General features: G+C 36.2%; 1 pseudogene; it reads left to right on the plus strand.

Annotated features, from left to right (window-relative positions):
* Positions 1–34,389: 34,389 nt before the first annotated feature.
* On the plus strand, positions 34,390–56,159 carry LOC118658493 (annotated as a pseudogene).
* Positions 56,160–72,089: the final 15,930 nt, after the last annotated feature.

Raw genomic sequence — 72,089 nt, forward strand, 5'->3', positions numbered from 1 at the left:
GTACTTGCACACATACATGTGTATTCATACACACACATATATATGAGGTTTTTTTAATCAAATTAGGTAGCTTTTATATCTTGTCCCAAAAGCCATTGTTGCTTTAAGAAACAAAGATGTTTCGCATTAATTTCAACTAGTATTTTAACTCACAATCATACACTTTAAACATATAAATTACAAATAAATTCGACTGTATGCTCTTTGAAGGGAAGGATTATGCCTTTTGTTTCTTGCATAATTTTGACACAGATCTTAGGATACTGCTAACTCCAAAGTGGATATTTGATAAATGTTCACATTGAATGGTTGGTTGAAGACTGTTTCAAATATATTCAAAAATAAAATTATATGTTTGACTTGGAGGTGTTCAGTCACTAATGATAATGAGAAATATATGCTTGCAGCACACAGAACAGCAGTCCAGAAAGAGCTTAATAAAATGTTAAGTCAAGCCATAAGCTAGCAAAAACCATCCAACCATAGCCTCAACAAACTGGAATGATGGAGAATTACCTTCTCTTTTCCCACGAAAGACTTAGGGTATAAAGTGAGACCTGTTAATCCAGGTCATCTTGGTTTTATTTCAAACACAGTGTGTAGGAATATTTAATCTTCTCCACTACTGCCAGACTGTGACTAGTGTAAGATAATGACAAATCAATTACACCAGTCTAAAGTAACAAGACATTTTTGTCAAGTAGGTCTTATTAGTTTGAAATGTTCCAAATATTGAGCCATGATATTAATCCAGTAAATGCTCTAAGCAGACGCCAGTCAGCAGATTTCTATAAAGTGACTCTCATGTAACTAGCATTTTGATAAGGACTTCTGAGGAGTTTCTATCCCTGGTGATTTACTCTTGTTGGGGAGACAGGTTTAAAAGGGGAGCAGGTCTTGGGAAATGAGCAGGATTTGGGTAGAAGGACGAAGGCAGAGACTTGAGATAGGTGTATGACTCGCACGAATGCATAAATACTGAATGCGTGGATCTGAGAGTCACTGCTACATGGTGATAAGAACAAGGGTTCTGGAGTCAGATTTCCTGGATCAACTCAAAGCCTGTCTCTGTGCCCCTTAAACTGGCTTCATCTTGATTTTCTCATCTGTAAAATGAGGGAAATAACATTACCTCATTTTTCTCAATGAATTAATATAATATAAAGTATATAAGTTAATATATGTAAAGTTAACATATACTGTATAAAGCAATTAGAGTCGAGTCTGGGACAAGTGAGTGCAATACAAGTGCTTACTTAATCACTAACTGGGGAAGACATTGGGAGGGTCAATATAGACATGGCCCAACTGGAGCAAGAATTTTGGGGAATAATAGGCATAAAAGGCAGGTTATAGCATCTTATACTCTACTAGGGGCCTGACTTGCGCAAAATTCGTGCAAGAGTAGGCCTTCCTTCCCCCGGCTGCCGGCACCGGCTTCCCTCGCAGCCCCAGCTTCGTCCGGACGGATATCCAGTCTAATTAGCATATTACGCTTTTATTATTATAGATACTTGCACTTTAAATTAACAGCAAAGCCCTGAGTGGTTCCTGCCTCCCAGGTCACTGATCTTTCCGATATATCAAACTAACTGTGTCCCAGTTTTCTTATCTTTAAATTGGGAATAATATAAACCTTACAGGATTTTGGTTAGGTAAAACCTTACAGGATTTACACAATTTTGGTGCTTAAATGGTACCTGGCACATTGGTACCATGTAGTAAATGTTAAGAAAACAAATGTTATTAATTTAGAATAGTTATATAGATTACCTCTTACTGAATAAGCACCTCTCAAAATTAGTTCATGATTCTGCAAATCGACAATATAGGCTGGTCCAGCAAAGCTGATTTAATTTGGGTTTACTCCCGGATCTGCGATCGGGTGGTGTATTCGGTGAGCAGGGCTGGGAGGCTTGTAAATGTCCTCCACTGGGGATACCTGTGACTGAACCACTCTTCATGTCATCTCTCATCTTGCGGCCAACTAGCTCAGCCTTGTTCACAAGATAGAGTCTTACAAGCAAATCACAAATCTCTGTAGCTTATAATTTGCAACTACCCCACTGGCCAAAAGCAGTCACATGGCCATGCCCAGAGTCAGTGAGGGGTCAGCTACCCAAGGACATGAGTACAAGAAGATGGGAACAAATTTGGGGTCTTGATTGCAGCACCCCACAAGTACATAAGTCCAAGTATATTAAATTCAAGAAACAAGCCTTCTAGTTAAACGTGATGGCTGAACTAAATATATGTATCTTCCTCCTCCTCCAGAAAACCCATTAAAAATGATAATAAATAAATAAATAAATAAACAAACAAACGTAAAGGATAAAGAGATGGTGGGGAAAAATATTGAAGAAAACATTTCAACACTGTTTTTGTTAACTGATTTAGCAAAGCAGAAGAAGATGTTCACCAAAATACTTACCAATAAGTAGTGGTGTAATTAATCATTCAACCCTGCCCCTTCACTTCCTCCTCCCTATCATGCTCTAGACTTGGAGGTTTCAAAAACTGGGAAGGGTGAGGGGTGAAGAGAAGGATTGAAAATTGGGATATTAGTGTGAAACCTACATAGAAAGCAGATGGCCTAGCCAGTTTGGTTCAGTGGATAGAGCGTCGACCTGTGGACCAAAGGGTCCTGGGCTCGATTCCAGTCAAGGGCATATGCTCTTTGCAGCTTCCTCCCTGGCCAGGGCCCTGGTCAGAGCGCATGCAGGAGGCAACCAATCGATGTGTTTCTCTTACATCGATGTTTCTCTCTGTCTTTCCCTCTCCTCTCTTCCACTCTCTCTAAAAGACCAATGGAAAAATATCCTCGGATGAGGATTAACAACAACAAAAAAGCAGTTAGACCTCAGTCCTTGTCCTTGTCTGCATGGCGACATGAACTAACTGTTTTACAGGAAAGAGGAAATATTTTGTCTGGAAAAGCTAAGAGGGAGATGTTTAGAATTTGGAAACAACAAGTAGGATGGGTTGAAAGTAAATGCTAGGATTAGAAGATAGTCTCTTTATCTAATGAAAAGTGGTACTCCCCAATCTCCTGCCTCACTATTAGACTAGCAACAACCAAACATTCCTCACCCAGGAAGGAGATAAACAGTCTCTTTTTGAAGAGACTGCTTGGTCCCAGAAGGAAGACATATTGACATTTAACAGGGCAGGAGTTCTTTATTCTTTAGCCAAGCACACAGAATTCCTAATCAGTTCTTCACTGATGAATTTCAAGCACTAGAACAGTGACTAGAACATAGTAGGCATTCAATAAATATTTATTGAATATGGAATAAATGAGCTTTAAGTATTTCATTTTTAGATATAGGCTGGCCAGGAGTACCACATGTTTGAGGAAAGTCTCCAACATAAAAAAGAAAGACCTAAAGAAATAAGCAAAAACCAAACAGATCGAGAGAAACCTAAAGGAAAGATATATAATGAAGGTATACATAATAAAAGCATACATAATTAAAAATCCTCAGAGAGATAACAGAAGATCAACAACCCATATTATTAGATCTGAATTATACACACACATATATATATAATATATATATATATATATATAATATATATATATATATATACACATATGTGTGTGTGTGTTTGCGTGTGTGTGTGTATAATTTTTTCATCCAGAGGGAAAAAACCCTACATTTCTTGTATTAAAAACACAAAAGTTGAAATTTAAAAATCAATAGCAATTTAAAAGATAAAGAAAAACCACTTCAAAAGTAGAACAAAAGACAAAGAGAAGAAATAGATAGAAGATGAGAAACCAAGCGGCTCAAACTAACAAAAGTTCTTATGCAACAAAAGTTCCGGAAGAGAAAATAGAAAATCAAAGACAATTACAAGAACATCTTCCAAAACTGGAGAAAACCAGCATGTGAGCTGAAAGATGTTAACTAGTGTTATACGCTGCTGTCTCACTCCTGGCCTTCCTCGAGGGTGGCTAGCACAGGCCCATTGTTCCTCAGGAAAAACAGGGACAAGAAAAAAAGTAATAAAAGTGAGAAAATGCCTTCATTTAGAATTATTTTCTAATCTCCACGTCCATTTACTGTAAATAATGCAGTGCCTATATGAATAGCCCTGAGGAGCCCAGAGAAATCAAGAATGAGAAATAAATTTGGTCTCCGGAGGCCTTACAAATTTATCTCGCTAACGCGAGGCAATATTGCTTTGAGAATTGTAAGACTCCCTTCAAAATTCAAATGACCCCAACATATGTTTTACCTTGTTTAACTATTACCAGCTAACACCTGTGGAAATGGACACAGAATAGCATTTCTACAGCGTAAGTCAGTAGAATAAAAAAGGATATCAAAAAGGAAAGTGGATGAAAACCAAAAATAATCTTGTTACTTCCCTATTTTTCAAAGTGCCTGCAGTCAATAATGGTGCTTTCTTTACTCCTGGGAAGGCAAGTATATTTCACCATGGCCTTTTTGTTAAACTAAATAAATTAAACCTCCCTCATTGCTATCATCCTTTTACTCATGAAGAAGAGCAAAGAGTTCACCTATCTTTCATAATCCTAATATATACCAATGACTAATACATGTTTTTAACTAGTTAAAATAATTATTTTTCCATTCTGTAACTTGATAATTTTGTCTCCCTGCACACTTCCTATACATCATTCAGTAAAATCTTTGCTGAATAACTAAAATGTCCAAGGCACCCATTTCAGCAATATGTAACTAGAAACAAATATTTTAAAACAATAACAACTAACATGTCTATCTCCTTGAAGAGAGAAGGCAACATTTCAGCTGGGGAAATGTGACCTAGAAAACACTTATCAGTATAATTTGACAGAAATGGAAGAAATTATTATAAGGCATCCAATGAGAGGGGCAATAGGTGAGCTGGCAGTAAGAATTGGTCATTTTAAATTTATATAGTGTGGTAATTAAATCTTTAGTCCATGGAGTCAGAAAGAACTGGCTCCTGATTCTGTTCCTTATTAGCTGTGTGACCTTGGGTTACTTACTTAACCCATATAAGCTCCAAGTACCTCATTCTTAAAATAGGTATCAGAATGTGACCTAATTTGTTCAATAATATTTGAGTGTCTACCATATGCCAAGCTCTAGGGATGCAGTTATGTACAAGCTCTAGTGTTTAGTACAGTTTGTTTTCATCCCTCTTTAAACAAAAAGCAAGTAGTCAAGTTGTAGAAAATATTCCGAAAGGGAGATAGAAGAGTGCAACAAACAAAACTAAACCTAAAAGAAAATCTTTCTGAGGGATTGGTCTTTTAATGGAGACCAAAGTGACATACATGTCGCATGTAGTTAGTGGTGGCCAGTGTCATCAAGAAAGGAACAGAAGTCTGGAGGAGCCAGGGCAGAAGAGGAGGCCCAGGATTTTGACAGACAGTGGATTTCAGAGGACTGGTCAGCCACAATAAGGATTTTAGTCTTGAACCTAAGCATGATTAGAATCTATTGAAGGATTTAAGTGTACTTCATTTAAAGAAGTGTTGTCCTGGCCAGTGTGGCTCAGTAGATTGAGCAGTGTCCCATGGATCCAGAGGTTGCCAGTTGGATTCTCAGTCAAGGCACATGCCTGGGGTTGTGGGCTCAATCCCCAGTAGGGGGCCTGCAGGAGGCAGCTGATGGATCGATTGATGTGATATTTCTCTCTTTCTTTCTCCCTCTCCCTTCCTCTCTCTCTCTAAAATCAATAATTAAAAAAAAAGAAGTGTTACAAGGATTATATGAGAAACTGCATGTAAAATGCTCCTTCCTTCTTTCCTTCCTTCCTTCTTTCCTTTTTCTCTAATCAAGAGCCCTCTCTAATTCAGGGGAAGGATTACTAATTTATATCTCACCCATTACGTAAGAAGCTATGTGTTAAGAGACAAGTTATTGAGGACCCTACTTCTGACTCCTTCTATGGATGTTTAGCATGCCTTAGAGCTGTGTTTCCCAGAAAGTGGCCCAGATGGCCCACCCCTAATTCAATTCTGACGGGAATAAATTTAAAACATTATTTTAAACAAACATAATTTTAAGGCACATATAAAACACCCCCACTCCACCCACCCTTGGAATAGTATTCATTCCTCTCTGATAAAAGGGAGAGCTCAGTGGAAAAGTTTTACAAGCCCTGATGGTAAAAGCTTTTGCTAAATGGCAATGTCATTCAAAGTAAAAACAGAGAGGAGGTTGAAGGAGGCCTTGAAGGCCATGGGGAGATTAAACTAAGCTTTGCAGGAGGGGTAAGATAGAAGAATGAAGAGAAAAGAAACGTGTTCCAAGCGGAGGACATAGTGAAAGAAAATGCACAGCATCAATTCACATGCAGTCACTTGGACGGAGAACAGGGGAGTGAGCTGGATAGGACAGGGTAGGGGTTGGGGTGGGGAAAGTATACAGTGAAATACAGAGAGACAGGTAGAATAAGGTTTCAGTGTGATGACTAATTCCAGAGTAAAAAAAAAAGTATGATTTTAATTCAACAAACTTCTTCACTTTCTAAGGCACAAAATAAATTCATACAAAATTGTAAGTATGAAAAAGTAGCCTCAGAGTTATAATAAAATCACGCAGTATAAATACATTTCCCTTTATATACACTGATGAAAAAAACAGTTAATTGATAGAGATGAATGTTACTGCATGCTAAACTAGCTTCCATTCAACTGAATAGAAAAAAATGAATCTGGGATCAGATCCCTTCAAATGAAAATGCATAATTATGAGCTCCTTCATATGCCAGGAAGGGAGAGAATGCAATAAGTAATTAATACAGTCCATTGCACTGCACTGTGTAGTGCACTGATTCATGTCACATACAACATAAGTTGATCAACAATGCAGTAGGTTGTTCATTTAAAGAGTAGTAAGTCAGCCTGAAAGAACCTCATATAATCATACAATTAAAAGAATGATACTAATAAAGTTAGAACTTTAAATAAATCTATTAAAAGAAAACTATCAATGATCTTTTAATAGAAAACTTGTTCAATAAGCTTAACAGAAATTACAATAACTATCCCAAAGGCCATGGAGTGTTAGAATGCCATATGCCCACTTTTACTCTGGCCTCGGAAATGCAAGAAAAGAGCTGTTCCATCATAGATCATTTATAACTGTGTTTGCTTATATACATTCTGATTTAGAGATCTTTCCCTATATTTGATAAATGTACCGAACTTTTGTAGGCGAAGCACGAGAAAGCATTTGTCTTTATACCATTCTTAGTTCATGCATTTTTGAGAAAGCCAGTCAAAAGGAAGGCAACAGAGCTATTTTTAGGACACTGTCCGACATTTTTATGTCTTTTAATGAAAGAGATCCTTGGTTTTTGAGGAGGATGTGATAAATAGTAGGGAGTGTGGAGTTTAAAATAACATATATCTTGGCTAGAAATTCAATAATTTGGATACAATCCCCTTTGGTTAGATCTCTGATTTTTTCTCTGAGCACTGTATAGTCCATTTGGGAATCATTCACATATTTAAGCTGTATTTACATATCAGAATCATATCTTGGTGAAAAAGGTGATAAAAAAAAATGGGAATTTTCCAGAATGTGAAGAGGAAAGCTAATCAAATAAATATAAGTTTAAAAAAGTCAAGCTTTAAAAACATTCACTCACATTCATTTTGAGACAGGATACAAAATACTGAACCATCCATCCTGATGAAAATTTGTAATTTCAAAAATAAAGAGCCCGCCAGTGTGGCTCAGTGGTTGAGCATCAACCCATGAACCAAGAGTTCACTGGTTCAATTCATGGTCAGGGTACATGCCTAGGTTGTGGGCTTGATTCCCAGCAGGGCTCATGAAGGAGACAGCCAATCAATGATGTTTCTCTCATTGATGTTTCTATCTCTCTATCCCTCTCCCTTCCTCTCTCTCTCTCTAAAATTCCATTAAAACATTAAAAAATAAAGAGAAAAAGTCTACAATGAGAGAGAGAGAGAGATTATGAAGGTACAAAGGAAAAGAATCTGACTGCATTAGATTTTTATGAGTCAGATTCTAGGAGACAATGGAGCAACTTATTCTGATATTCAGATTTCCAGGCAAAGCAATTCAAATCTACAATTTTTAAATTGCATATAGTACATATATAATTTTATTTTTGAAGAGGCATGCTCACATGGTTCAAAATCAAAATATAAAAATATATAATCTACAAAAAGATTCCTTCCTCTTTCCCCATCCTCTCCCTTACAAATGGCAATTTTATTCATTTCTGTGTATATTCTAATATTTTTTATAAATATAGAAACAAATATGAATACATGTTTACTTCCAAGTTTCTTACACAAAAGATAGCTTACTCTAAATATTATTCTATTAGATCTTTTTATCACATAACAAAAAAGTGTTAGAGACCTCACCATTTTGGCACCCAAATCTTTGTCAAGTCACACTTTTTGATAGCTTCCTACGACTGTGTGTGTGTGTACAACAGAATTTATGTAACCAGTCCTTTATTGTTGAAGACTTAAGCAGTTTCCAAACTTGTAGTGTTAGAAACAATACTACAATTAATATTATATATAGTAATATTGTATATATTATAGTTTCTTAAATGTCCATATGTGTCTATAGGATTATATCTTAGTAGTGAGATTGCTAAGAAAGGTTAGATGAATTCCAGTAAAAAAATACCAAACTTCCTTCCTTCAGAGTTGTTCCATTTTTGAATCTGAAAAACAACATACAAGAGTGTTGGTTTTCCCACAGTTTTGCTGGAAGAATTTGTCAGCCTTTTGGATTTTTGCCAATAAAAACGTAAAAAAATGGTATCTCCCTGTAGGTTAACCATGCATTTCTCATATTAGCATTGAGGTGTTGCTTCTTTTCCTACGTTTGAGGAGGCATTTGTGTATTTATCTGTGAACAATCTCAACTTTGTTACTTTGGGGTTGTTAGTCTGTTTTTTCCTCAATTTCTGAGAGCTATCTATGTATTAGGGAATTAGCCCTTGTTGATTATATGAGTTACATCCCCACCTCCGCCAACCATCAATAATTTTTCATTTATCTTTTGAGTTTGTGTATGGTGTATTTTTCATTCGAAGCAGAAGCTCTTGATTTTTATCTAGTCAAAAATGTCATTCTTGCCTTTAATGACTACTGGATTTGCATTATAATCAAAAGGCCTTCCCAATTGCAAGGATATAGAATAATTCAATGGTGTGTTCTTACAGTATTTGTATGGTTTTATTTTCAAAAATTCAATCTTTGATCCATTTGGAATTTGTCCTGGTGCAAGATGTGCAACATTAATTTACTCCAGATGGCGAGCTAATTGTTCTAATAGCATTGTTCAAAAGTTCATGTTTTTTAATGAACAGAAACCATGGGTTAATTTTTACTTAATAACTTCAGATTGGACAAGGTTTTTCTAAACATAATACAAAATCCAATAGCCATGAAAATTAAGCACATAAAAATAAGAAACTTCATCTTTACTCATTTTTTTTCTGATGATACCTTTATCATATATTAAATTCCTGAATACATTTTTGTTTATTTATAAGTCTGTTTTATGTGTCTGAGTACCAAAGTACCAAACTATATTCTCTTTTGAGGTTTATCATATACTTTATAACTCTTAGGATGAGTTTTCCTCATTGTTCTTTTTTCAGAGTGGGATTAGCTGGCTATACATATTGTATTGTGTGTTCACCATCCAAATTCTTCTTCTATCATTACTTATCCCCTCTTTATCATCTTCTACCTCCTCCTCTGGTAATCATATATTGTTTGTCTCTATGAGTTTGTGGGAGTTTTGGGGGTTTTTTTTTGCTTAATACCGTCACCTTTTTCACCCAGCCTCCCAAACCCTCTCCCCTCTAACAGCTGTCAGTCTGTTTTCTGTATCTGTAAGTCTGTTTATTTATTTTGTTCATTAGATACCCAGAAATCACAGTTTGATTCCTTATTAGGGCACATGCCTGGGTTGATCCCTCATAGGAAGAGTGCAGGAGGCAGCCAATCAATGATTCTCTCTCATCATTGATGTTTCTATCTCTTTCTCTCTCTCCCTCTCTCTTCCTCTCTGAAATCAATAAAAATATATTTAAAAAGTAAAACAAAATGGCATTAAATTAAAACAAACAAACTTAGGAAAAATAGGCACCATCGGTATTAAATCTTGCTATCTGAGACTATGATATGTTTTTCTATTAATTTATGTTTAAATTTCTATTCATTTCTGTATTTCAGGGCAGTCTAAAGTATTTTTCATACAAATGTTACACATTTCATGCTAAGTTTAGGCCTATGGCTTTATGCTTTATATTGATATTAAAAATGGAGTCTTCCATTGTATTTTTGAAATAGTGGTTTTATGTTTAAGTAAATTCTATTTATATATACTAATTTTATATTTTACCATATTACTGTATTATCTTACACTTGTAGCATTCTGTTTTCTTCCTTAGTGTCTGAGGTTTTCCCACAAATAACATTATGTCAACTGCAAATAATTGTAGTTTTACCACTTCCGTTCCAATATTTTATACCTCAGTTTCCTCGCTTGCCTAATCTATAGGTTAATCTCTTTCAGACAGTGTTAAATTACAGTGGTGATAGTGGGCATTCATTCCTGTCCTTGACTTTAGTGAAAATACCTACAGTATCTCCCTACTAAGTATGGCACTGGCTTTTAGAGATAGATAGATAGATAGATAGATAGATAGATAGATAGATAGATAGATAGATAGATAGATAGATGATAGATAGATGATAGATAGATATTCATATAGATATCTACATATATAATAAAAGAAAGAAAGGATAATTAATTAAAATAATTCCTATATTGTTGAGTGTTTAAAATAAAAGTGAATGTTTATTTTGTTAAATGCCTTCTCTGAACCCAGGTAGATAATCATATAATCTATATGAACAGTTTGATAATACTAACCCAAAGGGCAAATAGGCTCTTTCTGTACTATCTACTCAATTTTCTATAAACCTAAAAATTATGTTAAAAAAATAAAATCTATTCATTTAAAAATTAACTTCTATTATATTTAAAGAAAGGGTGATGTAAGCTTCAAGATACAGTGCCAACTGAGAAAGGTTGAGAAGACAAGAAGAAGATATTTTGAAATAGAAAGAAGATTTATTAGCCTTGGCCTTAGAAATTCTCCATTGATACACAAAGTTTCAGTAGAAACACATTTCCTTCTATATCAATTTAGTATCATTTGGAAGTTTTTAATTTTATGCTTTAACTTACACAAAGGTACAAAAATCTAATTAGGATAACAGAATATAATTGAATATTATAACCCCAACAATTATAGTGTAACAACAAAAACTGTAAAGTAGAGGGGGACGGATAAGGGGACAGTGAGTTAATGTGTTTTAATAAATGGATGGACCACAGAAAACCAAGATGCAGAATGGAGACTCACAGATAGGAAGAGAGAAGGCTTTAGGCACAATTCCCAATGGGGATACCCTAAGAAAGTCAGTTCTAGATGTTCTCTAAGCAACATGGGCACCTATACCCGATCATATCTATACAAAGAGCAGTAGGCAAGTGGGGAAGGAAGTGGTGTGAAAGAGAACAAATTAATTGTGTTCACTTCCCCCACCGCAGTCTTCCCAACTTGTGTCAGACATGAGCTGCTGGAAAGGAAAAATTTAAATTGGGTAAAAGCTTAGAATTTTGATATTGCCCTTGACTAGACAAGTCTTTCTATTTTTGAAGACTGTATATAAGTTAAGGAATCAGGCCTGAGAGTCATTTCAGTTGTGGGGAAAAGTAAGTTGTGAAACACCATGGCAGAAAATAAATAAGTAAAACTAGTTTCTGGTTACCCCCCCTAAATCCATTTGTTTGATAAATCAATAATTGATATATAACAGCCCTTCTTTCAGGTCTCTAATGTATCTACATTCCAGCAAAACTGGAACAAGACTCTTCAGTGTTTAAAGAAGACCCTACTGACATTTTGTTCAGAATAATTAATTATTTTCAGGATTGGCCTATGTATTACAGAACTTTTAGCATGAAACAGTCTTGTCCATTAAATGTCGATAGAGCTCCCCAGTAATTTTGGTGAATATTTCCTAAGTGTTGTGTCTCCACAAATGGAGAAACATTAATTCACAGTAAATTAGTTAATGTTGACAATCTGGGTATCTTCAAATTACATGGTAAACCCCAGCAACATTAGCAAAACACGAACCTTGGATGGAAAACTCTAGAGTCTCTCTGCAGTGAAAATATTACATGTTTAATAATTTATATCTAAGTAAGAATTAAAAAAGAATCCATTGAGCCTGATCAATTTCCTTAAAATGTCCTTAGTACTTAAAATGGAACCTGAAATCCAGTTAAGAATCAAGAGGAAATGCCATGTGAGAAATCTGTCTCTCCCTCAAGTCCTACCCAAACATAAAGTGCTACAAAGTTTGTGATCCCAAAGTGTTACTGGCAATAGTATGGCGAAATGAGATCTAAAACAGTTATAAAATGAGCACACCAGCAACTAAGAAATCATCAGAGATCATATTTGCTGCAAATATTGCAAAAGAATTTTGAAGAACTTATAAATTATAAATAGGAGATACTATCAAAAACAGACATTATGACATGAGGGATTTATAATAAGACTTCTTATAAATGGGACCTTAAAGATAACATGGTCCAAAGTGGGATTAAAATATAAGAATTAAATAAGAAAATGAAAATGAAATACTTTGTACTGTTTAAACAACAACAAAAATTCCCACACACAACACACATATAACTAAAGGAAGAGGACGTATAAGAGAAGAAATAGGTGAAGGATAAGGAAGAGAAAAAGAAAGAAGAGGAGAGATTAAGTAAAAAGAGGGAAGGAGGGGGAGGTAGTACCAGTAATTATACATCAAAGAATTAGTTATCTCTCTCTCAGGGACATGAGAGATGACCTGCATTAGTTATCAAGGAGTGAGAACCAGAAAATAAAGAGATAAGATCAGCACTCGCTATATTAAAAATTAAAATGGATACAGTCTGAGGGAACTAAAACTATAGGCAAATGTTTTCTATGTAAGAGACTGGAACCAAATCACACAAAAGTAAATAGACATCAAAGGGCAGACATTGCAAAGTGCACATTAGCCTCTAACGTGCCCTCAAAATAGAAGGTTATGACAGTCACTAGAATAAATAAATAGATACAATGAAGACTGTAAAACAAGTGGTCCTGTAAACAGGAGCTTTGAATATACCAAACATACTATGGCTGAATACAGTATATAGAGATCCATATTACAAAGTAGAGAGATGAACTAATGACATTGAATGCAACACTTAAACTACTATTACACAAATAAATTATAAATAAAAACTTTTAAATAAAATGTGCCTTTAAAAGTTTCCATGGTTTATTACTTGGTAGATAAGTGTAATGAAATAGCCCTCACTAGACTTTGCTTACTTTTCTCCCTTTACAAAAAACAACTCTGGGGAAAAAACTACGAAAATACAATATTAGATTAAATTTTTAAATTGTGAAATGAACCTTTTAATTTTAGAATGCTCAAGGTATGTGACAAATACTAAGAGATTAAATAACTTACTCAAGGGTATGTAGCTAGAAGGAACCCATCATGCCTCTTCACTCCCAAGCAAAAGAACTCACTGGTGATCTGTTTCCATGACTAGAAAAATGAGACACACATGGTCTCTTTAACAAGTTAAAGTGAGCTTGGATGGTTGGCTTGGGAAGGCCATTAGGGAATGAAGACCCTCCAAGGGTAAAGAGTGCTGACGTGGAGAAGAGAAATGCAATGTATTGAAGAAGTGGGAGGCTCCTAGTTGTGTGAGAAGTTGCTGTAATATCACTTCTCATCAGAAATGTAAGGTCCAATACTTAGTTGCTTCTGGCCAGGAAAAGCAGCAGAGGGGAAAATAGTATTGAAAATGGAAAATACATTTTGGGAAGCTAGATGGTCATTTGGGGCACAATATTATATGGATTAAGACAAATCTGTGTCAGCTGGGGAAATAGTTTTAAAATGTTCTAACATTTCCTATTAAAAACAAAATTTTTGAAGACAAGAAAGAAGCCCATCCTAAACCAATGCTTCTATATTATACTTTTACTCAGTTATGACACCCAAGCCCTTTGGTTGTCTCAATATTTTTTTAAATCTCTAACTTTGGAAATTATTAAAGAGTTCAGCAACCACTTCTTTCTCATTTTACAATTTTATAAATTAATAAAAATGGCTATCTGCAACTTCATTAAATTAAAACCCTTGAATTGCCCTAGCCGGTTTGGCCCAGTGGATAGAGTGTCGGCCTGCAGACTGAAGGGTCCCAGGTTCAATTCCAGCCAAGGGCACATGCCTGGGTTGCGGGCTCGATCCCCAGTAGGGGGTGTGCAGGAGGCAGCCGATCAATGATTCTCTTTTATCATTGATGTTTCTATCTCTCTCTCCTTCTTCCTTCCTCTCTGAAATCAATAAATAAATATATTTTAAAAAATAAAAAAAACACTTGAGTTATATCTGTTGCCTCCCACTTTTCAAATTTGCATTTGTTTATATTATATACCTTAAATATAGATATTAGTTTGTCTATTAAATTTTAAAGATGCACTAGAGAAAGAATCGATGAGACCTGAAATTGTTGACCATAAGAAAAAATAAATAGGTAAAACAATATATTGATCAACCAATTTTTTGTTTATTATTTGTTAAATGGACAATGTTATAAATACTTATTGAGCATTTTCTATATGCTAGATATAGGGAAGAATACAAGATTATAGAAGGCATGGTAGCCCATAGCCTCCAACAGAGGTCTATAATAAACACACAGTCATCATGGAACATGTGATAAATATCTCAATGTACAATGGTCAGAGAACAAGGGAGGAAGTCATGTGTGCTGGTAGACAAAATTAAATGCAGGCAACCTGGGGCAAAGAAAATTAAACTAAAGAATGGAGGCGGCATGAGAATAAATTTCCCAGATTTGCTGAGCTACAGATTATTATTTGGGGAAAATTGGAGCATAAAGAAAAATGTAAGCTGGATCAAAGTGATGAAGGGCCTTGAAGGCCAGTGTAGAGCTATTTGTTACTACAGAGATGAAACATCTGGATGACTGATCTTCTCATCCAGATATCTGGCATTATCCCAACACTGGACTCAAAATTTTAAGATTAAAGAAATCAAGGAAATGTAATCTTTGAATAAAGGTCGAGGAATATCTGAATTTGAATTTGGAATTTCCTCCCAAAGGGAACAGTCTTGCTACTATTTCTTGAGACTTACAACAAAAAGAGAGAAAAGTTAATAAAGTAAATTCTAACAAAATGTTAAAAAATGAAATGGCCTATAATAAAATGGATGTACTCAAATTCTAATTCATATAATTTTATAGACATTAATATTTTAAATGGTCTCTGAAGTGGTATAGTACCCTAACCCACACACAGCCAAGACACAAGGTCATTGCATTGGCTATGCTTGGATCAGTATTTTAAATGGTAACTGCACAATGACGGCCACTGAACCTACTTGGAGGTTGAGGAGTCTTTATTTATTAGCGCATGCACTTAAATCTGTAGATGGAAAGTCGTGAGTTCAATCATAAATTTGGGATTCATGAATCTGTAGGCAGTCTAGAGTTCAATCATAAATTTTGGAGTCATGTATTTGGCATTGGTTTCAGTCTTAACCAAAATGTATCTTCCTAACGCTAATCCAGCGACATCACTGTGGCCTTCAAACCTTAATCCCTGAGCAGGCGTAGCTCCAACTATAAATGCTCGGAGTTTTTCACATTTTAAACTGTAAACCCCGTACAACCAAGGGTTTGTGACTTTAAGTGTATATGGAACTCAAGATGTTAACCCCTCTATGCATAAAATAAAAATAAAAATTCTGCAAGCACATATTTTAGCTCCCCAAAAAAGTGTTTTTCTCTTTCTTGAGTGGGGCATGAGTTAAGGACAATCTGTCACCATAACTTTGAACTACTTGATCTTGGTATGCTTTTTTGGTCTAGTTTTAATGTTTCTTAAACCCAATTTCTCTTGTCTTCCTTAAAATGGACTAATCTCCAATCATCATGGAAATAAGTCAAGTAAATGAAAAATCATAAATTACATGGGGACTCACTAATTCAGTCAGTTTATTTGGAAACAAATGCCTGGGGCTTCAAAGAGAAGTGACTGCCTCAGCTCCAATTCATCGTATACATTGGCCAATTTAACTTGCCAGGGAAATGATAGATGATTTAACAAAGTGAGTGGTCAATGTGACTTTCTGTTCTATCCACAGAAGTGTTGGGGGTGGGAATGAGGTGGGGGTCAGGGAGGATAGAAAAAGTCTGGAGCGTTACTTCTAAATCACAAAACACTCCGGTTAGTTACATTCTCTCAGTTACGTACTCTCTCTCCCCCGCCCAAGGAAGTATCATAAAACAACACCAACATTTTCAAAGTTAAATGCCTTCAGTACCATTCATTTTTAGTTATACATACTGCAAAGCACTTGTAGGATATTACAAATCCCCAAAGGTTATGAAATACAAAATTAGACATGTGCCAATCAGAAAATAATTGAAACTCCCTTGCAGTTTAAGTTACATTACTGGAAACAAAAACCAGAGGATATCAACAAGAACAACAAAAAATGAACTTAAGATGTAAATCAGATTTATCTTATAGCCATTTAGTGGTTTCCAGGTGTAAATTGCTTTCATCATGTTTATATTATGACTTAACCATGTGAGATATAAGAAGTAGATAGTATTGTTCCTATTTATCAGAAAAATAAAACTGAAGAATGACACAGTCAAGGCCGCATGGCTAAGTAGAAGAAGACAGATATCTATAATTATTTCAACTTTCCACTATAATCCACTGATTATTAAAATATAAGTGAGAAAAAGGAGGGTTAGACAATAGATAAACTATTTTGTAGAATCCAAGATAATACTCATTCATTTGTTCACTGAAAAATCATTTCATATATTCATCAGTCTCACACTTTATCATGAAGTAGTGAATAATGTAAAATGAAAAAAAAATGTCTAGTTTTAAAATAAACAGATTGTCAAATACAGAATTTTTAGAGTGGCATCTAGTTAGATGAAATTGATATTTTCTCATTACTTTTGCTTCTGCATCCTGTATAGAGTTGTTGGAGTTTTCCTTGCGCATCACTTTTAAACTTTTTCCGAAGATATCTGGAATTAGAATTCTAAAACAAAATTCCATCTTGAATTACAAAGTCTTATTAGTATAGGGGAATTTTATACAAATTTTTACCTCAATATCAAGTGGTTTATTTAAAACATAATAATGTATTATGGACCAAAATACTTTTTAAAAAGTTAATAACTTCTTTATGGTGAATTAATCATAGTGGAATTTTAACTCTTTTTACTCTCAAATTTGGGGACCATATAGTATGAAGTGGCAAGTGTAGACTTAGTTGAAGGGGCATTTTGGAAAAAGATTCCTGAATTCCTATATTGATGTACAGGAAGTAGAAAGCAAATGTCAAATATAAATGTAAAACAGGACATAATAAACTATTACAGCAGACCACAAAAGTGGCTCAGTTCAAACGGGCTTGTCTGGGAATTTTGTGCTATCCAGATGGGTCAATTTGATACATGCACTTATATACATCCTACAAGAGTCAACTAAAGTCTCTTATAACTGGAATGTATCACAAGCTGACAGCTTATGAAATACCAAAGTATTGAAATACAAGCATAGTGTGATGAAAATTAGAATAACATACAAAAATCAACTTTAATTACTTGTGCATTAATTGGAGCCAAATTCGTTGTATACTCACAAGGAGAAGCAATTGGACGAATGACAACATCTGCTAGAGGTGTAGGCAAGGGCAGAATGATAATTTTATTTTCAGCTACATTAGGAAGGAAACAGAAAATATAGCAAATATGATGGGCTAATTAAATAAATTAGATCTTTTCACTTACTGTACAGTGAATTATCATGTTAACCAAAGAATTACCATGTAATTTTAGGCAAAGTCATTAGAAAACAAAACAAAAATAAAGTAATTATGAAGACCATGTATTTTCTAAATAAATATATAAATCAGAGCCTTGGGACTGAAGATTCAAATAATAAAAATGAATAAGTATAAAATAATAAAATATTAAGAGCTATATTTTACACTTCTTATCTGCTAGTAGCAGCAGTCATGTTCATTCACATAAAACCAGAAAGATTGCTAAGAGGGATGGCCATCTTTAGCAAAGTTGTAAATAATTAGGTAAATTAGCAGCGTAACCTGCTGCTTTTCTGCCTCTTTGCTCCCTTCCTCCCTACCATCTTCAGAAAAAAACACACAACAGAATTATCATAGCACGTGTATCTGAACTTGGTTCCATTGGTACTGTTTTTGTGTTCTTCTAATTCTGCTCATTGTACACTAAATTTACACCCTGACCCACAGAGCTGGATAAAATCCATTTCGCTAAGTCCCTTCATGTTTAGTGATCCTAAATAAACTACCTTCAACAGACTATTCCAGTGCCTGTGTCCAGATTTAAAGCCATGTAGCACCTGGACTTTGTGAGCTTAACCTGCTGTGACAAATAAAAATAAATAAGAAGGTTTCCCGTAGTTGACAACCCAGGTGGAAGTTTTACTACAATTTCCATCAGTCATGGGACAGGCTTCAAGTGAAATAAACTGTATTTACATGCAAGTTTGTTCAGAAAGGTGACTGTATTATAGCTTTCTACAAGCTCTGAAACTTGCAAAGACCTCTATAGATATAAATTGTGAAAATAAACCCCCTTGTCCACTTGAAATTTTATATATATATATATATATATATATATATATATATGTGTATACATACATAAAGATATATATATACATACATAAATATACATATATATACATATATATACATATATATACATATATATACATACATATATATATATATCTTTACATACATCTTTTCTGTATCTAGACAACTTGAACCAAATAAATTTTGTCCTAATATAAGGAGAAATCCATCTGGGCACTCTATGTTGAATGACATAAATGTTTTTGGGGGAAGAGCCAATTTACACATACTTGCTCAAACCTGTATCTCACATTGATCCTTAATCTAAGTTTCTCTTTTATTCTGTTTTACTGAACTGATGCTGTGGGGGGAATTATATCAATTAAAATTTTTGAACATACTTTATGAAGACAAAAATAACCAACCCTTATAAACTACATCAAAGATAGAACACTGGACACAGAAATCAAAAGTCTAGGATTGAAATCAAAATCTCAAAAATACTTTTTAATGTTTCCTAAGCATATGGTGTGAAAGCCCAAGATGAGTAAAAAAAAAGATTTATAAGAGAAGACTTAGAGTAAGATATAAAAATTTGTTATAAAGCTATTTATTTAATAAAGTTTGGTGATACTGACACAAAAAAATAAACCAAACTCAAGTTCAGTGAAAAAAATTAAAATATTGTATTTAGTTAAGGGTGGCACTTAAAAGCAATTGGAAAAGGATGATTTAGCCATTAAATAAAGTAGTTAGCTTTTCAGAAAAAAATAAAATTATACCTCCACTTCTACCAAGCAATAAGATGGCTTAACCATCTAAACCATTTAGATGGTTTAATAATATTAATGTTTAAGAAAAAAATAAATGGTAAAAGACCAAGAAGAAAATACATTTATCTGATTTTGTGGTGTGGAAAAACTTACAAGTTCTTAAACCATTAAAACACACATGGTACCTTAGTGAACACAATCCTAACTAATAAAGAACTACAAATAAATAAAAAACAAACACACCAATATGATTATACACAAGAGTCAAGGACAACTATATATATATATATATATATATATATATATATATATATATATATATATATATATATATATATAAATAAACATATATATATATAGTCATTCAACATAAAAAACAAGGTTTCATTCCATTTTAACCTAAGAAGTATAAATGAAATATAATTTTAAAATGGTATTTTATTTCTTATTTTCTGTTTGAAAAATCTAAAAAGTAAGTTATAATACCCAGTGTTGTTTGGGTGAAGCAGACACTCTCATATACTGCAGGCAGGAATATAAATTAAAACATTTTGAAAAGATAAGTTGCCAATATGAATCAAGATCCTTAAAAATGTCTATGAACCTTGCTTGGTTCAGCAATTCCATGCCTGGGGATTAATCATATGGAATTAATTTAGAGATACACACTAAGATTTATGTATAAGGATAGTCATAACAGCTTTATTTATAATAGGAAAATAACTTAAAAACTCAATAAAAAGATGAGCTGAATAAATTATAATGCATACATTAAATGCAATATCCTATAACTACTATAAATCATATCTTCAAAGAATATTTAGTGACATGCAAAATATTCAAGATACAAAGATACAAATATTCAAGATACAAAAATATTCAAGATACAAATATTCAAGAAAATTAAGATACAAAATTCTATATATATTTTGATTCAAATTTTGTTACTATGTGCAGAATAACACTATACTGAACAGTAAAAAAATGTTATCTCAGCCAGTGTTGCTCAGTGGTTAAGCATTTACCCATGAAACAGAAGGTCAAGGTTCAATTCCCCATCAGGGCACATGCCTGAGTTGGGGGCTCAGTAGGAAGCATGAAGCGGGCAGCTGATTAATGATTCTTTCTCATCAGTGATGTTTCCATCTCTCTCCCTTTCTCTCTCTGAAATCAATAAAAACATTAAAAAAAACCTATTTAAAAAAGAAAATGTTAACATGAGTCAAGTATCAACCTTGGATTTTAGTTTATTTAAATTTTCCTTTTTATACATTTCTGCATTTTCCAAAATATCTACAATACATATTGTTTTTTAAATTTAAAGACAAAAATCTTAAACTATCCAGTGTTTAACTACAGCTTCACCAGTTATGCAAATCCAACTAGGTCACTTTACCTTCTTTAAAACCTTCATTTACAAGTGTCCACCATCCCAGTTATACTTTTCTGAAGTAGATATATAGTGTGTTTAACAGTTTTGGGAAAAAAAATAATAAAGGGATTACACACATTTAAAATGTTATTTGGTATTTTATAAAATAAGCAGGCATTTACAGTGTTATTAATCTCCGATGCCCTCCTAAAAATAGAAACAAATGCTCAAAAGTGGTTTGGACTTTATGGTCAATAGAATTAGTGTGGAAGGTATATCTAACTGCAGATACACACTGTGATTGCTGATGACAAAATGCTTACATCCTCCACCAACTAGTAAACTAAAACAACGCTGAGAGAAAATGAGGATGTCGGCATGAAAAAGAAATCTTCTATAATGTTCTAGATATTTTTGTTAATATGAAATAGTATTTCCATGATTAAGGAAAAGTGTGAAGAGATTGCTTGAGTTGATACATTACTTCTGAAATACTGGATCAGGATCTATTCTGTTTCTGTCAGGAATCAGTGTATACTAATGTCTACCAAAGGCACTTGAGGCAGGTTTTGATATTTGGAAGTTCATCATTGCTGTTTGCCAATTTCTAGTCCAAGTGAAGGTTGAAGTTACTATGTTGGTGATAAGGAGAGGGTAAAATAGGTGGTTGAATGTATGGGATAACAGAAGTACAGTAAGTCCTCACTTAATGTCATCAATAGGTTCTGTGACTTTAAGTGAAATAACACTTAAGGAAACCAATTTTACCATAGACTATGTGATATAAACAACAGTTCCTAAAGCATCTCATCAACATTATAACAAAATGCCATTGAGCCAAATAACTGTAGTTGAGGACCTGTTGTATCTGGTAGTTGAAAGAGAAAGGTAGGATTGCCATGTTTCAGAAAATCCACAGTTGCATTTAACTGGAATAGTAATGTTAACAACTGTAACAGCACACACTATTTATTATTTTACACTACTAAATTTTAATCACCTTGACAATAAGGAATCATCACATGCTGAGAATTATAAAATGGACCCCTTCATTATATACTGTTCCAGTGTGTGTTTTTACTATTGAAGGAAAGCCCTAACTAGTTTGGCTCAGTGGATAGAGCATTGGCCTGTGGACTCAAGGGTCCCAAGTTCGATTCCAGTCAAGGGCAGGTACCTTGGTTGCGGGCACATACCCAGTAGGAGGTGTGCAGGAAGCAGCTGATCGATGTTTCTCTCTCATTGATGTTTCTAACTCTCTATCTCTCTCCCTTCCTCTCTGCAAAAAATCAATAAAATATATCAAATATATATATATTGAAGGAAAAATGTTAAACTCACTAGACACATTTCTAATCTACCAAGAATCCTCTTACATTTGAAGTCAGAGGGCCTACTATCAGGTCAAATAAAACAATGGCATAGAAATATCTAATATTTATATTTTCAGGTATGAAATTATAGAAATTAAGTTTCTGAAGTTTTAAAGATTCACCAAGGTTAGAACTCACAGAGGATTTATAAATGTTAAAAATTCAACTTGATTGAATGTCTAGTCATATTCTATCTTTAATAAAAATTGGTGAGATATTTTGCATGTTAGAAGAAAGAATACGCCATGTCACTTTTTAAAAATATTTTTACTGATTTTTAGAGAGGGGAAGGGAGAAGGCGAGAGAAAAATCAATGTGAGAGTGAAACATTAATCAGCTACCTCCTGCACACCCCCTGTTGGGGATTGAGCTTGTAACCCAAGTATGTGCCCTGACCCAGGAATTGAACTGGCAACCCTGTGGTGCACAGGGTAATAACCAACTAACTGAGACACACAGGTCGGGGCCATTTCATTTTTATCATCCTTTCTGATGGTCTGTTATTCAGCCAGCAACCTACAATAGCAGTAATTCCTGATAGCAGTAATTACAGTAGTTACTTTGACGCTCTGATACAAGTTGGTCACTTTTGTTTTTAGAAAGATTAAGCAAGCCATGCTTTATTATTATTTATTATAATAACATCAATCTCAAATTATATGTCCTTGATGAAGAAATTTTAAAGAAAAATCATAGTGTCACATTCGATGGTTCCATTTAATAACCTTCTGCCCTTTAAGTCACGATATTTCTTCATGTTTTTTCTGGAAGTTGAGAAAAAGCTCGCCCAGAGAGTGACTAAGGTGATCAGAGTAACAATGTATTTTCAACAAACACAAAAGGAAATTCACTGAATGCCTCCTATTCAGAAGCTCTCCTCCCAGCTGCCTTCTCCCTCCGCTGTAGTGAAGCAAAAGTAATTTCCCTCCCAGGGTTACCTATATGCTTCTTCTCTCATCTACAGATTGGAGACTTAACACAGTTACTTGCACAGAGATAGATACAGTATGTATACTAAAATTGTATGGTCCATCCTCAGCTTTCGTTAAGAATGTAAGCATATTCATTCTGCAGATATATAGGCCTTTTCTTACATGTATAAGGTGACAGAGGCTGTAAGTGTTCACCATTGTATTTGGACTCACCTGAAGAACCTGGTATTGTGCAGTGGCAGGTTCAGAGCTAATTTGCTAAGTACTTACTCAGCACATTCAATGATCATGAAAGGAGTTTTTATCACTTATTGAGTTTGACTGTTGAGAAACATTCATTAATGCTGGAAAAAGCATGGATCATGGAGACAAGTATTATCTTAATTTAATCTCAGTTCTAATTTCCAGGCTCTGTGATAGGATACATATTATTTCACCATTCTGATTCTCAGAGTCTTTGTCAGTAGCTATGTTTGGGGACAGCAGTAAAATTGACAAAATATGCTAGAGTGATGCATACATAATATATAGTAAAAAAGTGGGAGTGAGTTTTAAATACTTGGTTAAAATACACTAGAAATTATTTAACAGGTTACACTTCCTGTCCATTAAAAGTTTATACCTTTCTTAGCAAAAGTATTCAGAGCATGAGGTAATTTTTTAAGAAAAGCTGTTTCAATGCTCAAGTTTTACATAATAATTGAAATATATGCTGATACTTCTTTTTCTTTATTTTTAAAACCGGTAGACAACGATTCCATTATTTGTTTTTACTTCATTAACATCTCTCTTTGCCTCTAGACCAGTGATGGCGAACCTATGACACACATGTCAGAGGTGACACGCGAACTCATTTTTTTAGTTGATTTTTCTTTGTTAAATGGCATTTAAATATATAAAATAAATATCAAAAATATAAGTCTTTGTTTTACTATGGTTGCAAATATCAAAAAATTTCTATATGTGACACGGCACCAAAGTTAGGGTTTTTCAAAATGCTGACATGCCGAGCTCAAAAGGTTCGCCATCACTGCTCTAGACTATAAGCTTCATGAGGTTAGGGACCAGGTCTGTTCTGCTCCCCATTGCTTTCCTAGTGCCTAGCACACAGTAGGCAGTCAATAAATGTGTTGATGTAATGAATGAAAACTAATGAACCTCCTTTAAGAGAGAGCATGTGATGAACACGACAAATGGCCAGCCAGCCTCTCTGGCCTCACTGATCTTAATGGGAGGGAATGGGGCTACAAGCAGAAAAGATCCCATTTGATCTCTGATTAGCCCACTAAATCCTTATTATCAAATAATGGCACAAATAATTTGTCAAATTAATTTCATTTTGCATTTATAAATGGCTCTGATACTTTGTTCCCGAGTTGGGAAAAGAAGAAGAACGTTCTTGTCTATAAAAATAAGTCATGGAACATCTCCAGTATCAACCCGTTATTGTTTGCCTGCACAGGAGACCTCTGTCTTGAGCCCACTCGAGGTATCAGTGGCGTCGTGTGAAAGAACAAGTCAGATATCCCTGCTTTACCAAAACGTTAGGCGACCGGCGAGTCGGAAACCCGAGGAAGGGGTAGTTTAGCTTTATATTTTACTATCTGCCACTTCTTTTGAACAGCATGGGTGGTACTTGGGGCCTCTGGCACTGTTCCCAGAAGCACGGCCCCTGCCAGGCAGAATTTGCACCTTCACAACTGCTGATTGACCGTGATGGGAAAGGCAGGGTCCCCCTCTGACGGCAGCTTTCTGGGAAAGATATTACACCTCCCGTGTGGCTGTGGAGAGGGCCCAAGGAAAGAGGAGGATTTGGTACTGGTAGGTAGCAGATCATTTCCTTTGTCATTACATCTGTTCATTCTACCATTTATTTTGAAGATGTAAGTTCCCTAGACATGGATCATAGAAAAATAATAAAATATGAAAGCAACGAGGTTTCTTTTTTTTTTTTTTTTCTCTTTTTTTTTCTTTCTTTTCTTTTTTTTTTTTTTACAGAGTATTATAAAAAGTTTGTTTTCCTGGCTAATAGCAGCCAATGTACAAAGCTTTCTTCGTTAGGGTTAGCTATTTAAACCATCAGCTCATTCTGCAAGAACATCAAACATATGTCTACCAGATGCTGGGAACAGCGCAGTCCTTCGGACCTGACTCAAGTGAACAATAATCTGTGGACAGCGGGTGTGAACCTGAGCTGGGCCAACACCTCATCAGACCGAATGGCTAATTGATTTCAAAATTAGACTTGGTATTTCTGAACAATAATCTTAAAAGGCAGCAATAAAATACATCAAGATCCTTTGAGCTGGCCAAGCTTTCATCCAAATGGCTTATTACAAAGAGCTGGCACACCTGAACTTTGGCACAGTCAAATAAATCCAAAAAGAGCAAATGGAAACCACATTTGGCACTGGGGGTTTGTCAGGAGAAGTTCGTATTCACGAGGAAACATGATTTTTGATTTCGAAAATAATTTCTGTGTTAGTGGCAGGAAGCAATTCATTGAATGCGTTTTACTTGGACACCTGTGATTTATACGATAAAATATGCATATTAGGTATCTGAAGGCTTCAGGGTGTCATATAATTTTTGGAACACCAGGAGCAGCCAGGACACAGCCAGGGTTATAGTAGTTCCATTAGTGATAACTTGATCGCATGTGTAGACCTACCCTTTTGAACTCTGAAGAGCTGTTTTGTGGCATCGGGGTCCAAAAGGGTTTAAATTTGACTGCTCTGCAGTGACAATAAATTATACCAACTATTTTAGAAATGCTTGGAATCTTATCTTGCCTTCAGACTGAGGCAACTGAGATTACAATCCCTGGCTTAGAAGATGGCATAAATTTTGAGAACAAACACCTAAGATTTACACAACGGCAATGGTATATTTCAACACCCTCCTCTTGCAGCATTTTATGAGTACTTCTACAGATACACATTTTAAAAAGGCAACTAATAGGGGATGTCTGGGTGGGTCCAATGAATGAAAGAATTGACTGTTTGCCTAATCCTTATAAAAATGGGGTTCTCATTTTATTCTTCTGGCTATTTCAGAGGAAAAAAAGCTTTTGGCCTTTTCCTTATGCTTCTCATCCAAATAATTGACTCAATTTTTAAAATTAAATTGTATGTAAAAGTTCTGCTTAACTGGATGTAGTTGATTGGTCTTTTCACTTTCTTGCTAGAACTAATCCAAAGATAACAAAATATTTCCTAGGGAAAAAAAAAAAAAAGGGTGAGAAGAAAAAATTGAAGGCAAGGAAACAGAATCCCTAGCAGGGGTCTAACCCAGAACTCAAACAGCATAGAATTCTCAGGAGAACAAGGACAGGGAGCGACTTGGAGAATTTATCTCCAATTGAAAACATTTTTCTTTCATTGCACTCTCCTTAGTTTCTAAGGCAGTGTCTCTTTGTTAAACACACACACACACACACACACACACGGACAACCAAAGAGCAATTGTGATTATGACTTTTTAGCTAAGAAGTTACTCCCAGCCTGTGCTGAGCTCATTAGGGGGCGACTGTCTCTCGGGAATTAGTGGTTAGAGATCTAAAGAAAGAAAGTCAGATATGAGGGTCAGCCTCTGCTCCTCCATTAATTCGCTCCATGATCTTGGACACATCTTCCTTTCTGGACTTTAGTTTCCTCATTTTTAAACGATGAGAATTGGACTAGCTGATCTCTAAGGACTATTTCAGCTTAAAAATATTATAAAGCTATAAAATAGTTCCTTCAAAGTTGAGATAAACAAGCTTGGTGCATGCGTTGAGAGAAAACAAAAGAAAAGAGATATTTAGGGTGTGATATTTAATGAACTGGATTAGGACACATGAAACGGTTTTAGAAATTTGGTTTATAACCACATTTTTTTCCAGTATAAATGAGATAAAGAGCTAATTGCCAAAAACTTTAATGAGAAAATACTATTTGAATTATAAATAATTTTTTAGCTATAACTAAGTAGATGGAAAAAATCACTCATTAGCTCTACTAGTGCAGGGCAATAGAAAAATTCTCCAAAATAAAGTTCATTGCTGGGAGCACATCCTGCAAATCACATTCTCCATTTATCTAGTTAGTCAACATATCCTGAGTGTTTCTTTTATAAAGACAAATGAATACTCAAGCTCTACACATTCTCTCGAGAATTACTAATGCAGAATGCTGAGTTCAGGAGAGTTTTAGATATTATAAAGATTAACTACTTGGTATTCTGTTTATGTATTGTGTACAGTATAACATAAAAGAGTAAAGCATGTATTTAGTTTCAAAATATTATGGACTCTTAAAAATTGGAATCCAAAACAGTATTTAACTTACAAAAACACTTTTATGTTCTATAATCAAATACAAAATTTTTAATGTTTTCCATTTCAATACATATTCAGCAATTCAAATTTATATTAACATGACATTGTATTATCTACACCTTTAAATAATTTTTTCTCAAGTCTAATGTATTTTATACCTTTTTCTATCATGTTGAATATGCCTTTTGTCTCATTTAACTAATTTTCCTGATTAATATTAATGCCAATATTTAACAAATGTATTCTAGTCTGCCAAGTGTTCTAAATGCAGTAACATTTAAATTTAACAATAAACTTGGAAAGTGGGTACTACTGTATTACTTTACTGATGAGGAAAACAAGTTTAAAGAGGTTTAAGTAACTTGCCCTGTTTAGCACACTAACTTTTAACTGACCATAACTTACTAGTTCCTATTTTCTGCAATAAGCACCATTACTGCTGCAATGAATGTAATTTATTCATTCATTCTACAAATATTCATTGTGGCCTACTAGATGGCAATTATTATTCTAGGCACAGAGGATAGCAGTTAATTTACATCCCAGGAAGGGAGATCAGATAATAAATCTCTCTATATAAAAGGCTAAGCAACCCTCCGACCCATAGCTATGATGTGCACTGGCCACCAGGGGCAGACACTCAACGCAGGAGCTGCCAAGTTGCAGTGACTTGGCGGCAGCGGTTCTCCGGTGACACACCCTGGAACCAAAGAGGAGGGAGCCCAATTCCAGGGTGCGTCACCCGAGAACCGCCCTCTCATAATCCGAGACCCCTCGGGGGATGTCAAAGAGCCAGTTTCAGCCTGATCACCATAGGCCAGGCCAAGGGACACCACCTGCCAGAGGGACCCCGCTTACTCCAAAGACGCCCTTCAAGCCCTGGCACCGCCCCAGGTGCTGCCTGCCAGGGAGGGACCACAGGAGGTTGGCTCCAGGGCGTGTCCGGCCTGTCTCACCCAGTCTTGCCCTGCCAGCCACCTTCTAATTAATTTTCTCTCATTGTGCATGAATCTGTGCACTGGGGCACTAGTAAGTAAATAAATAAGCAAACAAACAGATAAATAAATAAATAAATAATTTCAGCCAGAGGATAAGTGCTCTGAGGGCCACCATGCCTAGCCATGCAAATTGTGACTAACTCTCAGTATTGAGAAGAAAAATAAGAATGATGCAATAGACAGTAATTGGGGAATGATTTTAGATTAAGTAGTCAGAGAAGGCTTCTCAGAGGAGGTGGCATTTAAACTGATATTTAAATGACAAAGGCGTCCAGCCTTGGGAATATCTTGGGCAGGGGCACCAGGCGGACCAAATAACTCCTACAAAATCTTTTAGGCAGAGACCAGTTTTCTGAAAACAAAAAAACAGGAAGAATTCCAATGGGGCTAGAGCTCAGGGAGGAGAGGAGAGTAGGCAAGATGAGCACAGGGAGGAAGGAACTGGTCTGTGTGTGGCCTTCCTGGCCATGGTAAGGACCAGGGGTCCTCAAACTACGGCCCGCAGGCCACATGCAAATACAAATATTGGATTTGTTCCCGTTTTGTTTTTTTACTTCAAAATAAGATATGTGCAGTGTGCATAGGAATTTGTTCATAGTTTTTTTTTAAACTATAGTCTGGCCCTCCAACGGTCTGAGGGACAGTGAACTGGCCCCCTGTTTAAAAAGTTTGAGGATCCCTGGTAAGGACCATATTAGCAAAATATTAATGTAAACCTACCTGTTAAACTATTGTTATTAGCATCTGTTTTATTAACTTGAAGTAGCAGTTTATGAACTTTCTGACTCTTAGGATATTTGGAGATTTTAAGGAGGAAAAAAAAGCTATGGATCATCTCCCTGGAAAAATGCACCCATACACAGAAGTGTGCATACTATTTCAGGGGTTAACTGAGTTCATGTTTCCGCAGGAGCTTATATATGAGCCCATGGATTTTGGGTTGAGGAAAATCACAAAAACTACTTAATAGTGAGCTTAAATGAATTGTGACCCTTAAATCATAATTATAATCTCCACCTAAGTAGACAGCCCCCCACAAAAAAAGTATACAGTCCAGACCATAAGACCTATATGCAAGGCTAAGTTTGCAGTTTCAACCTCAGAGTTGGTTTGTGTGTTTTTAAAAAACAAATCTATAATTCTGGTATGCAAAAGCCAAATTATTTTTATTTTATTTTTTAATTACAGTTTTTATTCAATATTATTTTGTATTAGTTTCAGGTATATATTGCATAGCATTTAGACTTTAGACAATCACATACTTTACAAAGTGTTCCCCCCGATATTTCCTATACCCACCTGGCACCACACATAGTTATCATGATATTATTCCCTAGGCTGTCCTTTACATCCCCATAACTATTTTGTAACTGCCAATTTGTACTTCTTAATCCCTTCACCTTTTTCACCCAGACCCCAACTCCTTCCCCCTCTGGCAACCATCAGTCTGTTCTCTTTATCTATGAGTCTGTTTCTGGCAAAAGGCAAATTTCTAATGCCGATTAAAAATGTTTAATAAATAATTACCAGCAAAATTGGACCAAACTGATGTGAGGTTATATGTGACTTATGTTTACTTGTGCCACCCAAATGTTGTGTGGCACAGATAGTAATGTATTGGATTATAGAATGATGACTTAGTCTCCACTGGTTATGTTAATAGCTAGATGGATGATAGATAGACAGATGATAGACTGATGATAGATAATAGAAGATAGATAGATAGATAGATAGATAGATAGATAGATAGATAGATAGATGATAGATAGATAGATAGATAGATAGATAGATAGATAGAGTCCTATATCCAAAAAAAATCAAAATTCTAAACACATAAGCCTTGAGATATTGGGGTAAGGAAACATGGATCTATATAACTTCTTTTTCTTCTGAAAATTTTCTTGAGTATTACACACATCTTCACTATATATTCGAAATACCAACCTTAAGTTAGCACACAGGGCTCTACCCACCTCCATCCAGCTGGCATTCCCACAGGTTTTAGATGGCAGCCTAGTGTTTCCTCAGTACAAACCACCTCGGGCTATAGGACACTATGAATGTTCTCCCTCGGCACATACAAGCAATGCCTGGACCAAACTAACTGATGCTCGCCTAGTGGGAAGCACACAGCGTCCCATAGCCTCTCTCCTGTGAAGAGTGGTCTACTGACTCAGCTGCCATGCAAAAAGCCCAGGCAGGACGGACACCCTGGCCTCTTGGGGGGCTTTTCCAGGAATTACTCCTACCAGATTCCCAAGCTTGTTTTTTCCTTTGTTTTCTCCATTCTTACTTAACCTTTATTTATATAGCGTAGCCTTGTATCTTCAAGGCATTTTGGCATCATTAAATTGCTAATACATCCCACATTGTCTTAAAGGAGGCCTTATTCTCCTTGTGCTGTGGAGAGCCAGAGATGGGTTCATTAATTTGCTCAAAGAACCTGAATGTGAGTCAGTGATTAGGCTTCAATTAGAACTCTGAGTTTCATACATGCTGTTCTTTTCTCGGGTCTCTGGGGCACCATGTGATTATCTGGGAAATGTTCCCAAAGACCAAACTAATTATCCCTCGCTCTGATGCTTCTGCTTCACATATAAACACTTCTGAGGCAGAAAGAGGAGGCAAGAACTGTAAAAAAAATAAATTTCCTAACTTTCCATAATGTACTAATGTATTGACTACAATGAATGTATTAACTCTTATTCAGGCTTTGTAAAAATAATTTTCTCATTATTTGAATCTATTTTCATATGACCACTTAAAACCTAAAACAATTATACTTTAAGAAATAAAATATTAGATTAAAGTAATTAGAGTTGAACTTTTGCTGCAGTACACTCATTTATTTATTTTACTTTATGTGCTCGATTGCAAAGCTAAGATTCATTTTTGCAGGTAGTGAAAAAACAGAAAAGAATGTACATTTTATAAAAGTTCGAGTGGAGAGCTGCCAAAATTAAATTATTTTTAATCCAATCCATATGAAAATTTGACATATGACTCAATAAGGAAAATTCGGAAGAATTCTTCTTCACTAGCTTTTCCCTAATCCTTTCTCCCTCCTACAGTGCCTGTGGACATGACTTAGTTTTCCTCTTTCTCTGCTCTTCTCTGGATCACTGTAACTGACCTCTTCCCATTTACATGAAGTTGCATCGAGGTTTTTTCAACTATGCCTCAGCCCCTTATTGTAGAATCCGCTATTGTGCACATAAATTTCCATCCGTATATACTCCATGGCTCCAGAAGTCTCTTTTGATGACTCAGTCCTGTATTTTATTTTTACACTGCCGCCCTTCTCCATCAATGGCAGGGATAACTCTCCTGAGTCTTTGGACCACCTCCTTCTTTTTTATATATCTCTTTTACAGAAAAGTAACACATTTGTACTTATAAAATGTTACTTTGCTCACATTTCCCACTCCCTGAGAAGCCCAATAATAGCTCCCTCTCGCTGTGGGATTCCCCACAGCACCACCAACATAATTGCCCAGTGTTCATCTTTCAGGCCCCATCACTGCCATTCTGAAAAACCTTTCAAACGGCTCTCAGGATTATGAATTGTGGTCCTTAAATCATAATTATCAGAGCTCTCAAAATAGGCTACATAAACCATCCTGGTCATTCCTCAAACACCACACTTAGGTGTTCCTGAAACAAGTTAGGGTATTTCTGTGTTGTTGTTTTTTCTGATGGTGACCCAATTTGTTGGTCTCTAAGGGCTTGGTAGAATTCCATCCTGAACATTCCCTAGATTTCCCCTTATACATGTAATAACTTCTTCTGTTTATTCTAAGTGTTGTAATTTTCTTCATTTAATCTGAAGCTCTTCTCCTCTCCTCAAGAATTCTTTTCTTATTAACAATATATGCCCCAGATCTCTTCACTTACCAATTGCTTATTACTGCTATCTTCATACTTTGTTGTTTCTTTTAAAATTCCCATTTTGTAAATTCATCTTGTTATTCTCACATCTGTCTCCTTGCCTTTGTCTCACAGGACACAGTCTTTGTAGATCTGACACCTATTCAATCTGAAGCAAGCAATGCCAATTCTATGCCATGGCCTTAATTTTCTGTTGTCTAGTCAGTCTTTAAAACAAAAACAGAGAGACTGAAAATTAATGTACCTTTTTTCTACCAGAAAAACTAAACAAAACTCAGTGGAATTTTTAAATTGTTTGCGAATTTGTGTCACTCATTTGTTTTTTAGCAGAGATAATATGATGTTGGATTATAGGGTAATGCCTAATTCTCCACTGATTACGTTAATATCCATATAGTGGAAGTAAGTATGGTGTAGTATTTCAAAAGGTGAATGTCAGAACCAGATTGTCTTGGACTGTATTCCAGTTCAAACTTTAATTATTCTGTGCTTCTTTATGCCTCAGTTCCATCATTGATTACACAGAAATAAGCAGACTACCTAACTCAAGATGGTTGTGAGGTCGTAATAAGAAAATATACTTAAGGAACTTAATAAAGTCTGGCACATAGTATGTGCTCAATAAAATAGAACTATCAATACATTTAAAATTAGATTGAGTTTATTATATAACTTTCAATATGTTGGCTATTGGGGTGGGGAGGCTGTGGAAAGCAGAGTATAAAAGAACACACTGCCAGATTCAAAATAACTTATAAAATATTTAGTGTGGTTAGGCATTAAAGTTATAGCTTCAACTAGTTGTGTAAGCTACTGAGAAATTTCATATTTGAAATCATTCAGGTAGGATGGCATGCATTTATCTAAAGAACATACATACAGACAGATATAGGAATTTCCCTATATGTTCTCAGCATTGCTAAATGTAAGTATAAAGTTCTCTCTGGTCTGGTTCTCTTTACCAATCCAAATAGAAAGTCTTATAATATAGTGTTTTCATCCTACTTAATTGTTAGCCCCCAAAATTCATTCACGGTAGTATCTGTCTCTATTTTCTAATGGCCATATATATATGTCTAAATTTTCCCAACATTTATAATTAGTGGAATGATAAGAAATGACCCCAGTAATATAACTCCCCCATTCTTGCACATAGCAAACCATCAAGTAAAACAGAGCCAAAGCACAAAGCTATGAGTCATGCCGAGGCCTGGGCTAGACACAGGCAATAGTAGCTGGGAGGGGACAGAGTCTAAAATGTGCTTGAAAATTGGGTTTTGGTATAACTTCCATGTTTTTTAATAGATTCATAAATGCACAAAATGCCAAAACTCACACAACAAAGAGTAGAACTAGGTCTATATCTATTAAAAAATTGAATCAATAAATAATAATCTTCCCAAAACACAAAGTATCAGGCCCAGATGGGTTCATTTTTTAATTCTATCAACCATTTAAGGAAGAAATTAGATCAATTATCAACAATCTCTTTCAAAGGACAGAAGCAGAGAGAATGCTTCATAACGCATTCTATGAAACCAGCATTACTCTAATACCAAAACCAGACAAAGATTTTATTAAAAAAAGGGGGGGATGTATTACAGAATAATATTTCTCATGAACATAAATGCAAAAATCCTCAACAAAATATTAGCAAATCAAACCCAACAAGTGAGATTTATCCCATGTATGCAAAGCTGGTTCAGTATTTGAAAATCAATTAATATAATCTCTCACATCAATAGGCTAAAAAAGAAAAATCACAGGATTATATGAATAGGTGCAGGAAAAATATCTGACAAAATTCAGTACCCACTCATGATTTAAAAAAAGAAAACTCTCAGTGAACTAGTAATAGAGAGGAACTTGTTCAACTTGATAAAGAATAGCTACAAAACCTATAGCTAACATCGTAGTTAACGGTAAGAAACCCAAAAGCTTTCCCATTAAGATGAGGAACACGACAAGGATGTCTCCTTCACCACCCCTTTTCAATATTACTGGACGTCCTGGTTCATACAATAGGACAAGGAAAGAAATCAAAGGTATGCAGTTTGGGAAGTAGGAAATAAAACTGTTTTTGTTCAAAGATGATCTGACTGAATCAACAATAACAACAAACTCCTGGAACTAATAAGCATTTATAGCAAGGTTGCACAATTCAAGCTTAATATGTGAAGTCAATCGCCTTCCTATATTCCAACAATGAACAAGAGGAATTTAGAATTAAAATCATAATATCATTTATATTAGCATTTCAAACAATGAAATACCTAGATAGAAACTAACAATATATACAGTATCTATATGGGGGGGGGGGGGACTACTAAACTGTTAAACAAAATCAAAGACTTAAGTAAATAGAGAGATATTTCATGTTCGTGGATAGAAAGACTCAATATTGGCAAAATGTCAGCTCTTCCCAACTTTATAGTTCAATACAAAATCCCAGCAAGCTATTTTGTGGATATTGACAAATTAACCCTAACGTTTATATGGAGAGTCAAAAGACCCAGAATAGCTAACTCAATACTGAAGGAGAAGAACAAAGGTGGAGAACTGAGACTATCCACCATTAAGCTGCAGTAATCAAAACAGTGTGGCTCTTGTGAAAGAATAGACAGATCAGTGGAACAAAATATCCCTACATCAATAGAGTCAATCGATCTTTGACAAAGGAGCAAAAGCAATACAATGCAGCAGAGACAGCCATTTTTTTAGTGACTGGAACAACTGGACATTCACATGCAAAAAAATAAATTTAGACAAAGACTTACCTTTCACATACAAAACAAACAAACAAAAAACTCATGGATCACAAGCTTAAATGTAAAGCACAAAACTATAAATTAGAAGGTAACATATGAGAAAATCTTGATAACCATGAGTATGGCAATGACTTTCCAGATACAACACTAAAGTTACAACCTATGAAAGAAATAATTGATAAGCTGGACTTCATTTAAGTTAAAACTTCTGCTCTGTGAAAGACAATGCCAGGAGAATGAGAAGACAAGTCTCAGACTGTGGGAAAATATTTTCAAAAAACACTTCTGACAGGCAACTGTTAACTAAAACAGAAAAAGAACTCTTAAAATTCAACAATAAGAAAGCAACTCAATTAAAATGGACCAAAGATCTTAATAGATACCTTACCAAAAAAGATGGCAAATAAGCATATAAAAAATTCTCCACATTAAATGTAATCAGGGAAATGCAAACTAAAACAACAGTAAGATACTACTACCTGCCTTTTTGAGATGTCCAAGTCTGGAACACTAACAATACACATACTGGTGAGAATGTAGAGCAACAAGAATTCATTCATTGCTGGTGGAATTCAAATGATTTTGAAGGATAATTGGCTATTGCTTACAAAACTAAACATACTCATCATAAGATTCAAGCAATCATGCTACTTAGTATTTTCCCAAAGGAGCTGAAAAGTTATATTCGCAAAGGGACATCTGTATGGATATTTTATAGCAGCTTTATTCATAACTGCCAAAACTTGAAAGCAACCAAGATGACCTCCAGTAGGTGAATAGATAAACAAATTGGTACACCCAGAAAGTGGATTATTATTCAGAAAAAAATTGAGCTATCCAGCCTTCAAAAGACATGGAGGAGCTTTAAATGCATATTACTAAGTGAAAGAAGCCAACTGAAAAGCCTACATACCGTCTGATTTCAACTATATGACATTCTGGAAAAAGTAAAAGAATGTAGACAGTAAAATATATCAGTGGTTTCCAGGAGTTGTGGGTGGGGTAAGGGGAGAAGGGGCAGGAGTGAACAGGTAGAGTACAGAGATTTTTAAGGCAATGAAAACACTTTGTATGATCCTATAATGATGGATACGTGTAATTATATACTTTTCCAAACCCAAGGAATATACAACACTAAGGTGAACCCTAAGCTAAACTCTGGACTTTGAGTGATTACGGTATGTCAGTGCAGATTTATCAATTGTAACAAATGTACCATTCTGGTGGGAATGTTAATAATGGGAGGACTGGGAACAGGGACTATATGGGAAACCTCTGTACCTTCTTTTTAAATTTTCTGTGAATCTAAAACTTTTTTAAAAAATAAGGACTTTAAATATTAAATAACATAGGATACAGAGGAAAATTTTGAAGGAATATAAATAGCAGTATTAATCAACCAGATATCAAGTTTTATAAGAAAGCTATTGTTATTAAGATAACATGGAATTTGTACAGGATAGATAGGCAAGTGTTACAGAATAGAGAGCTCATATACAGTATCATGCTATATAAAAAGTGTCATATTACAAATAGTCTGGAAAAGACCAAAGAAGAAACTGTTAGATAATTTCTTGCCTGTATAATAAAATAAAACTTGGTCTTTACATCATACCTTAAATAATTTCCAGATGGATTAAAGGTCTAACTATGGAAAGCAAAGCAATAATACCTTGAGAATTTCTTAAAATATAGAAAAAGAATCATGAAGAAAAAGTGATGAACTTTAATATACTATAAGAGTTATTTTGATGAACATACAGTAGGAATAAAAATAAAGAATAATATCTTTATGATTTTGCAATAGAGAGTGTGATATTGTCATTTTTTATGGCTTTTGTCCCCAGCTCCTGGAAAGAGCTCTTGAAACCTCTTGTAATGTCCTAAATATGATAAAAAATATAGGAGCACCTTTTGTTATAATATTTGTTTTTTGTTGCCAGTTCCTGAAATAGCTCAAGAGTGATAACAAGGAAGACATGCCTTCTGTTATTCATACCAAGCTCCTTCAATGAACCCTCAGTTTATGTAATGAAGTGACTTTGGGATGTGATCCAAAGATTCGGGGGGAGGGAAAGGCTGGTTGCTAGAATACCAACAAAATGATTAGAGGGTTAGAACTTTCCACCTCATTCCCACCCTCTGGAAAGAGGGGCTGGAGGGTTAAAATGGCACAGATGCTTTACTTGTGGAGTCAGACCAGACCTTGGTTCAGCAGCCTTGGTACTTGAGTTCAGGCTAGGAAAGAATTCAGAGCCAAGACTCAAACTGTGAGAGAAAGTTTATTGAGAAAGTCACAGAAGTAGAAGAAATGAGTGGTAGAAGAAACTGGTTCAGAAAACAAGTTATAGAGGCAAAAGAAGGGGGCCCTTGGAGCTTAGGTGATAGAAGGGTAAAGGTAACTCATCTGAGAGGAAAAGGTGGGGGACAGGAAAGGCAAGGACAGGCCCCCAAGAGAGAGAGAGAGGCACTGGGTCCTTTGTCCGTGGGCTTGTAAGGGTGGAGATTTTAGGGGAGGTCCTAGGAGAGAGTCTCAATAGAATATTCATCAGCTTTCCAAGTGTATCCTTTCGGAGTTGTGGTCTCCACTGATTGGTCAGCGCCAGAGAAGTGGGTCATTAGTCAATGCACTGGTCCTGAGGTCAGCCATGGAGTCCTTTGCCTGATTTTGCTGCTTTTCTGGGCCTGGAGCTCAAATAAAACTGAGGCCTAGATGTATTTGATGTGGGTCAGAACCTCACTGTCCTGGGCGCTTAATGCCTAAGAGCTAAAGGTCAGGGGAGTATCCCAACCGCATTATCAGTGATATGAAAGGTCAAAGGTCTAAACTGCATGACCAGTGATATACCAGGGGAGGAAAGGTTATTCTGAGGGTGAGCCCTTTGTTTTCCCAGTTTTGTCCATTGCGAGGTGCCCAGGATTTTCCCCCCTGCTGACCTCCTTGCTCTGCTCAGACCTGTGTAACTGTCTACCATGGATGTAATGACCATGGGCAATGATATAACCCAGTGGTTCTCAACCTTCTGGCCCTTTAAATACAGTTCCTCATGTTGTGACCCAACCATAAAATTATTCTCGTTGCTACTTCATAACTGTAATGTTGCTACTGTTGTGAATTGTAATGTAAATATCTGACATGCAGGATGGTCTTAGGCGACCCCTGTGAAAGGGTCGTTCGACCGCCAAAGGGGTCACGACCCACAGGTTGAGAACCACTGATTATAACCCATGATGCCTATGGAAGGAAGCCTCCGTAACCCTAACCAAAGGGGTTCCGAGAGGTTGTGAACACATAGAAGATCTTGGAGGCAACATGCCTGGAAAGAGCAAGCTCCATGCCCCTTCCCGCATACTATGCACCTCTTCCATTTGGCTGTTCCTGCATTGTATCCTTTATAATAAACTGGTAATAGAAGAGTGCTTTCCTGAATGCTGTGAGCCATTCTAGCAAGTTATCAAACCTGAGGAAGGGGTCATGGAACCCTGATATATAGCCTCCTGATCAGAAGGATGGGGGTCCAGGACTTGCGATTGCTGTCTGAAATAGGCTCAGTCCTGTGGGTCTGAGCCCTTAACCCATGGGGTCTGAGCTAACTCCAGGCAGTCAGAATTGAACTGTATGATACCTAGTTGGTGTTGGGAGAGTTTGGGAATTGGTTGGTGTGGGGAACCCCCACCTCCCAAAATACATGTCATGTCAGAAGTACTGTGTGAGTTGAGAAACTACGTTTTGTTTTGTTTTCCCTTTAGAGAAAATTTCTTAACACAACAGATACCCTCATAAACAAACCCCCCCCCCCCCCAAAAAAAAGAGAGAGAAAATAAAATGCATTATATCTGTCTTCATTGAAAGTTAGAACTCTTTTTAACCAGATACCCTATAAATAAATTAAATGAAAAGCCACAATGAAATGCATATGCATAACAAAGAAAGAATTCGTTATTAAAACATTTAAAGATTTTCCAGAATAAAAAGACATAGATCCCAGTAGAAAAATGCAGGAATGTTATGAACAAACAATACAGGCAGAAGCCCAAACAGTTAATATTAACACATTAAACCTCTGTAGTAATAAGGGAAATACAAATAACAACCGCAGTGACATATTTCACACCCCATCAAATTTGCAAAAACTTGGAAAGTCTAACCAAAGCAAGTATTGGCAAGAATGTAGAGAAAATGACTCTCATTTGGAAAACTATTTAGTGATATCTAGCAGAATTAAAGGTGGTATATCTTATAACCCAGTAGTCCAATTTCTAGAAATGTATACAACACAGAGAAACATATATATATAAAACAAAACACATCCAAATTGTTTCTTGCACAGCTGTTTATGATGGCAGCTTTCAGACACTTCCTAAATGTCCATCAATATAGGCAGGTGGATAAATAAATGTTGGTACACTTGCATAAGGAAAAATAATACACTAGATGAAACTCACACTCCAAGTATCAACATGACTAAACCTCAAAATCATAATATTAAGGAGAAAATGATAAATCAATATACCATTCATAAAAATACATAAAACACTAATTGAGGTCATTTGTAAATATGCACAATAAAATTATAAAATATGGTGGGAATAATATACATCAACCTCTAGGTAGTATTTAGTGCTGGGTGGCAGGAGGAAGAGGGGCGGGACTGTCACTGAAATTCAGAGTAGTGAATAGCTCTACATTTTATTTTCCTGAAACATTTTTAAAGTAAATTTTGCAAAATGTCATACCGTTTTATTGTTGGAGAGTAAATTCATTGTATTCGTTATATTATCCTCTATAATTGTCTTCATTTTCGAGGTATTTCATTATAAAGATATTTAACCCCTAGAGTGCCGGGGAGCGCGATGGCAATCCTCCTGTCTTTCGCCAAAAGTGCCGGAAGCGCTATTCAAATTTTCTTTTTCTACTAGTATTTTATAATACAATCAGCAAACAATATACATCAAAGATGAAAACAAATGTAGTAAAGGTTTCCTTAAGTTTTTGAATATGTCACTTCATTTACTTGCGATTCATAATTTTTTTCCTAAACTGCTGTAAAATCAGCAAAAATGCCTTGGCAATTTTAGCATAGTTCCTAGGATACTGGTTGGCACACAAAGGGTTAAAATGAAATTCTCTTAGAAAACACAGTGAGAGAAGCTATGTGCAGTATTGTATAGTGGGAAGAGAATGGACTTTGAGGTCAGAAGCATGAGCTGTGTGTCCCTGAGAAATTCTTTTAACCTCTCTAAACATCAAAGTCTTTTTTTGTAAAATGACAGATAATTTTGCCTGCCGGTATAGCTCTGAAGATTAAATTAGTTGACTTAAGAACAGGTACCCGATATCTAATAAGTGCACAATAAATATTAAATATCTTCTGCCAGGAGCAGATTTATTACTTCAATGTAAACATATTGTACTTGGGTTTTCTATCCATGAAAAGCCACAATAAAATGCATATGCATAACAATGCATATGAAAATAAAGAATTAGTATATAAAACACTTAAAGATTTGGTAAAAAAAAAAATCACTTGTACGACTCTACCAGTCTGGAATAGGTTTGCCTTCACCAAGAGCTTTAGGGTGTTGACGCTACAGTACCTTCAGGGGCCTGAATCCCTTCTGCCTTTCTGTCCAGCCATCTTTAGCATGTGGATTGATCTCCCACATCCCTCACTCCCGGTCACAACATGACTACTTCGCTGCTCGCATTATATATTTTGTCCAGGTATGAAAATAAGAAAGAGCAAAGTTAGCTGCCTCTTCTAAAATAATTTTCCTAGAAGCCCGACTTAAAGTTTATATTTACGTCTCATTGGCTAAAACTGTCACATGACAGCTGTGACAGTAAAACAGGCCTGGGAAGGGGATCTTGTGGCTGAGCATGGCCCCTAGAGCAGGAGCGGAGTCAGTATGAAAATGGGGACAATGAACAGAAGTTGGAAACAGCAAAGGCTGTCACTGAGATTGTTGCTCTATGCAGCCCATGAGGATCTCCAGTGGAACCTAGGTTTGCTTTTCTAGTGTGTGATGGCTTCAGAATTCCTACCTAGAAAGGATTTTGGCATGTACATTTGGGGTGCAAATGTGGGGTAGGAAAGTGGCTGATGGGGCTGATGAATGAGGAGAATTCTGAAGTCTTCTAGAATCCTCGGCTGAACCACAGCCTCTAGGCCAGTGATGGCGAACCTATGACACGCGTGTCAGAAGTGACACGTGAACTCATTTTGTTGGTTGATTTTTCTTTGCTAAATGGCATTTTTTTTTTAAATATATTTTATTGATTTTTTACAGAGAGGAAGGGAGAGAGATAGAGAGTTAGAAACATCGATGAGAGAGAAACGTCGATCAGCTGCCTCCTGCACACTCCCCACTGGGGATGTGCCCGCAACCCAGGTACATGCCCTTGACCGGAATCGAACCTGGGACCTCTCAGTCCACAGACCGATGCTCTATCCACTGAGCCAAACCGGTTTCGGCACTAAATGGCATTTAAGTATATAAAATAAATATAAAAAATATAAGTCTTTGTTTTACTATGGTTGCAAATATCAAAAAATTTCTATGTGCGACATGACACCAGAGTTAAGTTAGGCTTTTACAAAATGCTGACATGCCGAGCTCAAAAGGTTCGCCGTCACTGCAGTCTAGTACTTAAGCTATTCACATCCCCAGACACAAACACTTACACTCAGGTTTTCTTTGCCTGTGGAGTAAATCAGTCAAGTACAAAGATTACAACTCTTACTAATAATAATGTTTTTTTCATGAAAGGGATTAACTGGATTTTGGCAGAATTGTGCTTTTCTTCTTTAAGCTTTTCTCTTCCCATGATCTTATAGGAAGAAACTATTAGAACTAATATTTTTTTAAAGAGAAAACAATATTCCTCCCAAGAGGGATCTTGCCTGAAGCAACCTCTTTTATATGGTCCTCCCCAAGGCAGTAAGCTCAGTCTTTTATAGACATGGTGTGGCACAGGTGTGTGGAGCTGCACTAATGAGCAGCATAAGCTCTTAGTTACATTCCCATTTACGGTGTCATCAGGGTCCAGGAAAGCAAGAGTATTTCAAATTTAGGTTAAAAAAAAAAGAAGTGAAGATGCTGAGGCTCTTTTCAAAGTTAATTATTCTGGGGACCTTGATTAAAATAAAAACTTTGAACTAGTACAGTGCACCCATTTATAGCAAATCATTTACCAGTGAAAATTACCTGGAGAAAGAATATTTTAAAGTCCATGGGAAGGGGGGGGGGGAATAAAACAAGTTTTCCTATATTGTCAATCTGGGCCAATTTTAACCAACCTCCGTTCTAGATACAAAATTTGGGCCAAAATTTGGATCAATACAGTGATCTTTGTATAAGTTCTGTTAGCTGGCTTTTAAACAGGGTAAAAATGAAACCAGATTAATGACTTAACTGGGAGACTATGCTGCACTGGACACTGCAAGCCAAGCCTTGGGCTCCTTACAACTCGAATTGGCTCATCTACAAAAGTCAACCTCAAATTTTGTCTTGGTTTCATTTGGAAGGATCCTCCTATTATTATCAAAGGTAGTTACCAGTGGCTTTCCTCTGGGGAGTGGTTTGAATCTTCAGTCTCTCCCTATAACTACCACAGTATCTAGATCAGGGGTGGGCAAACTTTTTGACTCGAGGGCCACAATGGGTTCTTAAACTGGACCGGAGGGCCGGGACAAAAGCATGGATGGAGTGTTTGTGTGAACTAATATAAATTCAAAGTAAACATCATTACATAAAAGGGTACGGTCTTTTTTTTTTTTTAGTTTTATTCATTTCAAATGGGCCAGGTCCGGCCCGCGGGCCATAGTTTGCCCACGGCTGATCTAGATTAATATGAACTATCTTGAATAAGGACATGTGTTTGAGCTCCTTATTGTACTCCCATGGGATAAGGAAGACATGCAGTTCACAATCACATCCTTTTCTCTTGCACAAAGTTTGAAATTGTCACAGATGCTAATATGTGCGAAAAGTACAAATATGCTGCTACTTTGATTTTTAGTCCCATGCCATCTGGCAGTGAGGATGAAGTAAAAGTAGAGTGACAAGCAAAAGTATCAGCCTTTCATGTCTAATATTGCAGTGGTTGAGGTATGAAAGAAGTGAAAGAAAATGGAAGAATATATATAGTATATATATTTCTATACTAGAGGCCCGGTGCATGAAAATTCGTGCACTCGGGGTGGGAGGTCCCTCAGCCCAGCCTGCGCACTCTCACAGTCCGGGAACCCTCAGGGGATATCCTACTGATGGCTTAGGCCCACTCCCATCAGTCTGGCCTCCCTCTGTGGGAGGCGACCAGGCTGCCCATTGCTCCTCATCCTGCTGGTCGCTGCCGCCTCCCCCCCCCCCATCACCGTCCCCTCCCTCTGCCCCCTGGCATGCACCTTGGCTAGCCTGGAGCCACCTGCTTGCCGGCCCCACCCCCTGCCAACTGGTCATTCCACCGGTCAGTCAATTTGCATATTATGCTTTTATTATATAGGATATATATATTATTCTAAACTGTTTAGTCCCTTCCAATGGACAGTGATGACTCAGCAATTGCAAAGCCAATCACTAGTGAATGGGATGAGGTTAGACACTGGACCCCAAAGCCTAGTATTTAGAGCAAAAGCACAGTAGGAGACAAGCCAGTTATATACCAGTCAACTGGCAGAAGACACCAAACCCAAGTAGGTCAGGTCCAAGAACCAGGATCCTAGAGCACGGTTAATGTTAGAGCTGACTAGAGTCAATGAAGAGGAAAGAAAGCTAAGAAACCCACCTCCATTTGTAGGCAGAGTTCTTTGTGGTAGATTCTTATGAAGGTAATATGTGTCTCCACCACCACCCCCCCTTGTCCCCATACCCAAACATCATGCTGCCTCTGGTATTTAAGGGGTAGCATTTGATACTATTTCATCAGGTTGTCTACCCCCACACACACCTTTCTAGTTTTGACACATTTCACACAGTTGTCATACCCACTGTCCTCAGACAAGTTTGTGGGCTTCAGGCAAACCAAGGTGTACTAATACAAATGTCGATAACTGATAAATAATGACACATCTGAAAGACTTGTGGCAGCTAAGACCAGAAAAGAACTCGGTCTCTTCTCCTTCTCTCCTTGGAAATTGATCGCCTGTCATCTTTTCATCTAAACACTTGCTCTTCCAAATTTTCTATTCTTGCCAAAGCAAAGAAAATTCTTCCAGGTGCCAAATCTGTCCTTTTTGACTCAACTTGCCTCTTTATCTTCTATGTGAAACCTCATGATATCTGCCGACTTCTGTTTCTGAATGGACTTTGACTTCATGTTTTCCTTTTCTCCCTCACAATCATCACCTAGACCCTGAACTCATAAAACATGCATTATTTTAATTGATGTGTTGATTCCAGCCTTTCCTCTCCTGGGCCTGTTTCCCACACATCAGTCCTTAGTTCTGGGATCCCTGAGAGGTCTTGTAACCAGATAATCAATGGGTCCATGCTGCCTGTCACTACTTGAGCCAATTAAGCAGAGACAGGGTTGAATCATATATGAGCATTTATTCCAATACTGCTGGTAGTATAGGAGAGCAGCAGGTCATCCACAAAAATCTGCTCTGTGCCCCACCATAAGCCAGCTGTTAATTTTAGGTAGAAGAACAAAGATTACATGTGGAAGCAGGCAAAAGGGTATGCCAAATGGGCAGTTACTAGGTAATGCAGGCTAGATATTTGCAAAGGCCTGTGGGTATGAAAAGGTCTGGGGTCTTCCAAGGGCTGGTGATATGCAAAGGGTTGGGGGGTCTTCAAAGGGCTGGTGGCTCTGGTTTCTGCAACAAGACTGTTAATCTTTCCATAATAGGCAGCTCCCTGGTGGGGAGGATGGGCTGCATTTCCAGGTGAGCTCCCAGTTCCCACATGCAACTCCCAGCCAGGTTAGAATGTGCCCTCTTGAGAATTACAGGCCAATATCCCTCATGAACATAGATGCCAAAATCCTCAACAAAATCTTAGCAAATCGGATCCAGCAGTACATCAGAAAGATCATACACCATGACCAAGTAGGATTCATCCCAGGGATGCAAGGGTGGTACAATATCCACAAATCAATAAACGTGATACATCACATAAACAAATTGAAAGAAAAAAACCACATGGTCATATCAATTGATGCAGAAAAAGCATTTGACAAAATTCAACACCCATTTTTTGATAAAAGCTCTCAGCAAGGTGGGAGTAGAAGGATCATACCTCAGCATAATAAAAGCCATATATGACAGGCCCACAGCCAACATCATACTCAATGGACAAAAACTAACACCATTTCCCCTAAGAACAGGAACAAGACAGGGATGCCCCCTCTCACCACTCCTGTTCAACATAGTACTGGAAGTGTTAGCCATTGCAATTCGGCAAGAAGAAGAAATAAAAGGCATCCAAATTGGAAAAGAGGAAGTAAAACTGTCCTTATTTGCAGACGACATGATATTATACATACAAAACCCTAGAGACTCCATCAAAAAGCTACTGGACTTAATACATGAATTTGGCAATGTAGCAGGATACAAAATTAACCCCAAGAAATCCGAGGCATTTCTATACACCAATAGTGAACTTTCAGAAAGAGAGATTATAAAAACGATCCCGTTTACCATCGCACCAAAAAAATTAAGCTACCTAGGAATAAACTTAACTAAAGAGGTAAAAGACCTCTACTCAGAAAACTACAGGACGTTGAAAAAAGATATAGAGGAAGACATAAACAGATGGAAGAACATACCGTGTTCATGGATTGGTAGAATCAACATCATTAAAATGTCCATACTACCCAAAGCAATCTATAAATTCAACGCACTTCCCATTAAAATACCAACGGCATACTTCAGAGATCTAGAACGAACTCTCCAAAAATTCATCTAGAATAAAAAAAGACCCCGAATAGCTGCAGCAATCCTGAAAAAGAACAAAGTAGGTGGGATCTCAATACCAGATATCAAGTTGTATTACAAAGCCACTGTTCTCAAAACTGCCTGGTACTGGCACAAGAATAGGCATATAGATCAATGGAATAGAATAGAGAGCCCAGAAATCAGCCCGAACCAATATGCTCAATTAATATTTGACAAAGGAGGCAAGAACATACAATGGAGCCAAGATAGTCTCTTCAATAAATGGTGTTGGGAAAATTGGACAGATATATGCAAGAAAATGAAACTAGACCACCAACTTACACCATACACAAAAATAAACTCAAAATGGATAAAGGACTTAAATGTACGACAGGAAACCATAAAAATTCTAGAAGAATCCAAAGGCAACAAAATCTCAGACATATGCCAAAGCAATTTCTTCACTGATACAGCTCCTAGGGCACTTGAAACGAAAGAGAAAATGAACAAATGGGACTACATCAAAATAAAAAGCTTCTGCACAGCAAAAGAAACCATCAACAAAACAACGAGAAAACCCACTGTGTGGGAAAACATATTTGCCAATGTCATATCTGATAAGGGCCTAATCTCCAAAATTTATAGGGAACTCATACAACTTAACAAAAGGAAGATAAACAATCCAATCAAAAAATGGGCAAAGGACCTAAATAGACACCTTTCAAAAGAGGACATTCAGAAAGCCAAGAGACATGAAAACATGCTCCAAGTCACTAATCATCCGAGAGATGCAAATCAAAACAACAATGAGGTACCATCTCACACCTGTCAGACTGGCTATCATCAACAAATCAACAAACGACAAGTGCTGGAGAGGATGTGGAGAAAAAGGAACACTTGTGCACTGCTGGTGGGAATGCAGACTGGTGCAGCCACTATGGAAGACAGTATGGAGTTTCCTTAAAAAACTGAAAATGGAACTCCCATTTGACCCTGTGATCCCACTTCTAGGAATATATCCCAAGAAACCAGAAACACCAATCAGAAAGGATATATGCACCCCTATGTTCATAGCAGCACAATTCACCATAGCTAAGATCTGGAAACAGCCTAAGTGCCCATCAGTAGATGAATGGATTAGAAAACTGTGGTACATCTACACAATGGAATACTATGCTGCTCTAAAAAGGAAGGAACTCTTACCATTTGCAACGTCATGGATGGAACTGGAGAGCATTATGCTAAGTGAAATAAGCCAGTCAATGAAGGAAAAATACCACATGATCTCACTCATTCATGGATAATAGAGACCATTATAAACTTTTGAACAATAATAGATACAGAGGCAGAGCTGCCTCAAACAGATTGTCAAACTGCAGCAGGAAGGCCGGGGAGGGTTGGGGGGCAGGAGGTAGGGGGGTAAGAGATCAACTAAAGGACTTGTATGCATGCATATAAGCATAACCAGTGGACATAAGACATTGGGGGATAGGGGAGGCTAGGGGACTGTCTAGGGCGGGGGGATAAAATGGACACATATGTAATACCCTTTGTAATACTTTAAGCAATTAAAAAAAAATAAATAAAAAAAAATAAAAATTCAACCAAGTAAATTTAAACACCTAATTGGCTTTATTAAGCAATTCATGAATCGGGCCGTATCCCATGTAGAAACTAGAAGGGCACTGCAAGGGGTTGTACAGAATGGAAGATTTTTATAGGAAGAAGGGTGGAGCAAGGGAGCCATTAACAAAAAAACAATTATTTTTGGGCCAGGACACCTTTTCTTTGGGGGAAGAGAACAGGAAGGGTTTTTATAATGGAGATTGCTTCTTCTTTGTACAGGAGATGGAGAAGGCCCACAGTGACAGATCACCTTATTGGTGTTTGACCAGATAATTTTAGACAGGTTAAGATTTCATTTCTAGGAGATATTGAAACTGCAATTAGACCAAAATTGAAACTGCAAATATAGGTTTGGTATCATGTGCTTCCAGTACAAGTGATACCATTTGGGGGCCTGTTTTTTTCTTTAACACTCTAATATACTGTATTACACTATATGAATCTACTATATTTTATCCATTTCCCTAATATTACTTGATTTTTTTGTTGTTCTGATGCATGTAAAGTGGTATCTATATATATAAAAAGCCAGTGACCAGAATGCTGTAACGACCGGAACGACCGGTCACTATGACGCCCACTGCGGCCAATGAACCAGCCAGCTCAGGGGGTGGGGCTGGCAAGCCAACCTCCCACAGCCCCTCTCCCCAGGGGCTGGCTCCACCCCTATTGGCCCACAGCCCCTCCCCCTGGCCAGCCCTGCCCCTGATCACCTTCCCTACCCCAATAGGGGGTGGGGCCCACCAATCACCTGTAGCCCCTCCCCCCGCCAGTCCAGCTCTGATTGCCCTGATTGGGGCAGACTGGCCAGCCAACCTCCCACCATCTCCTCCTCCCCCCAGGTCCGTCCCTGATCCTTCCTGATCAGGGCCAGGCCGGCTGGATCCCACCTGTGCACGAATTCATGCACTGGGCCTCTAGTTTTATCATAATTTGCATTTCCACTTTACTAGTTATTTTGAACATCTCATTATACATGTGTTGACCATTTGGGCTTCCTTTTCTGTGATTTGCCTACTCAAATCATTGGATGCTCAATATTCTCTTCATTGTTGATTTCAGGGCATATGTTCTATGTGTTAATCCCCAGTTTTATTTGTGGTAAATAACTTCTCTCAGTCTGTCATCTCTCTGTGGAGTTCTTTTGAATATAAACTTTTATGGTCAAATCTAAAAAAAAAAAAAAAAAAAAAAAAAAAAGAATGTGCCCTCTTGAATCAAAACAAAACAATCATGTTTAACAGAGCATGATTGATATTTCGTACAATTATAACTGGTCCCCAATATTCTATTTCTGCCCCTACCATTCTCACCACCTATAACACCAGGTTCAAACCCTTCCCCTAACACTCAGTACCTGGCAATCTTCTCTATCCAACCATATTTCCCACCTAACCCTTCGTACCACTCATTTCCTTATTTCCAGTCTTGCCATGCTTTTTCCCCATTTCTAATCAATTTTCTTTGCTTAAAAGTTTCCTCTTTCCTCTCCAGCTATCCAAATGCTACTTATCCTTCCAAGTTCATGTCAAATTATCACCATAAAGTCCTCTCTGAAAGATTTGGTCCCTTTAAATTCCAGAGCCGTATTTGTCAATATCACTCATTTAGGTATCTCGAATATAACATTATGGCTTGTGTTATATAACGCTTGTTTTCTAAGTTCAGGTTTGCTTCCCTCAACTGTTTTTGAGAGCAATGAGTTGGGATACATTTCTCCTATATTAAACTTTCTCCCCTGAAGGGACATGAAATGGCACAATAGGCATGCCATGAATATTTAATATATATTTATAACATTTTGTCTGAAAACAGGGATAAAATAAAAAATTACATTAAGAAGGACTCTTGAAGAGTCAATTTGGGATTTGAGGTGGTTTAACCACTTGATACACAAGAACTCATTTAAAGACACTAGAAGTGAAATATTCCACTGCCTCTGACCTTTGGGCCTGCAGCAATATTGGCAAATTATACTCTGGTTTTCAGCCCTTCTACCATAGTTTCTGGGCTGCTTAATTGGCCTGCATTCCAACCTCATCATTGGCATGTAAGACATCACCTACACATTTAAAGAAATAGTTAACTCTGACCACTTGCTTTACCAAGTAGAACAGAGATTTCCAAAGAGTGGGAACCCCACAGCTCTGCCATGTCCTTTGTGACCTGAGGAAGGTTCTGCTGTGATGTCCTCACATCTCTGTGTTGAGATTATGTTCTCCTCCCCTAAGGATGACACGGAAAGCAAGACAGCAGTAAAATGAGAACCCACTAGAAATGGAAGAACAAAGTAAATTTTATCTTGAACTGAGAAACAGTTCTCTTTCTAAAGACCTTAGGTACATGGTACCTTCTGGTTAAACAAAGTAATTTGATTTTTATTAAGCACCAAAGAAGAGCGGCTGGGTGAAGTGGTCACTAGCGCTGATCTGTCCAGCAGTTAGATCATCTAATTAGTAAACACTACAACAAAAGCAGAAAATATAACCACATTACGGAAAATTTATTAAGTAACAATGGAGTGAAAATTCTCTTCAGTTAGATAGTCCATATTCCATCTTCAGAGACTAGCAAAATTGTTTAAAGCATGGAGACCATGTAAATTTTGTCAAATCATAAAGGAAAGGAAAATTGTTCTTTCAAACAACACCAGAACTGGGATCATGGGAAAATGAATTGAACATGCATTGCCTACATGAACAAATAGAATCTGGGAGGAATCAAACAATTAATTTTGAACAAGAGCATCTCATTTTTAACATTCTTTCTTCGCATACATGCTTTAGAATTTCAGGAATCAAACCACAATGGGTTGAAAAATACCAAGTTAGCTCACCAAATCTATGTGTGAACAAGATTAGCATTCAATAATGTGCTGACTAATCTCACCCTTAAACATATTATTTTCAGATTTGAATTAAGTAGCTAAGTTACCCCTTTATCTCTTTCTTTGTCCAAGCCAATCTCTTCCCTCCCTTTCTTATACAGTACCATCTTTTCTTCTTGCTCAATATTATCAAACCAAGCCACAAATCTAATTAAGCTGTCTTGATGCCAAAATCTCTGCTCCTGGAGAAATGCATCATGCAGCTCATCTAGGTAAATGAATTAAAAGAGCATCCAGGCAGGTATCTGGTGAATGTCTCAGTTCATCCTTGCATAATAAACTATCTTCTCCTGCTCATTCATTTGTCAGTCACAGTAACTAAGGATTATTATTTGCTGAATGTACGTGACACCAGCAATTTGCAAAGTCTGTTGGCAAGAAAATCAGGTTAGAATGACAGAGTGAGAAATTAAGCAGAAGCCTGATGTAATTAGCTACAACAATCAGTGCTCTAATTCCTGATTTATTGTTTCCTGTTTTCCTGCTGCACGCCACTCTGTGTATACTGTATGTGCTTCGCATAGGCCAAACAATTGCCTTATCAGTCCTGGCAAAGCGAGAGGTCACAGTTAGCAATATTTATTTAAACATGCAGGATGCTTCCCGCTGCAATTAGGAAATAACTATTACTAATAGGTCCTTGGCACTACTTCCTCACTTATACAATTTTTGGGGGGAAAAACAGAAACAAGAAAGGCTTGGATTCATTTCTTACAAATGCATAAGAGTTGATTTAGCTCTCCCTCTAGGAGAATTTTTCTTCTCTCAAAAGGTTTGTAATTCTAAATGAGCCAAACAAATCATTATTGTTACAGCTAAATAGCCATAAAAATATGGAAAAAATATTCTTCCTGATAAATAGTGGAGTTTATTTTCAAAGCCACATGGAAAGATACCCCAACACACACCTTGGAAACTCTAGTCTGTAGAGAATGTCCTTGCTTTCCATCATTCAATCAGAAACATAATGAAGTTAGACAGGGGTGGGGGGGAGGGTTCATATGTGAAGGAAGCATTATTAAAAATGGCATGTAGGATACATTTCGAAGAGGTTAATTATGAGCATTTTGGCATTCTAAATAGTTTTTTAAGCTCTGAAATAACAAACTCTTCATAAGATAAAAATACCACTATACTTAACTTAAAATAATGTTAATATCTCTGAAAATCTGAATATAACTCAATTTGTATCACTAGCCATAAAAATGAATATTTTATAGATCCTTTTGAAAAATAAAGAAAATGGATATGATGAAATAAATATTTTTATTTTTATACTTTTAATTTCAAAATATTAGATATGAAACTCTCCCAGAACACATGTCTAACATAAGATAAAGCAGAACATACTCACAAGGTCCTTGGGGAACCCTCAGAAGCTAGTCAGACTGCAGAGTCATATGGGAATTAGAAGACACATTAGATCTAGTGTCAGAAGACCTGGATTTTTTTCCAGGACATTTCTCTCATTAACCAGTGGTCTTGAGCAATTCATTTGACCTCACTAGGTCTCATTTTTCTTATAAATAAAATGACAAGTGTGGACTTGATCTTGAAATTACTTTTATAGTAAAAATAAATATATATCAAGCACTTTGTTCTCTGTCAGGAGCTATGCTAAATATTTTAAATGATCCAGTTTTTGCTATTAATAAAATTAATTAAAAACAAAATTTAAATTTAAAACATTATAATGAAAAGAGGGACATTATATACAATTCACTGTTGACAGTTCTTTTCTTTCAAGTTGACATATACTTCACATCTTTTAATTCTCCCAATAGTCTATGAAATAAGAACTTACTGTCTCTATTTTACAGATGAGGAACCTGAAGCTTTGAAATTCTGTAACTAGCTTGAGATTATTCAGTTGGAAAAAGACCCAGAGATCATTCTAAACCAGGCTAATCTGTGCCCATAACACAAGTACTTAACCTTTTTGTTCTATAGCCTTATATCTTAAGATCTTAACATATTAAGATTCTAATAAAAAATACCTATAGCTTCATGAAGGTGAACACAAAAGAATATCTTAAACCAACATGTAGAAATTGACAAAGTCCTATTGAAATAAGATGGAAGATTTAGTGTGTGAGTACCCAATTGTATTTGTGTCTAATAATAGTTTCATGAAAATGACAATTGCAATTCTAAACAAATATCGTTAAATCAATCACTAAGTAGTATTCTGAGTAGATTTTATGTTTTCAATTCAGAATGGTATTTTTTTAAAAAAAAAAATTTATTTTATTTTATATTTTTTGTTTAAAGTATTACAAATAGTAGTACATATTCAGGCTTGTATTCTGTAGGAGGGTAGAATGTACCCTCTTTTCCCAAGAGATCCATAATCCAGTTGCGGTTATACTCCATGTTGTACATTCATTTATGATAAAATCTGAGGTACACACAACAATTGCTGAAGGAAGTCAGCTGATAAATTTGAAATATCAGAGCTAGAGCAGTCAGAAAGCATGGATGAGATAAATAAATATACTCTGAATTAATGGAAGAGGGAAAGGAGAGCTTTTCTTGACCAACACCTTCAAGAAAATGGCTAGAAGGTGTTAGTCAAGAAAGCAAATAGGGATAGTAGTGTTAAATAAAGTCTAGTCTAATTGTGTTCAGGAACAGAAGTGTGTGTGTGTGTGTGTGTGTGTGTGTGTGTAAAAAGAGAAGAGACCTCATATTCAAAGGAGTTTTTTTAGGCATCATTACAAGGTCCATTTGTAATGGTTAAATCCTGAAATGAAGAAAGTGCCAGCAGGAAAAGAGAGGAAAGACACATGTGAAAAACTATTTTCAAAGTAAATTTTCATTTATTCATTCAATCATTTATTCGTGTGATTAACCTTGATTGTGGGGAGCCAATATAGGGTTAAGCCTCGGACTGATCTGTTGGCAAAGTCACAAACAAGTCCCAGCTTAGAGGACACAGTCCTCTTAGCATAATTAGGCTTGACCTTATAACACTCCCTAGATCTTACCTGGGAAGCTAATGGGCTGAGGGAAGTGCAACAAGAACAAAAACAAGTGAAACTCATAAGAACAGTGTAAACAAGTGAAACTCACAAGAACAGTGTAAACAAGTGAAACTCAGAAGAACAGTGTAACTTTGGTGACCACTACCTTGGTTACCTCTGACTATAAAATAAAGGCTCAGCTTGCCTCAGGATCTTTCTCTGTGGCCTCAGCCAGGCACAGGAAGATCCACGGAGACTGAAGAGAGCTAGAGAGTTCTGAACGCTGAACGCTGTCTCCGTGTAAAACATTCTTCGCCAACTCCATCCACACCTTTGGGAACCCCTGGACCCCCGAGGCTGGACCCGGGCACTTGACTATAACCTTATATCCAGGAACTATACTAATATGATAAATGAAAGAATGAACATCACTAAGACTCCTTGAACATTAAACAATCAAATAATACTATGAATAACTATGTGCCCACAAAGTTATAACCTAGATGAAATGGACCATTTCCTTGAAAGACACAAAATGCCAAAACTCACACAAGAAAAAAAGAAAAGAAAATCTGAATAGGCTGTGATAATACCTGGTTCCCATGGCAATTGCCACACATAAGTCTCTGCTCCAGTAATCTGTGACTCCCTGTATTTTTCTGTCTGTCTTTCTAATCTTGAAGCCCTGGTTTTCCTTGAACCCTCATCTATCCTTTGGATCCTAGAAGAGTTAATTTTTCAGTCTGTTGAGTTATTTACTCATTAGAATGGAGTGACAAACTCCAACTTCTTTACCTAAAGAAACAGAAATAGGAAGTCCCTATTTTTGTGTGGGTGATTGGGTAAACATTGCTGTCATTTGTAGAAATAATATTTATTAGTAGTAAAGTATTGTTGAAATTATTTCAGCACAGTTGTGACTTAAACCTATACATGGTCCATACAAGCTGACTATGAAAGGCATGCATCCATTAATTCTTTCATTTATCCTACAAACATTTCCTGAGTGCAAAATAAGCACTGTGCTTGGTGTTAAGAAGTGATGAACAAATAAGACACTGGAGTTTAAGATGTCTATCAGGAGGTAAAAGGCTCTCCATGAATGATGGTTAGCTGAGGTTGAGCCACTTGAGTATCATCTTCAAGAATAGCAAGATGGGAAAAGTAGATAATATCCAGGAATACTAGTATTGTTGAAGGAAGGCATCTAGCACAGTGCACTTCTGGGTCACAGACTTAAACTCACAGAAAACGACCATGTTTATAAGTATGATGGCTTATGAGAATCTGAATTGAGAAATTCTCTGATTTCTTTAAAACTCACTATTGCCTTGACCTGATGTAAAGGGCTGGAACTGGGGGCAGTAAAGTTTGTTGGATTGCTATTTTTCTTTGACATCGGTGACCAGCCCTTCTGAGATTCCCCTTAGCAACATGTCTCAGGTGCACCATAGGCAAGAATAAAGTGACACTGGAATGCCATCAGAATGTTGATGCCAAGGTCTCTTTTATGTGCCTCCTAACCTACAGGATGGTGTGTACCTGGTTGAGAGGTTTGCCCAATGTGTGCTATCCACGGCAAATATAATCCAGGCCACCGGAGATGCATCTTCCAGGGGCTGCACTGTGTGACTTCCCTTGGTTTTTAAAATGTTTGGATCTGTCCTACCTTTCTGCACCTGCAAGGAACTCTGTATACCTTCAGCAGCATTGTAAGGGAGGAGTATGGGAAAATGATTTAGGCAATACAAAAAAGCTCAACATCAAAAACAGTATTGAACTCGAACTCAAACTACAATAAATAGATCTCTAATTCTGATAAAGATTAGCATGATGCCTACTTGGAACTGAGAAAGAATACCAGTAAGAGAATGCACCAACAACAATGATGACCAAGAAGTCATTCAACACAGGTGTAGAAAAGGAAGAAATGGCAGAGAAGTTAGATAGCAATGCTCTGCCAGATCCTCCAGTAATGAGGATCACAGTGATTGGGATGAGAAGAAGAAACAGCTCAAAAAGGCCAGATGGCCACAAATCACAAGGGTCTGTGTAGATACTGTGGCTCATGCTAGCTGAAAGAAGATCAGGTCAGACCATCTTGGCATCAGCATCACAGATCTTTACGAGAGGCAGACAAGCTCTTGGAGGAAATGTCCAAATAAAATAAAGAGAAAGGGGGCAAGACTAAGCATACCTGGAGGGAATATGAGAAAGACGTAATATAATATAAAGGGGGCCAGAGTAAGTGTTCTAAGAGGGATAAGCCAAAGAAAAAGAAAATAAATGTAAAAATGAAAAAGGTGTCAATGCCCTCCAGGGGTTCATTATCAGAATCATTCTCAGGGCAGCTAAGTGAGAACTTGAAGAGACAGTTTGTGTCCTATGATGACAGGAAAGAATAAGACCAAGAGAGAAGGCATAGTAAGGAATTGGAAGAATAGGAACTAGTCAGTACTCCCCCAGCTCAGAGGACTGGGTGTCAGAATCAAATTAATAGAAAAGAGGAAATCTTTCTCTCCTTACACTTGCCCTATCACACCTTCTCTCTCCCCATTCATATTTTGGTACCAGTTTCTCCTCATGTTAAAATGTAGTTTTTTGATTCTGTGCCATCTAATCAAGCTCTCCTGGTGATATGCACTTACCGGTGGTAGCAGGAGAGCTATCTTACTCAGATACTTCCCATGGATGACTCTTTTTAACTTGGGAAGAGACTGGGTGGGAGACAAGGCAAGGCAGAACCCTCCTTGGGTTTCCCAGTCTTAAGGATATAGTCTCTGCTTGTCCTGTTCAAATTGCTGCAGCATGAGTGTTATAAGGCCAGGCCTATAGCTTCTAACTGGGGCTTATGTCTACTCATATTTTGTAGTTCTGGTCTGTAAAAATCAACATTTAATAAAGGGAAGTGACTTTTCATAGGGAGGAGAAGGAAGGAGTGATCAATTCTGCCAAATGCTACTGACAGAGAAAGATGAAGGAAGATAATGGCAAAATAAAGGTTAATAATGAGAAGTCCTAGGAGCTATGACAAATGGAGGTCCTTGACAAAAGCAGATTCATCAGCTTTGAGGTGACACATGTATGGACTTAAAATCAGGCTCCACCACTTAATAGCTTATGACTTTGGGCAAGAAACTTCAATTTCTGAGCCTCAAATTTTTCATCTTGGCAATTAAGTTATAGTGCCTACAGTCAGACTGGTTGGATAATTAACAAAATAACATATGGGAAAGATCTTGGCATAACTTAATAAATAAATGGGCTTTCTTGCTGTTTCCCAAGTCACAGAAAAAAGGAAAATATTGCTAATTAACCAGTTTTATTAAAGCCAAATAAAGCTTTTACAGTATATCAAAATTTTTAAAATAGATGTTTAAATTTTTGAAACTACTCTTCAACTCACAAATTTTTTTAAGACAGCAAAGTTTAAACTTTGTAATGGGAATAGTCATAAATTACTCAATAGCACATAATCGCTAATGATCTTAATAAATGCTTTACGTTCCTATCACAAAGGAAATAACTAAATCATGTTTCTTACACTAAGAACTAATATTTTTTCTGAAATAAAAGCACAATGAAAGAGGAGATCATGACAATGGGAGTATTAATAAAGTTAAAGGCATATTAACTTAAATTAAAATGGTAATGATGTCCCAGTAAAAATAAATATATTATTCTTTTTAGACTAAGGGAACAAAATCATGCAAAATCTCAGGCAAAAGAAATGTCATCCTTGTAATGGAACCTATCATTTGCAATTAATTAAATGTTTTAGCTGGGTTGAGACTTAACCGCTGCACAGATCTTAAAGCAACATTAGTTTCTACCAAGATATTGAAATAGCTAAAAGATTTTGTCACCTGGGTATTTCTGTGGTGCTCTCTTAATTGTATCTTTAGGTGAATGGAATTCCCTAATTTTAATTTACTCAGATCTGTCAATATTTTCCTGGTTAGTGCATTTTGTGTCCTATTACAACCTTCTTTTCCTTTTTTTTTACCTAAGCATTTATTAAATTATTTAACAACATTACCTCAGTAATTCTCTGAGTCAAAAACAGGATACAAAAATGAACTGGATAAATCAGTTTCTAAAGAACTTTTTGTACAATACGGGAGGGTGAGAAGGTGTAGAAAAGACACTTAGCATAGACAAGTAAATAAACATTAAATATAGTGTGATAAATGTTTTAATACAGACATATAAAATACTAGGGGAGCAAAACAGAAAGGTTAATTCACACTGCTAGGGGGCAGGGCTCATTTTAGAATTTAAAAAATATATTTACAAGGCACCTAAAGGCTGTGGAAATAGTGTATTCAGACTTATTACTGGTTAGACCTAAATTTATATCTGTCTTTACTAGCTATGTAAATTCAAGTAATTATTAACTAATCTGACTTTCACTTTCCCCAACAATGAAATAAGCATAATCATGCCTGCCTAATTGAAAATATGTTGTTAAAGAGTTTTGTACCTATGTTCATAAGAGATTGGCTTTATAATTTTCTAGGGTGTGTGTGTGTGTGTGTGTGTGTGTGAATGTGTGTGTGTGTGTGTGTGTGTGTGTGTGTGTGTGTGTGATGTCTTGTCAGGATTTCGGTATCAAAATTAGGCTGGCTTCATAAAACAGGTTGGACAATATTCTTTCAATATTTTCCTGTTTGAAGAATGTGCTAATATTGGTGTTATGTCTTTATTAAGTGTTTGGTAAAACTCACCAGTAAAGACATCTAGTTTTGAAAATATTTTTGTAAAGAAGTTTTTAGTTATTGACCCAATTTCCATATTAAACTATTCAGATTTTTAAAAATTTGTTTCAGTTTTGGTAAGTATGTTCTTCTAGAAAGTATCCCATTTCATTCAAATTTTAAAATTTATTACAATAGAAATGTTTGTAATGTTCTCTTACGATGATTATGTCCATAGAATCTACAATAATCATCCCTTTTCCATTCCAACCTTAGTAATTCTCTTTTTTCTTTTATCACTCCAGATATTTATCAATTTTATTATTCTTTTCAAACAGAAATTATTTCACGGATTACTGTTCTTTTCATTATTTCCTACTTTCAACATTCTTTGTGTTTAATTTGTAATTCTTTTCACAATTTCTTAAGATAGATACTTGAGAGGATGTTATTAGACTTTTTCCTTACTATATAAATTTAGAGCTATAAATTTCTATTTCATCTTCCCACAAGGTATTTATATATTATATCCTTATTACTATGGAGCTTAAAATATTTTCCTAATATCTATTAGTTTACTTTTTCACTCATGTATTTTTTCAGAATTATATTGGGGACTGTATTGAAGATTTTCTAGTTAATCTGTATGTATTTTTGTGGTCAATTTTGGTAAATGTTATAGATACACTTGAAAAAATATATATCCTGCAGTTATTATATACAGTATTCTACATGTTTAACTAGATCAAGTAAGTTAATTGTGTTTATATCTTTATTGATTTTTTTCTCCCTATTTCATCAGTTACTGAGAGATGTATATTAAATTTTCCAAATATGATTGTGAATATTCTGTTTTCCTTTTAGTCATATCAAATTTTGCTTTATGAATTTTCAAGCTATGTATTAAGTGCATAGAAATTTAAAATTCTTAATTTATCATGCTGGATTAAACATTTTATCATTACAAAATGTCCTTCTTTATCTCTAGTAATGTTTCTTGCCTAAAATCAACTTTCATATTAGTTTGATATACCAGATTTCTTTTGATTAGTTTGCATTTTCTGTGATTTTCCATCCTTTTACTTTCAACACTTTTTTAATACTTATATTAAAGCTACATCCATTGTAAACAGCACATAGTTGGGGGTTTTTTAAGGAGTTTGATAAACTTTATCTTTTAATTAGTATTTATTATATTTATATTTCATATAATTCCTAATATGTTGAGGGTTTTGTTGTTTGTTTGCTGATTTCATTGTGGAGTTTTTTTAATACTTACCTGAGAATATGTTTTCCATTTTTTGTTTGTTTGTTTGTTTTGGAGTGGAGGAAAGGGAGGAGTGGGGAGACAAAAAAGGTGGGGGGTTGGGAAAAAGCGCCTGAGGGAGCAGTAGGCTGGTTGCCTCACACACACACCCTAACCAGGGCCTGTAATCCGTTTGCAACTGAGGTACCTGACCTGACATCAAACCCTTGATCCTTCTGTTCATGGGCCAACACTCTAACCACTGAGCAAAAATTGGCCAGGGCTATATTGAGGTTTAAATCATGTCTTACTATTTGCTTTTTTCTCCATCCTCTTATATTTCATTTTACATCTTACTTTTTATATGATTAGTCAAATATTTTATATCATCTTATATCTCACTCTGTTTCTTCTCGGTGGTACATTACTAATTTAAGTGATTAATCCAGAGATTACTGCATGCCTTCTTGGCTTATTAAAATATAATATGAATTAGTAACTTCATCACTTTCCAGATACAGTGGGGCCTTGACTTACGAGTGTCCTGACTAACGAGTTTTTTGAGATACCAGCTGTCTCTCGGCTGATTTTTTGCATTGAGTTGACAGAGTAATTTGAGTTAACGAGCTCCTTAACGAGTTTGGTCTCAGAACGAATTAAACTCGTAAGTCAAGGCCCCACTGTATTGCAAAGACCTAATAATAATCCATTTTCCTTCTGTAATTATTATGATATATCATATATACCTCAAGTTCACAAGACAATTTATACAATCTATTTTAAGTTGATATGCTCAGATATTTACCCTTGTGGGGTTTTTTTTTTTCTTTAATGCATCTACATTCTTCTATCTGGATCATTATATCTGAAGAAATCCTCTCAAATCTTTACAACTTTGGTAGTTTTCCAACACCTCCAAACAATTGTTTTCATTATTTTAGCTATTCCTGGTAAGAGTATTGGTCTGAAATAAGCAAGTCTGCTATTCTAGAAGCAAAAGTTCCACTGGATATCTCCATCTTAGACATCTTTCGTAATTCAAATACCTGCTTGACATCTAGATGTCTGATAGATCAAACCATATTGAAACCCTGGCCTGTCTTTAACAACACTTCTCCCTCAGCAAAACCTCACTTCATTACAGCATTCTCATGTAATTTGATAACACTGTCAGCCTTTTAGTTGGTCAACCTCAAATCCTTGGAGTCATCACCTTTCATTCCTTTTCCCCCCTAAGACGTCCTATTCAATCTGTCAGAAATTCTGTTGACTCTATCTTTAAGATTTATCCAGAAATCAACCAATACCCTCCATCTGTACTGTTACAACTCTAATCTGAAACACTATTATATCTCGTCTGGATTACTACAATAATTCCCTAATAGGTTTCTGTGAGCCTATCCCGCCCCCTGCAATCTATTCTCAACAGTGGAGCTAGAATGATCCTTTTAATCGTAAAATCCTGTCACTTCTCAGCTGATACCTCCCAATTGCTGCACATTTAAATAAACAAAGACCTTACTGTAACTTGCAAGGTCTTACTCGGCTGTCTCCTCCTTGCCTCTCTGACCTCATCTACAATTTGCACTGGACTCTCCTCCACCACACAGGCCTCTTTGCTGTTCCCCAAACAAATAGGGCTCTGTCACGTCTCATAGTGCATGCTCTGGCCATTTCGTCCTTACCGAGAGCTCTTCCTCATCTGTTCTATTGGCTAACTTTCACCCTCACAAGGAATTGCTCAAACCCCACCTTTTTAGTGAAGCAAGCTTTACCATTACCATTGATTTAAAACTGCAACTTGCTTGGCTTCTGAATAGCCCTTTCAATCCCTCTTACTCTGCTGTAAGCTTTCTTTTTTTCCATCGATTTTTCATCTTCTAACATAATATATGATTCACTTATTTTATGTTTTATCTTTATTTGTCTTCACCAGCGAGAACACACGTTTCCAGGAGAAAAAAAAAAGGAGTCTTTGGTGTATTTTTAGTGGTATATTACAAAGATCTCAAACAATGTCAGGCATATAACAGACTCTCCATACATATTTGTTGGATGAATCTGTGAGTAAATGAATGTATAACTTTCTCCTTCTACACATTCTTGCTTAGAAGTTGAATGAGATATTTTCCTCTCTTGAACCATAAGGATATATACCATATCCCAGTGAATTGGTATCCTATGTCAATTGTAACAATGTACCACAAACTTGGTAACTTAAAACAACAAAAATTTATTTTCTCACAGTTCTGGTGTCCAGAAGTCCAAAATCAATATCATGGGGCCCAAATCAAGGGGTCTAGAGCCAGGCTCCTTCCAGAGACTTTAGAAGAGAATCCATTCCTTGAATTCAAAATCTAGAGTGAAATTCCTAAGCTTGTGGCCACATTACTCCCTCTCTAATCCTTTCATATCACCTTCTCCTCTATCCGTGTTTCAGAACTCCCACTGCCTCCATCTATTAGGATACATGTGACAGCATTTATGACCCACTTGAAAAATCCAACATACTATGCCCATCTCTAAATCTTTAACTCAATCACATCTGCAGAAACTTTTTTTCCCAAGTAAGGTAACACTTCAGGTTCCAGCTATTAGGACATGATATTTTGGAGGACGATTATCAGCCTACCACACCAAGGAATGATGGTGTAGTGAGTGTAGTTTCCTAAGAACTTTATGAAGCAGAGCTGTCATACCAGCCCTATAATCCTTATTTTGGGATATAGAAATAAACGTATTTTAAAGCACTGTACTTTTGGGCCTTGTTAAGTTCAACCACAATGAATTCTAACCAATAAAAACTGTTGAATTATCATTAATACATTTTTGTTGTTAATCCTCACCTAAGGGTATTTTTCTACTGATTTTTAGAGAGAGTGGATGGGAGGGAGAGAGGGGGAGAGAAAAATATCGACGTGTGAGAGACACATCGATTGGATGCTTCCTGCATGCTCCCCAATCAGGGCCCGGATCGAACCTGCAACCCAGGTATGTGCCTTTCGCCAGGAATCGAACTGGTGACCCTTCGGAGTGTGAGGCGGCACTCTAACTACTGAGTATAACAGCCAGGGCCATCACTAATATTTTAAACTGAAATATTACATTTACCTAAAATGAAGTTTCACAGACTAACCCAAAGGTCATTTTCTTTAATTTAGAGTGGAATTTTATTGACTCATTGGGTAACATTGGTTATTTCATATTTATCAGAAACTCTGATATAAAAAAAAAAAAATGCTCAAACTTGGTAATGAAGTTTGGTAGACATTTTTAAAAACCTGAAATGCCTAGAAAATATAAAAGCAATGTAAAGAAATCTTATTACAGAACTATTTAGAATCACTGTTCTTTACAAAAGCACATTTAATACCTGAACAGTTATCTTCTTTACCTATTACATTTTCTCAAGAAGCCTAATAAGGACAAAATTACAAGTCTAGACTGAGGCCCAAAGACATGAATGTTCACAAGAAAGTTATGTTCTAAACAAATGCCATATTTGACAAATGCTGGTGAATAATGACTAAAAGTGCCTAGCTTTTTAAATAGGAAACTGTCTCTTTAGTTCAGTTATTTAGCCTAATTGTAAAAGCTGATATTTATTTTGACATTTATTAAATAATATATTAACAAAATAGTGGGCAATTCTAATTCTGCAAAAATAATCCCCAACAAACTTTCAAGATATCCTCCAGGGAAAAGTATTATTAGGGATTATAACTAAAAAAGCTTTCGATTAGAGCTGTGAAAGACAGCTCAGCAGGCTGTGAAATTCTAGTGGACATCTATGTTTGGTCATTGTCCATATGTCCCATTATTAAGTAACACTGTTGGGTCAAACATCTCAGGCCCAAATAAGCTATTACCTAATAGAGTTATGTACTAAATGTTATCATGTTATAATTAAGCTACATTGGTTCCCAATTGATGCCCAAATGATCATACAGACCATACATATTATCAAAATACCAAAAATTAAGTTCTGGCTTTTTTCTATAAATGATCAACAGTTGATTTATTCAATAATTACTGTACCATCATCTAGTCAGCTGCTCAAGGCAATATCCTTTTTTTTTCACATCCAAGTGGGGAAGTAAGTCCTACCTGTTTAATATCTCATCTCTGTATGTCCCTATTAAGACCACTTAGATCAACTCCAGAACTATCATTTACCACCGAGGTTCCATTAAGCTCCTAAATGATCTCCATGCATCTGTTGATGCCTCTCTAATACATCCCCCTCCTTGCAGAGGGAAGAGTGAATACATCACTCTTTTGCTGCAAACCATTTGGTGATCCACCAGATTCTTCAAGACCATTTATAATCCGGCAATACAACGGAGCCATTAAGAACTTGGGCCGTGGAGCCAGACCATGTGGGCTCAAACCCTGGCTCTCCCACCTCCTAGCTCTGTGATTCTAAGAAGTTACTTCATGTCTCTGGTTCTTGATTTCCCTTTCTGTAAGAGAATGAATGTAACAGTACTGTCATATCACTATGATTGTAGGGATTAAAAGAAACTGTGCTTATAAAGCCCTTATTCCAGTGGCTGGTATGCCGTGAACATTCCAGAAAAATGAGTTGCTATTATGTCTCAAATCCTGTGTTCTTTACGGTTTTAAGAAACTGCTAGCGGTTCTCTGTAGGGTACATTTATGGAAAGAAACCTAAGTGAAAGTCACCGCTTTACTTCTTTATGTGTGTACCAAGACCCACACATTGTTGCCAAAAGGGGCACGTGCTGACTTTTGCAGAGGTGGCTTAAGAGGGCAGGGCAACTGCAGGACATTACCACTCATTTGCTGGCCGTGAGTGTGTGGTGCAAACCAGAATTTCAGTCTGACCCTTGATTTCATAATTTAATACCAATATTACTTACATTATTAGTTTTACTGGTAAATCAGGAGCAAGTTGTTGGAGTCCAGCTGTGACCTCAGGGCAAGAACTTTTTGCCTGCTGTCACCTTCTGACAGTTTGGGCTGTTAATTACCTCAATCAACTAGAACACAAGCACCTCTCTGTCTGCCAGCTGGCAGGCTCCGCTTCAGAAACTGGCAGGTTGGGAAGATTTAAAACCTGTAAAAAGGGCTGCTATGTAAACAGTTTATTGTATAATATTCGATGACCACAGTAGACCGGCATCAGTAATCAAAGGGTGGTGCTGCTATTGTGCCTTAGTGGGTTAGCAAAGAAGAAAGTTAAAGCCAGCTTTTGTTTATATCCTTTTTTTTTTTTTTATCCAGAAGAATGAACTAGGAATTTCAGTTCTGTTGATGTCTTGGAGGAAAGTTGGTCGTGTAGTTCTACTGAAATAAATGCGGATTCCAACACAAAGAAAGATAAGTAAGCAGTTGTGTTTACTTTGCAGAGATCACAAAATAGGTGGAAAAGCTTGAAGCTCTCTACTGGTGAAGGATGCTGTGTGGGCATTCACTCTCAAAGGGAATCTACAGCCTTTACACGTGTGGAAACTGTGTGTGGGCTGTATCATGCTTGCTGACTGCTACTATATTCTGACCAAAACAGCTTTCCTGTCAGTAACATTTAAAATACAATTTTTGAAATCATGCTCAAACTTTTGAGATTGTATCTGGTGTTTCACAACCTCCCTTCCAAACTCCATAGAAAGAATTTTAATGTTAATTTGAGTAGACTATCAAATAATAAATTGAAATGCTAAATGGTCATTCTTCAGATTCTACTTGAACATTAAAATTCAGACATCTGGCCTTTCTTGATTTAATGGCTTGTTTCCTAAGCCAAGTGGCTTAAGTTCAAAACATGATCAAAATCTAAATTATTTATTTGTTTTGGAGGAATAAAAAAAAGCATACTATACTATGATAAAATAACACTGAGTAATTTTCAGCCAAGAAATGAAACCAATTAGCTTGTATCTGCCTTTGATTCATTTCTTTGAGGCATTTCTTCATAAACCTTTCTAGAAGAAATCATTGCCTTCTTGATATTTTCCTTGGAATCTCTTCATATAAATTATCAGACCTATTTAGAATTAACTATTTTTATTCAAGTGTGTGCACACACGCATACACCCTGCCTAATAGTAGTTACTACAGGTTTGTAATCTTTGTCTTGCCTTTCAAAGAAATAAAACTTACATCCACTTCTCCCTTATCCTTTGAAATTAAAACTTCCTTTACCACTGTTGATAGTAGTAGATAATATTATTTGCTTAGTATATGCCACACAAAGTGAGAAGCACTTTAAGGATATTGTTTCTCATCTATTCTTTGCCTTATGAGATAGGTATGATTGCCTTCACTCTACTTATACAACTTGCTCAAAACCATGCAGCCTACAAATGTTAAAGCAGAGATCCAACAGACAATGTTTGGCTCCTCTCTCTAGACTCAGTCACCCCAATACACATCTTCCAGTCAGCACTTTCTTGAAACTCTTTCTTGAAAGACAATCAAATCTCTGTGCTTTCTTGGATCTCTCCCTTCCCTCAGCCAGAACTTCATTTGCTTTTTATTTTTCCTCCACAAATATGGAGGATTCCGCCCACCCCAAACCCCCACCCCCTGTTTCCAGGGCTTCTTCCCATCCACTTTTCTCATTTATTTCAGCGGCTTTGACTTTTACGACTACTAATGTGGGCTCCAAAATCATCAACTTTCCTGAGTCCCAGAACCCTTTATTTGATTGTGGTTAAGCTCCCCTCTGTAGCAAACCTGCCCTTTCACTTGTAATTGCATCCTAGTTATTGGCATTACCGTCCACCCAAACACAGGATTATCTTTCATCTTTTCATTTCACCACCCATTCAGATGAAAAAAATCTTAAGAATCTTACTTTCAAAAAAAATCATTTTTCCTTATGCCCAGCTCATGGCTAATTGGAGTCGCCATTATTACTCACTAAGGGAGTGCTGCAGCAGCCTCTTAAGTGCTTTCATTGCCTCTTGTCTCTGTCCGCTCTAATCAGTTCCACATGGTACCACCAGAAACATCCTTTTAAACACAGAACAATTCTTAGTACTCCCCTTCTCTAAAACCTCCAATGGCTTTCTGAAGTACACAGACCAATATCCAGACTCCTCAGTTCAGTAAACCCCTGGGCTTATTTCTGGTTTGTCTTAACCCAGCTTAACTTCTGCTTCCATACTCTAAGAGGCATGCTCTACCGTTCTCTGATTGTGCCCTGCCCTTGTCTCCTCTTCACTATGCTGGCGTTCTTTCTTTGTGAGCTTATTTCTCTTTCATCTTAATCCCGCTTGATGTACCTCTGGTTTTCTCCTAGGAGACTCCGTATGGTCCCCCCAAAATTCATCCACCTCTTCATTTACTTCAGAAATATTTATTGAATATTTATTATGTGCCTGACACTATACCAAGATCTGAAGTCTTAAAAATAAAAGGCAGGGTCCCTTCCCTCAAAGAGTCTATAAAAATCTAATAAAGAAGACAAACAAGTAAATAAGTAAATAAAATGACATATGGTTTTCATGAAAGACATAAATTACCAAAGCTCACTAAAAAAAAATGTGCTATGAGAAAAAGGAGGAGGAGGAGGAGGAGATTGCTTCACTAGTGAATTCTACTTGGCATTTAAGGAATAAATAATAACTATACACAAGCTCTCACAAAAATTAAAGATTCCACCATTATATTGATATTAAAACCAGACAAAAACCATACAAAAAAGAAAATTAAAGACCAACATCTCTCACTAATTTAGATGTGAAATTCTATATAACATTTTAGCAAATCAGTTCAAGAAATACTTTAAAAAATATGACAAGTAGGGTTCATCTCAGAAATATGAGGTTTGTTTCAACATTAAAAAATCAGCAACTGTAAGTTGTATTAACAAACTTCAAAAAAATTTTATTATCTTAGTAAATGGAGAAAAGTCTTTTGACAAAATTCAAAGTCAATGCATAATAGAAATTCCCAGGAGAGTGTAAATAGAAGGAAACTTCCCCAATTTGTTAAAGAGCATCAACAAAAATTCTACATCGAATACTATATTTAATATTAAAAGAGCAAATTCTTCCCAAGTTAATACTGGGATCAAGAACATCTAATAAATATTGTACTGAGGAAGTTAGCCAGTGCAATAAGGTAAAATAAATAACTAAGCTACAAGTGGAAATAATTGCATCCTTACTTCCAGACATGGTTGTCAAGGTAGAAAATCCTAAGAAATGTACAAAAAACACAACTAGCAACAAGTAACACTAGCAAAGTCACAATATATAAGGATAACATACAAAAATCTACTGCATTTCTATATATCAACATCTAACAACTGAACATTTCAATTATAAAATCACAGTCAGCATCAAGACCATAAAATATTTAGGGATAAATTTAACTAAGTAAGTGCAAAATCTGTACACTGATAATTTCAAAACATTGTTGAGAGAAATTAAGTAAGTTAAATAAATGGAGAAATATTTATAAATTAGAAAATTCAATATGTGAAGAAATCAATCCTCTATAAATTAATCAATAGATTCATCATGACATCATTAAAATTCCAACAGGCTTTTGTATATAAGTTAATTAAGTTGACTCAAAAATATATATGGACATGCAAAGAAAATGAAATGGACAAGACAAATTCTGAAAGGACAACAAAACTGCATGACTTGCATTACCGGATTCCAAGAACTATCACAAAACTACAGTGTGGTATTAATGAGGATATAAACATAATAAACTTAAGGTAATTCAATGAGGAGTGAACAGTCTTTTCAACAAATGATGCTGGAACAACCTTTGCTACACACTACTTATAAAAATAAAAGCAAAATGGATCACTGACCTAAACTTAAAATATAAATCTATGACACTTCCAAAAGAAAGCATGAGAGAAAATCTTTACTACTTAAGATTAGGTAAAGATTTCTTGGAGGGCACAAAAAATGCAAAAAATAACCCAAAAAACATAAAAGAATAAATTGATAGAATGGGTATAATCAATACAAAAAACATTTGCTCTTTGAAGACATTATAAGGAAATGGAAATACAAGCCACAGATTATAGGAGAAAATATTTGCATGACACATATCTGAGAAGGAGCTTGTATCCAGAATATATTTTAAAAACTCATAGTAAAATAAAAAGACAAATAAGATTTAAACTAACAACTCACCCGAGAAGATTATGTGAATCACTAATACACACATGAAAAGATGTTCAACATCATTATTTATCAGAGCAATGAAAATGAAAATCACAACAAGATACTACTAAACACCAACCAGAATGGCTAAAATTAAAAATGGTGGTGATAAAAATGCTGGCAAGAAGAATACTGAACAAATGATACACTCCTCTGTTTCTGGTATGAATGCGAAATGGTACGGTCACTTTGAAAAATTGGCATTTTCAAACTTTAAAAGCATAAAGTAAAACATTTGCTTACCAGTGTCTCTTACGTGGTCTCCATCCTCTTCCCATTCCAAGCATGTATGTGAACTTCAGATTGATTTTTCAATACCATAAATTCATTACTTTGTTAACTTATTCACTCACAGAGAATTTCAGACAAGATTTTTCACAGAAGATAAGTTTTACCAAGTACAAAATTTCTAATGAAAATTATTTGAGGTTTAAGCAATTATTTCTCAATCCAAAAACACCCGAAGCAAATAATTCCTCTGTGCCTAAATAGGTTACATTAATCAGGTTATACAAACTAACAACCTAATATCATAAAGCAACAGAAGTTTGTCCCTTACCGTTGTCGCAGTCATTTGCAGTTAGAGGGGTGTGTGGGGATGGTTTTTCTCTATGCAGTCCTTCGAAGATTCCTGAAATGTTTTCCATTTCAGGGGTTTTACCTTTATGTTCACTCCTCTGCATCCTCCTCATCTATCTGGAAAACAAGCAGAGACAGTGTGGGGATCACAAGATTGGTCTCAGGTGCTAGGTCTGAAAGGGTATATTGCTTCCACCTGCAGTCTATTATTACCAGCGGTCAGAACGCTGGCCCCATCTCCAGGCAGGGGAGGCTGGAGGTGCGCCTCAGCTGTGCGCCCTGGAGTTAAAGGAAACAAGTGAGCACATAGCACTATCTCTGCCGCAGTGACCATGAGAAAAGCACACCTAATCCTCTTCCTTTGGTACTTGCACAGACAGTTCACCGTCCAACAACATGGGTTTGAACTGCAGAGCCCACTTCTAGGTGGATTTTTTTCCAATACCGCCAGCCCTTGCTTGGTATCTGCGGGTTCACAATCCCATGGACTCAAAACAACCTTGGATGGAGAACGCTATTTCTGCTTTCCAGAAGGGCAGTTTCCCAGCTGCAGATTCCCCACTGCAGATCCTGTTTTCATCTGTGGTTGGTTGAATCTGCTGATGAGAAGTGCTGACCGTAGACTAAGTTTTCGACTGTGAGGTGGTCGGTGGGCGCTCTTCAAGGGTCTACTGCAGTTTAGTGGCTTCAAAATGTTTGGAGCAAGAGGAGATATAAGTGAATGATTAAACTTTCCTTATTATGAAATCATAACCCAACTTAATAACAGATATTTTCTAGGCTGAACATTTTCCATAGTACCAGTTACAATTATGGGAGGACCTCACTAAGCTTTTACTGTGATCATCAAAAAATGCTATATAAATGGCTCAGTGAATGAAATGAAAGTCAAAACTTTTCCATATTTGCATCCATGTGTATACAAGAACTCAGATTTCTGCATCCATGTTTCTTAATGAATTCAAACAAGAATGCCTAGAGGATGCACCAGTCATCATTTGTTTTCTTTATTTCTACTTCTTACCTAGGACAAAAGAAGTACATGTGAACTACCTTTTTATAGCATGAAGTAGTGGAACGAGAAGTGGATTATGAGGTAGGAATCCCAGTTCTAGCCCTGGCTCTACCATTATCTGTGGTCTTGATAAGCCAGTTCATCTCTCTGGATCTTAGTAAGTGAAAGACAGAGACCAGATTATCTCCAAGGTATTTTCCTAAATTTCTCAGTCTTTATGAGGCCACCAGCTCCAATGGGCTTATCATTCAGGGACTGAATGTTTTGATAGCTGAATGTTTTATTCCTCAACTGGAATAAAAAGAAAGGGAGGAAGGGAGACAGAAAGAAACTGAATTGAAACAAAATTCCTCTTTACCTTAGGAATTTGTAATGTACAAATTGAAAATTACAATCATTTCTGTTCTTCCCACCGGGGGTTAATTTGGGCTCAGAAAGTCAGTAATCAGTGCCTCAAATTATAATCTAATCTACCCTGCACTTTTTGATTACAGAACAGGTTCTAATAATCCAATAGCTGAGACAATCAAGTAAATATTAAAAATACTGAAATTTCCTGATTTGCATTTAATTTGTAAGGAGTAACCACGAACAAGATGACTTAAGCCCCAAAAGAGGCCATACAGAGCGGAGAAATAGCAGAGGAATAGGGGCTTGGAAATCTGTATTCTGTTCTCTGCCCTGCCCCAAGTTATTTGTGTGATGATGTTGGCAATCACTTACAATCTTTAGATCCCAGTTCCTTTATTAAAGAAAGATTGCGTTGGTCTGTAAGATGTCTTATAATCCCGGGATTCTTTGAGTCCATGAAAAACTGAGATCTACATTGAGAAATACAGATAATCATATAACATTCAAAACCTATCCCAGATAAATTCCATAGAAAGACTCATGAACAACGTTTCCCTACAAGGTAAGCATACTAGCTTATCTTGGACCTACCACCATTGTTATAAGATGAAGCAAACAGGTAAGTTTCATATTTTGCTTAGAAAATAAAAGGATGAGTTCAGTTCATATGTCACAGATCTCAGCAGTTTAAGGGAGAGTAACTGAAAAATAAACAAATATGTAACTTAGATCAATGGAAAAGAGAGAAATTTGTCACTTTTTAAAACCCAATCAATGAAAGGAGAGATGCAAATGCTCCTTGGAAGAAATACATTTTAGTTTCAAACCTCAGTTTCAAACTGGCCAGGTTGCAGATAAGAGACTTCCTCCAAAGAAAGCAGGAAAAGAATATATACTGAATAATGATTCAAAATAAAGTGAAATCTATTTTCTAGCAAACATTAATACTGCTTTTGGAACTTAAGGTGAAAGAGAATTTTTAAAAACATTTTATTCACAGAAATATTCTTATAGCAGGAAACTTTTCTAGAACTACATTGAAATATCTCCTGAATATTATAGTAGCACATAACTTAATTTTTCTTTAAATGTATTTTGCTGATGGATCTCTCATACCAAACAGCTAACTAGCCAAAATGGTTCAATTTTATAATTACAGTGCTTTTCATTCTTTTGATTATTACTTTAGATTATCTCTTTAGAACAGTTGGATAATTTAAACTTTAAACTTGAGAGAACAATTCTGTCAGGAAAAACAAAGACTTGCTAACTACTCAGGTCTTAGGACAATCATAAGAATTTAGATTCATAAAACCAAATTAATAGAGGTGGGTTTGCCTTATTGACCACCTGATGAGCACCAAGCTTCTTTTGCTTTAAAGAAATAGAGACTGTCATTTTAAATTTCTTCCCATATGTAACAAATACAGTAAGATACTTCACAAGTAGCCAGAGAGGAAATCAGACTCTTGTGAGGATTC

Source organism: Myotis myotis, unplaced genomic scaffold, assembly GCF_014108235.1.
Source record: "Myotis myotis isolate mMyoMyo1 unplaced genomic scaffold, mMyoMyo1.p scaffold_m19_p_6, whole genome shotgun sequence".
In the NCBI taxonomy this organism is placed as follows: domain Eukaryota; kingdom Metazoa; phylum Chordata; class Mammalia; order Chiroptera; family Vespertilionidae; genus Myotis; species Myotis myotis.